Genomic DNA, 60,757 nt, shown 5'->3' with positions numbered 1-60,757 from the left:
ATCCCACTTGTGTTTCGGAATTTAGGCCCATTAGTTTATGCAATGTCTTATACAAAATTGTGTCCAAGGTTATTGCAAACCATCTAAAAGTGGTGCTACCAAAGATAATTTCACTCAATCAGAGTGCATTTATCCCAGGTAGATTGATCACTGACAACATTTTAGCTGCTTATGAGACCCTACATACGATGAATTCCCGCATGTGGGGGAAGGAGGGGTATATGGCTGTTAAGCTTGACATGAGCAAAGCTTATGACCGGGTGGAATGGCATTTCCTTGAAGCGGTAATGAAGCGGATGGGGTTTGATGATAAATGGGTTCAACTCATTATGATGTGTGTCCGTACTGCTAATTACTCGATTTTGGTCAATGGAATCCCAACAGGGAAAATTCAACCTTCAAGGGGGATCAGACATGGGGATCCTATCTCACCCTACTTATTCCTTATTTGTGCAGAAGCTCTCAGTGCTCTACTTTCTAGAGCTGATCGTCAGGGTGTCTTGACAGGTGTCCCTACTTCTAGAAGGGGCCCCCGTATTAACCATCTCTTTTTTGCAGATGATAGCCTTCTTTTTTGTAAGGCCAATCCTAGACATTGGAACAGGATGTCCAGACTCCTCCATATGTATGAGAAAGCGTCGGGGCAACGACTAAATAAAGAGAAAACATCACTCTTTTTTAGTCGCAATACTTCAGAGAGGTCAAAAAAGAAGATTTTAGACATCTCAGGGATCCCCGATACCCAAAGATATGACAAGTACTTGGGACTTCCAGCCCTTGTTGGCAAGTCTCGTACAAATGCCTTCAAGAGTATTAAAGATAGAGTGTGGAAGCGACTTCAGGACTGGAAATTAAAATTTCTTTCCCAAGCAGGGAAGGAGATTTTATTAAAAGCAGTTGTACAAGCCATACCGACATATAGTATGAGCGTCTTTCAACTCCCGAAAGGCCTTTGCAAGGAAATTAATTCTTTAATGCAGAAATTCTGGTGAGGCAACAACCCAATGAATCCCGGATACATTGGATGAGTTGGAAAAGAATGGGGCAACCGAAGGCGAAAGGCGGAATGGGTTTCAGGGACTTGGTTTTGTTTAATAAGGCGTTATTGGCAAAACAGGTTTGGAGGTTACTAATATCTCCGAATACGTTGACAGCAAAAATTATGCAAGGAAAATATTTTGCAGGAAAAACAATTCTGGAGGCAAAGTTGGGGTCAAATCCTTCTTTCGCTTGGAGGAGTATACATGGGGCTTGTGATTTGGTGAAAAATGGTCTGATTTGGAGGATTGGTAATGGCAAACAGGTGCATATATGAAAAGTCCAAACACTTATACCATTCACACCCCACCACGCCTATTGAACGCAAGTGCTACGGTAAGTGAACTCATCGACCCTGATTCAAAATGGTGGAACATTGAGCTTATAAATTCTCAATTCAGCCTTGAAGAGACAAAATTCATTTTGTCTACACCCATTAGCTGCACTAACCAGCAAGACAGACAGATCTGGAGGGGGACAACGACGGGGATATTCTCTGTTAGGAGTGCGTATCATCTAGCCATGGAACTAGAAGACCAGCATCGGCCAGGATGTTCTTCCACAGTTGCACAGAGCCCTATTTGGGGAATCATTTGGAGTCTCAAGATTCCAAATGCTGCAAAAAATTTCATCTGGCGTGCATGCCACAATTTATTACCAACGAAGGACAACTCGATGAAAAGAAAGATAGTAGCGGATCCGGTATGCCCATTATGCAACCAGGAAGAGGAAACGGCAGTTCATATTTTGTGGGGATGCCCTGCGGCAAGAGACGTATGGGCGGCTAGTATTCGGCCCATCCAAAAGTGTGTTTTCACTGGTTCAAATTTTGTGGAATTGGCGGAGCAAATTTTACAGAAGGGGGGTCAAGAAGTTTTATCCACTTTTGTGGGGATTGCAAGAAGTATATGGGCTCGTCGGAATGAGGTCATCCACGGTGGTGTTTGTACCCACCCCAACACCATTATTCAAAATACAATGAAAGCTCTGGAGGAATTCAGGGAGGCCAACGCAAATCATGGAACTCATGTGGATCGTGCTGCTCTCGTGGTCAGGTGGTGTCCTCCGCCAATGAATAAATATAAAGCAAATTGGGATATTGCCTTGAATAAAAATTCTTCCAGGATAGGAGTGGGTGTCGTTGTAAGGGACGATGAAGGCTGTGTAATGGCTGCTCGCAGTATCACAAGAACGGGTTTGCTTGATCCTCTTGCTGCAGAAACACTTGGTGCGTTTGTGGCAGTGAGTTTTTGTCGGGAAATTGGGCTGAGCGATATTATCTTGGCAGGTGACTCTATGCAAGTGGTGAAAGCGGTGTCTTCAGTGGAAGAAAATTTGACGAATACTGGCCATTTGGTAGAGGATGTTAGATCAGTTCTACGCTCTCTACAAAGCTGGTCTTGCTGCTATGTAAGAAGAGAGGCTAATCATGCTGCCCATATAATGGCAAAGAATGCTACACAACAGGTCCTAGATAGGGTCTGGTTGGAGGATACTCCTGATTGTATCAGGGATGTTATTTTGATAGAGCAAACTGCTCTGTCAATGAATATTTGATGAAATACAAAAGCCATTTTATCCAAAAAAAAAAAAAAAGAATACATAAATTATATATATTAAAATTTAAAACTTTAAAAATTTTAGTTAATGGTATTTTGACGTGTCACATGTCATTATTAGACACGTCAAAAATTATAATTAACTATAATTAAAATTAATTAGGTTGTAAAAAATTAAGATTTGAATTGGTATGAAAAATTAATTTTATCATATTAGTATAAATTAATTGGTATATACGTATATATCACATGCATGCCAATTAGCTAGTATCATAATCATATACTATTGTACAATTAATATTATTACATACATATGAATCAAACATTTCATTCATATATGATATGAAATTATCATGCATAAATCATTCTAGCTAGTAATATTAATTAATTATTTAAACAAATGAATTTTATTATCTGTACATCTAGAATATTAATTTGTTTATTCTCTAATTAGTTTTAAGTATATTGTATGGATAATGTGTTGTATAAGAGAAAAAAATGATATAATAAATGATATAAATTAAGTAAATGAAAATTAAATAAATGATATAAATAAATTAGGTAAATGATATAAATTAAATAAATTAATAAATGATATAATTATTAAAAAATGAAAAAATGCACGTGGCACGTCGAGAGCTTTTTGACGTGCCGTGTGGCACGTCAAAAAGTCTCCTCGGGAAGGCGCGTACAACTGCCTTCCCTTACGACTGCTTTTCCTCTTTTTTTTTTTCTTTCTTCTTTCTTCTTGCTTCTTCCCTCTCTTTCTTTCTCTCCCCCGCGCAACTCAAACTGCAGACCCAAATCATCCGCCATTTTTTTTTCTCGATCAGCCCTCTGCAGCATTTCTATCACCCGCGTCTTCTCTCTCAGCCCGGCCGTTCTCCAGGCCCCTTTTTCATGTTGTCTCTCTCTCTCTCTCGGTGGTTCTCTCTCTCTCCCTCGGTGGTTCTCTCTCTCACCGGCTCCCGTCACTGCCACTGCTCCCTCCGGCGACCACGCGTTCTCCGATCGACGACTCTAAAAAATTGGGTATATATATATATATATATATATATATATATATATATATATATATATATAAATATGTATATTATTATATATTGTTGATGTAGTTATATTAGCAAATTCTTTTTACATGTTAGCTAATTAATTTATTTGCTTAAGATATATGTTATGTATTACTTGTTTGACATATATGTTTTGTATATGGTGAAAATATTGTTTAATGTATTTGCATACATGCATGCAAAATTACGTACCCTTATAGTTTGAAATTAGTTTTTTGTACACGATTTTGCATTTACATTTAAACCCATATTTTGTGTAGGTTTTGCTTTTGCACATTATCGTAACAAAAACAAAAAGAAAAAAAAATAAAAAAATACACAAATAAGAAATGCATATCTATTTTGGTTGTTAATTTATGATTAGATTTTGTAAATTTAGAATAAATATGTAAATGCTAAGATCGAAAAAAGAAAGTAAAAAATAACTAACATAGGTTGCTGGGTTTATTTTATCTACACTTCCCGTACAAATGCATAAATGTTATAATAAACGGAAAAAGAAAACCAACATTTAACCTAGCTAGCTATATCTAATTTATTTAGGGTCCCCATATATAAGAAAATTATTTTAGGTCTTACAAATTTAGATTATGTAAATGTCATAAAAAACGAAAACAAAAAAATTGCAGCAAATAAGATAGCCACATATATTTTATCTAGGGTCCCCATGTGGCACGTCAAATGTTTTTAAATTTGGACCTTAATTTTGATTAGGTTTTGCAAATTTAGATTATGTAAATGTTATAATTAAAACTCTATGTATGTGTTTATTTGTTAAAAATAAACAAAAAATTGAAACGATGTACTTAAAGAAATACACACACAAAAGAATAAAATAATAAATAACATCTAACTAATTAACTTAGATTTATTTTATTCAGTTAGGGTTCTAATAACTAAAGCTATGGACAAGAGTTGGATGACAAAGTCAAGGGGCATGAGGGAATACAGAGACGGGTGTAGATCATTCGTAGACTTTGCAGTTAGGAACTGTATAATCCCTAATGAAAAAATTCACTGTCCCTGTAAGGTGTGTCGTAATAAGCAGTACCACCCGCTGGGTTTGGTATTTGACCACTTGACAGGGGGTAAGGAACTAATGACTTCATACAGAACCTGGTATTATCACGGGGAGAAGCCTGTCCGGTCTTCTGTTGCAGTCTCTATTTCGACTACCACGATCACAGATCAGGGTATAGGCACAACACAAGGTGAGAACATACAGTCAATGTTGCGTGATCTATTCGGCATACACGGTGTCATGGGAGACAATTGTGAGCCTAAAGTGGCGGTGCAGGGGAATGAAGAAACTGTGAATGAAGAAGCCGACGATGGTGACGTACTAAAGTACAATAACTTGCTTAAGAAGGCAGAGAAGCCACTTCATGATGGGACCAAACATAGCAAGCTTAGTGCTACTGTACATCTGTATAATTTGAAGTGTGTTGGCGGACTTAGTAACGCTATATTTTCATATTTTCTTGAGTTCATCAATCAGTTGCAGCCTCATAATGATGAAGCTTTACCGGTTAATACATATGAGGCGAAAAAGTTTCTAAGGGACATGGGCCTCGGGTATGAGAAGATCCCGGCGTGTCGTAATAATTGTATGTTATTCTGGAAAAACAATAAGGATTTGGATACATGTACTGTTTGTGGAGTATCTAAGTGGAATGATGAAATTATGTTGGATGAGGATGGTCAACCCATATCATCGAGTAAGAAACGCCCGGTCAAGGTGTTGCGGTGGTTTCCACTCATACCACGACTACAGAGATTGTTTATGTCAGAGCATACTGCTCCTTATATGAGGTGGCATGAAGAAAGTCGGACTAAGGATGGTGTATTGAGGCATCCGGCCGATGGTGAAGCATGAAAGGCATTCGATAATTTGAATCCAGACTTTTCGGCGAACAGCAGGAACGTCAGGCTTGGACTAACCTCGGATCGATTTAATCCATTCGGGAACATAAGCACATCCCACAGCACTTGGCATGTAATGTTTGTACCGTACAACTTGCCTCTTTGGATGTGCATGAAACAAACGTCATTTATACTATCTTCGATAATTCCGGGCCCAAAGTCACTTGGAATGGATCTAGATGTCTACCTACAACCCTTAATTGAGGAGTTATAGGAACTATAGACTGTAGGTGTACGCACATTTGACGTGTCCAAAAAAAAAGAACTTTATGCTGCAGGCGCAGTTGATGTGGACAATTAATGACTTCCTGGCATACGCAGATTTGTCTGGGTGGCCTAACAGGGGTGAGAAGGCATGTCCCTGCTGTATGTACTCGACGAGGTCCAGGCGGTTAAAACACGGCAGGAAATTTTGTTATATGGGGCACAGGCGATACTTGCCCATGGATTATCCGTAGAAGAGGAATAAAAGAACATTTGACGGCAAACAAGAATTTGAATGTGCCCCCGATGTGCCAAGTGGAGATGAAATTCTTAGACAATTACAAGATATGGCATATGGGATGAGAATGCCGGTAAGGCAAGGACGGATAATAAGAAAAAAGACAAGAAATAGAAGAAGAGTGGGCCGACAGAAAGAGAAGGCGAGACTGCTAACATATTGTGGAAGAAGAAAAGTGTTTTCTTTAGATTGCCGTATTGGAAAGATAATCTATTGCGGTACAACCTTGATGTCATGCACATTGGGAAAAATTTGATGGACAACATTCTTGGCACATTACTAGACATTCCAAGAAAAACGAAGGACAATATCCAAGCCCGCACAGACTTGCAAGAAATGGTAGGGCTGAAATTTAAAACCGCCTAACCGCAACCGCTAACCGTTAACCGCTATAACCGCTAACCGCTAACCGCCTAACCGCTTAACCGCTTTGAAAGCGGTTAGTAAAAACCGCTAACCGCCTAGGCGGTTGCGGTTAGCGGTTAGTGGGTTTTGGAAAACCGCTAACCGCTTTTTTTAAATATAATATATATTTATATTATATATATATATATATATATATATATATATATATATATATTTCATATAATAAATCACGATGAGGTGTTGTAGCGTAGTGGTACTTGCGCGATATTTCACTAACATTTCCGGGGTTCGATTCCCCGAACAGCCAAACCTTAGTTTTATTATTTTTATTATATAGAAGTGCAAAACGACGTCGTTTTGCACTTCTATATATTCTAAGTTTCTAACCCTAAAATCTAAAGCTCCTTCTCCCTCCCTGCATCTGCTGCCGCCTCTCATCTCAACTCCGTCTCTCGTCGCTCTCGTCGCTCTCTCTCTCTCAACTCGCTGTCTCCGACACTCCGTCGCTCCCTCTCTCAACTCGCCGTCTCTCGTCGACGTCGTCGCCAAGCAAGGTAAGTTGTTAGGAAGCCTGTATATAATTTATGAGCATTTGCTTCTATCATTATGCTCTTTTATATCTTATTTCACTCATCATGACTCTGTTTCATCTTTCCTGCAATGTTTACACCCTATTGATCGCTTCCCATGTCTGATCTTTCATTGAAATTCTTTATACACCTGTCTCTGACACATCTGTTTTCTAGTGGTTTCTAAAATGAATGTTGATGTTATTCCTCGCTGCAAGTGCCAAGTCTCCTTATTTTGTCGATGATTCACAGTTTTAGATTTGTGATGTTGCCTTGGCCAGGGCTCTTTTGAGTACTTGGAGGCCACTGGCAAGGCTTTTGTATCTTGAGTTTATATCATGCTTGCAATTACACATATGGACTCTATTAAGAGCTGGCTCACAAATGTAAGAAATCCTTAACAATATGAATAGAGATGGTAGAAAATCCCAATTTAAAATATATATATATATATATATTGAAATCCCAATCTTTAGAGCCTTGTTAAAGTTTGCAATCTGCACATGGGAATCCACCCACAATCCCCCATGGGCTAGGAAAGTAATAGTAGATATAGGTGGCTCACTTACCCTAGCCCACCCTACAAATGTATATAGCATAGTGTAGTCTTTTTTATGCCCTACTTCTTTCGTTATTTCATGACATTGCCTGCGAGGCATTGGATGCTTTGGTCTAAAATATTTATTTATTACTTACAATTTATATATTTTTTGCTTCTTTGAAAAACATGATGATAGAACCAAAATAAGCTTACTGTTCTGATACTGTGACTTTTTCTGTTGCGAGGTATCTAAGTTAATTATAAGGTTATTTCTTCATGTTCTGCACAATGAAAGGTCATTAATATTGTTAGCATGCGTTCAAGATAAAGCATTTAGTTATTTTGATTCTTTTATAGACGGCATTGAATTTACTCTCCTAAAATATCCCCATATGGTGTATGCTGTCAAGTGTGGTTTATTCCCTAGATTTTTTTACTTGAAGCTACTATGCCGTGTCAAGTGTGATTTTGATTTTGGTATGCTTACACCATTTACACAATTACCATGTATTAAGCAAATGTTATTGTTGCTCATTATTATTTATATAATAACAGATGGATGATACTTTGAGTGATGCAAGTAAGGCCACGGACACAAGTACCCCTCATCTTCAGATAGATTCTACTGAAAATGTTGAAACCCAATCATCTTCTTCCCTCAACCTTGAACAACAACAAACCAAAAGACCACCTATAAATCATTCTATTGTGTGGAACCATTTTAAGAAAGTGGAACCTATTGACAAGGAGAACCCTAAAGCTAGTTGCAATTACTGCCAAAGGTTAATAGGGTGTCATTATAGGAGAAATGGAACGTCATCCATGATGACCCATCTTACCTCCGGTTGTCAAAACTCTCCACTTAAAAAATCTAAAGTGACCAAAGGCCAATCTCTATTGCAAATGTCACTTATGAAATCAGCAGAAGGTACTATTAGCAACCAAGTTGGATTTATGAAGTTTGATCAAGAAAGATGTAGGACTTTGTTGACTGAGTATTTCATTGAAAGTGAGAGGCCTTTTAGGCATGTTGAAAGTCCTTCATTTAGAAAGTTGATGAATGGAATTGAACCTAGGTTCAAATTACCATGCCGTATTACTCTACAAAAAGATTGCTTGAAAATGTATCAAAAAGAAAAGCTTGTGTTGAAGGGTTTTTTGAGTAGTAAAAGGGTTTGTTTAACTACCGACACATGGACATCTATTCAAAATTTGAGCTACATGTGTGTTACCGCTCACTTGATAGATAGTGATTGGAAAATGCATAAAAAAATAATCAAGTTTTGTCAAATTTCCGATCATAAGGGTGAATCTATTGGAAGAATGTTGGAGGCTACATTGTTAGAGTGGGGGATTGAGAGTGTTTTCACTATTACAGTTGATAATGCCTCGGCCAATAAGTGGGGGATTGATCATATAAAGGGTAGGCTGCAAAAAAAGCCTAAAGCTGTTTTAGGAGGCGAATTCATTCACATGCGATGTGCTGCCCATATTTTAAATATTGTTGTAAGGGAAGGCGTAGATGACTTGAAAGATTGTGTTGGTATTATAAGGAATGCGGTGAAATATGTGAGGTCTTCACCGTCAAGGCTCAACAAATTTAAAAGTTGTATAGTGCGGGAAAATATTAAATGTGGGACGATGGTGTGCCTTGATGTTGCAACTAGATGGAATTCTACATATTTAATGTTGAGCACTGCTGAGAAGTACCAAAAAGCTTTTGACTTACTAGGTGAAGATGATGGCCATCTGTTTATTGTTCCTTCAAATACTGATTGGGAAAATGCTAGGGCACTTGTGAAATTTTTGAAGGTTTTTTATGATGCCACGTTGAAGTTTTCAGGTAAATGTTGATAAATTAGTTATTTGCAAATTCAAATTACATTACATTATTTATTAATTCATTTCAGTTATTTATTACTTTTTAGGTTCAACTCATGTCACCTCCAACTCATATTTCATGCAACTTTGTATCATTCAGCATACATTGAATGTTGGGTGTCTTAGTCTTGATCCTATCTTGAGTGGTGTGAGTATGAATATGAAACTTAAGTACGAAAAGTATTGGGAAAATATGGATAACATCAACTTCATGATCTATGTTGCTTTTATTCTTGACCCCCGTTCTAAGATGATGGCATTGGAGTTTTGGTTGGAAAGATGCAATGGGTCTGAGTGGGCAGAAAAGGTAAGGGGAATTGTGAAAAATCTTCTAAAACGTTTGATGGACCAATACAATAAATTTCAGATGGGGTCATCGTTTGTTGATGTGAATATCACAAATTCAAATGATGTTTGTGATGATGTTGCTTGTGATAACTTGGAAGATAGTGAGGCGCAATTTAGAAAGATGTTCCCCCAACATGTTGAGAAAGTGAATGATTTGCAGTGTAGGTCTGAGTTGGATCGGTATTTACATGATGGGCCTGTAGTAGAAACAAAAGAGTTTGATATTTTGGCTTGGTGGAAGATTCATGCATCCAAGTATCCTATCCTTGCTGAGATAGCTCGTGATGTATTGGCCATTCCTATTTCCTCTGTTGCATCTGAGTCCGCATTTAGCACTGGTGGACGTGTATTGGATTCCTTTAGGAGTTCATTGTCTCCGATTACTGTTGAGGCCTTGATTTGCACACAGAACTGGTTATTGGACCGCATAAACCATGATGAGTTTGAGGATTTTTTGGAAAGTTGTGATGATACAGGTAAATGTTTTTAAATTAGTGATTTGCAAATTTATTTACTTTTAATTACTTATTAATTCATTGAACTTATTCTATTGTAGATGGGCCTCAAGCTTCAAGTTCAACGACCGAATCATCCTTTGATTGAATAAATATTTAATTGAATTGTCATGGTAATTAAGGTTATTATTTCATTACTTATTAATTTATTTATGCTAGATGCAACTTGCTAATATTTTCCAATTTCTTCACAGGTGGGGATTGGCATGAATTTCTTTGAAAATGTTGGTTGAAATGGGTTGTCTTGGTTAATTGAATTTTGATGAATTTTTGTTGGTTGATTGAAATGAACCTCAAGCTTAAGTTCAACCATCTTGGTTTTTTTTGTTGCTTGTAAGTTTATGAACTTGTTTGTGTTTTATTTTAATTCTATGTTGTGTATAAGACTACAAGTGAAGTAATGATTTTGTTGTAATTTTATCATTATATTGTATGATGTGTAGATTTGTAGAAGGTGGCCAACAAGATTTTGGTATATAGCAATTTTTAATGCTAAAATGGCCATGAAAAGGGAAAAAAAACCAAAAAACAAAAAAAAAGGTTCAAAATGAGTAAAAAAAATGATTAAAGTTAGCTCAAAACCGGGCCAAAATTGGCCCAAAACAGGTCCAAAATTGGCCCAAAACCGGTCCAAATCTGGCCCAAAACCGGTCCAAATTTGGCCCAAAACCGGTCCAAAAAAAAAGCCCAAAAAAAGCCCAAAAAAAGCGGTTAGGAAAAAGCGGTTAGGAAAAAGCGGTTATCACAAAGCGGTTAACTGCTAACCGGGCGGTTAACCGCCTAGGCGGTTAACCGCTATCCAGTTAGCGGAGGCGGTTAGTAATTTTTACTAACCGCCTAGGCGGTTGCGGTTAGCGGTTTTAGCCACTAACCGCTAACCGCAACCGCTATTTCAGCCCTAAGAAATGGGGTTGAGACATACACTTCATCCGTCAACGAGCAAGGATGGTCAAGCATATATGCCCGCAGCTTGCCACACGATGTCTAAGGACGAGAAAACACATTTTTTAAAAGTGCTTCGAAATGTAAGGGTGTCGGACAGATATGCCTCGAATATTTTTCGATGTGTACGACTTAGTGATCGTATGATATTCGGTTTGAAGAACTATGACAGTCACGTAATTATGCAACAACTTCTCCCTATTGCATTGCGTGGATCATTGCCAGGAAACGTGGTTAGACCACTTGTCGGGATGTCTGCATTCTTCAGGGGCCTATATTCAACATCATTGACACAAGATGATATGGACCAACTAGAGGGTGACATTTATATTACTTTGTGTCAGATGGAACGGGCCTTCCCCTCAAGTTTTTTTACTGTGATGGTTCACTTGGTTGTGCATCTTGTCCGTGAATGCCGACTCGGCGGACCAGTACAGTATAGGTGGATATATCAGGTAGAGAGGTAAATTAACTTTACCAATATTCATCAAATAATTTTTTCTTCAATATAAAACCGTCACTAACTGTAATAAATGAATTATGATCATATGTAGAAGCCTTGGGGTGTTCAAATCTAATGTGCGCAATAAAGCGGCTCATGAGGGCTGTATTACAGAGGGCTACATAGCAACAGAGTTGGTGGCGTTCTGCTTAAGGTATTTAGATCACGTACCAACATTTTACAATAGGGCTCTAAGAAACCTGAATGGTTCAAAGGGGGCGGAAACATGAGTCATCTTCGACCGTGTCACATTGACACAAATTCACCAATATATTATGTTTAACTCAGACTTGTTCCTTCAACTACAAACGTAAGTCGTGTTGGTAGTGTATGCAAGTTCAATATCACCTTGCACCCTTAGTTGTGAATTATAATAAAATTTAAACTTCGTATTGTAGGGTGCACATGGATACACTTAGGCAATCATGCGATAGAGGGCACAGGACGGAGGATCAGTTGGAAACCCAACATCACGCGTTATTCTGTGATTGGTACTGTGACTACGTAAGACTACCGTGATGTTTAACTGTTACAGTCCCATTATATTTAGTTATTAGTTCATAACAACTAACAAAACTAACTTTCTTACGGTCAATCGTACGTAATATACTCGCAGGTCGATCGATGAAGGAAGGAAATAGGTGACAAACTAGTAATACATTGTAGAGGGCCGAAGGCCACATCTACCAAATATAACTGATATGTGATTAACGGAAAGCTGTTTTGCACTATGGCATTCGATGCTGGAAAAAGGACGCAGAACAGCGGAGTGTGCGTGCCAACTGTTTATGGTGAAACGTACTGTGGGAAGTTGATGGAAATAATTGAGGTGGAGTACTTTGACAGGACTAAATATGTTTTGTTCAAGTGCGACTGGGCGGACAACACAAGGGGCATGAGGTACAAGGTAGACGAGTATGACATGCGGCTTGTTAGATTCAAAAGCCTTGTCCACCGGGGCCAGAAAATTACGGATGAGCCGTATGTGCTAACGTCACAAGTTGACCAAGTCTTGTACGTCCAAGATGAAAGGGACCCTGATTGGGCTTGTGTTGTCAGGACTAAACCTAGAAACGTATACGACGTTGGACAAGGTGAAGGTCCTGATGATGAAAGTGTCAACTACCACGAGTGTGAGCCGCTCCTATTGACCAGCAATAATGAAGTGGATTCGCAGGATGACATTGACTACATCCGAGAAGACTTAGATCCGTATGTGGTTAAAAAAATTAAAAACTTTAATAATATATATAGTTCACATTATTTGACATGTTTAATGTTATTCTTTCTACATTGATTGGTTTTTGTGGTGCATATTTTATCTATTATATACATAATTAATTGGGTATGTTATGTGTTTCGCAGGTTGACATGAGTACGAGGGGGAAGAGTAGACGACGGGAGTTCCTACAGATAGACGACCAGGGGTATAAACCCTTACTTCCTGAGCATGGGGAAGGGTCTCAGCAGGTTCCGTATCACATGGAGGCCTCATATGATCTTGGTACTTCGATACCTACCATGAGCGAGATGGGGCTATGTGCACATGGTGAGGTAGAGAGGTTGTTCCTCCCCCGAGTTGAACTCGAGTATCCCATACAGTTAGCCATCATAGCCGGATGACAGCGAGACACAATACTATGGGGAGCACGTGTATGATGGCTCAAGTGACTCGGAGCCCGATGAACCTCTAGAAGTGTTGGGCATTCGCCAGCTCTGGACAATAAGTAAGTATATATGCTTCAAATACTCATATTGAATACGTATAAAATTTATGTAGTTACTATTAAATTTTAAATATTTAACATTTGCAATCATTAAGTGTTAGGCATCGGGCGAGACGGGAGCACCCAATTTCAGGTTATGGACAACCCACCATCGAACAAAACGTGGGAGGTCCCCCCGGGCAAAAAGTCGTCTGCGAGTACAATAAGACGTGGCAGCCCGTAGGATTTAGCAGGATGAAATTCAGAAGGTCAACCGGCAACATCATAAGGGCCGGGAATTATGTCAGGCTACGGGATGAATGGGCGGATGTACCTCCCTGTGCGAAGGAAGATATGAGACGCCTTGATAGTATGGTTAAATTTTTTTCTCCTATTTTCGCACGTGTATTTTGATATTTTAAACGTTGTTAATGTGTGAAATTATACGCCTAATTTTTTCAACTTATGCAGACTGAGTTCTACATGCCGCCTAAGTACGATCTCGAGGCGATTAAAAAGGACGCGTTCAGAGACATGGGCGTGAAGCTGAAGAGTTGGAGAGACTCTGTAAAATGCTCATTAAAAATCAGGCAGGACGATACTCCAGACGCAGTGAAGGCGAGAATGGGTGAGGGTGCCGTTAGGGAATACAACACCGAGGACTTGAATGTCTTGTTGGCGAGATGGTGCGACCCGAAGAATCAGGTAGGTCCAGAGTGTAGTGGAATTAATTGTAATTGTTTAGTTTCATTAATTGTAATTGTGTTAGGCTTGACATTTTAATAGTGATATACATGTAGGCATTTGCTGCCAAGATGAAGGCATTGCGAGCAAAAAACAACACACCTCACTGCATCGGGTCGATGAGCTTCACTAGGGCGACATATCAAGAGGTATTTATATATATAATCGGTTGTTTAAAGACATGTTTTTCCTTTTTTTTTTCTTCTTTTTTTTGTTGTATTGATTTTTTTTCTATGCAAACCTTATCCTTGGGCACTGCTCCGACTCGAGCGCAAAGTTACATCACGATTCACATGAAGAAGGGTGGTGGCTATCCAAATGAAGTGGTCAGGGAGAGATGCGTAAGTACTCAAACATATATATTTTGATAAATTATTTATGATTAACGTTCTTTATACGAGATACTAACTTATTTTTTAATGTACAGGAGAGGATGAGAGAATTGATGCCCATTGACCCGGCAAATACTAAGATCGTGACAAAATGGACGGTACGGTGGACACCTGATGACGCGTATGCTCAGGCGCACGAAAATAAGCCTGAGTATGCTGGCAGGGTCCGCTAGGTACCGAATGTTCTGTCGATGCGGGGCAGCATACATTCGTACTATACACCGTCGCAGACATGATCTCAAAATTTTTGAAGCTCCTCGTTCTCACATATGACAGATAGAATTAGAGAACTTGAAGAGGAGCGGCCACAACAAAGACGTGTGATGGAAAAAGAGCGGGCAAAACAAAGATGAGCAATGTATGAGATGGCGAGACAGATTGAAGAACAAAAAGCCCAGATAGTAGAGAAAGATGCTATGATTGAGGCTCGTTTCCGCCAGATCGAGGCCATGTTTGGGTTGACATCTGGAGCTGCGCCCCACAGAGGTAATGATATATTTTATGTTGTTTTTGTAACAATTGTTAACTGTTAGAAACCCCTAGTTACAACGGTCCATTCTAGAACTAATGTATATTTGCATCACTGTATAGACTAATTTTGAATTTTTGTATTGATTATCATCGGTTCACAACTCATTTGCAGGTAATGCAGATTAAGAGTTGGGGGATGACTGTGTTGAGTTGGGCGTCACACGTCGTTTAACATCACTGTTTGTTAAGTTCTATATACATACTATTGTTTATTGTTTTGTATATAGTTAGATCAAACTATATGTTTGTCGAGACTAATTGGAACTTATTTATAGTAGATAGTCCAGAAGTGTTTTATTGTATATTTGTTTTGCCTTGTGTTAGAACATGTTTTTGATGTAGATATATGTTTTGTTATGAAATTGTGTTGGAATTTCATACGTATTGAATGTATTGGAAATTTGATATGTATTAGATATTGGATATATATTATTGGATATTGGATATAGAAACTTGGATATTGGATTGGATTTGATAGGATATTTGATTGGATTGGATATTGTATTGGATTGGATATTGGATTATGTATTACATATTGAATTATGTAGTAGATATTGGATTATGTATTAGATATTGGAATATGTATTGGATATTGGATTATGTATTAGATATTGGATATTGTATTGGGTTTTGGATTATGTATTGGATATTGGATTATGTGAATTAATTGATTATATTGGATTATGTGGATTAATTGATTATATTGGATTCTGTGGATTAATGGATTGGATTATGTATGTGGATTACGTATGTGAATATTGGAATCGGATTTGGATATTAGAAATATTGGAATATTGGAATTATTGTATTGGAATATTGTAATCAGTTATATTGGAATTGGAATTGGAATTATTGTATTGGAATATTGTAATCAGTTATATTGGAATTAGAATATTGTAATCATTTCTTATTAATATATATATATATATTGACGTGTCAAATGGCGTGACACGTCAAAAAATCCATGCAAAAATTTTTGACATGGCAAAAATGTCATGTCAAAAATTTTTGACATGCTGAAAATTAGCACGTCAAAAAAGTTTTTGACGTGGCAGTGTTCAAACGTCAAAAACTTTGGACGTGGCACTGTTGACACGTCAAAAACTTTTGACATGGCACTGTTGACACGTCAAAAAAATTATTTTTGACGTGTCATTACCAACACGTCAATAATTTTTGACGTGGCACTGTAGACACGTCAAAAATCTGGAATTTTTGACACCACTGTTTTAACCGTTGAAAAAGGTCAAAAATCGCACGTCTAAAACTCCTAATAAAAAATTATCACTATTTTTGTAGTGTATGGTGCATCTAATGGTGGAAATGTGTACGATAAACAGCTACCATAAAAATGTGTATTATTTTCTTTAATTTCTAATGCGAATGTTGAAGTTATGTTGAAAATGTGTACTATAAACGTTTAATTTCTAATGCAAATGTTTAATTTCTAAGGAAATGTGTGCTATAAACGGCTACCCATGTTATTTAATCATAAAGCTTCATTATATTTATATGAAATTGACAAATGTATAAGTAAGTATGCTTTTTTAATTTTGAAGTTGTGTTATATAAAATGTGGGTATTTTTTCTAATAAAAAAGTTAAAGAGGGAAACATCAATAAAACTCATTAGATTATGTCAACCAAAAGCTCATTTATGTTTTGCAGGATGATAAAGGAGATTATGTCGAACAACAGCTTCTCCTACCTAGATTACTAACTCACTTATATTAAAGTGGAGAGAGAAAAAACATAGACTAAAGAAGTAATAATCCAATAAAAAAAATTAAAATTAGAAAGAGCTATACATATAAACTGAATGTACTAGACTTTACACCAAAGAAAGCAAAAATATCTTGACATCATGAAATTGAAGTTAAAGTTCACTGAATTCAGTACTCATACAACCCAAAATAAGTCACAAATTCACAAGAAGCTTAGCTTCATTGACAACTTGACCATATCATTCCCAAAACCACCCTTCCCTCCGCAATGCTTGAACTACCTCCATTCACTACAAAAAAATTAGGGTTTAGTGACATGGCAACTGTTCATTATTTGTTGCCACGTCATTATATGGTAACGTGTGAAAAGACGACACGTTGCCATATTTATTTCTAACGTTGCATTTTTCACATGTCACCATTTGGTGACGTGTGAAAAATGCCACGTTACCATAAAATGATGTGTTAAATAGACACGTCATCTTATGGTAATGTGTTAATAAGATGCGTTACCTTATTGTAACGCGTCCAAAAGCCACGTTACCATATGGTGACGTGGCCTTCTAACACGTTGCCATGTCAATATGATAAAAAATTATATATATATATATATATATATATCAACTTATCAATTACTAATTAAGCTTAATATATACAAAGCTAAATAATTGCAAGTATACATATTTAAAATATATCAAGTATTATTAAGCTTAATAATTTGCAAGTATATATTATATTTAAGGTTTATATCATCAATTATAAAGCTTAAGCTTTGTATTAATATATATATATATATATATATATATATATATATATATATATATATATATATATATACTAACGTGCCATGCCACATGGCACGTTACTCTTGTAGTAACGTGTCTATGTGGCACGTTACAATTAGTTGTGGGAACTCGCATCGTACCCCAGCTAGCCCCTGTAGCTTTGATCTTCTTCCTCCTCCTTTGTTTTTTTTTTTCCCCCCCCCTCTTTTCTTCTTCTCCCCTGCGCACAGCACCATCCCTTGGATCTGCATTCCAAAATTGTCCTCTTCTTCTCACCAAGCCCCCTTCTCTTCTCTCAGCTTCACCACTCGAATTTTGTAGCTGGCCAGGTCGATCAGCTCTTCCTCCTCCCTCAGCCGCACTACCTTCTGCTCTCTCCGTCGGTGACGTCATCTCCAGCCGGCAACTCACCTCTCACACATTTTCCGGCCATCTCAGGTATATATATATATATATATATAGAATATATTTATAGTTTTTTCTCTGCATTGTATATATATATGATGTAATTTTTTTGTTAGCTAATTAACTTATTAGTTTGGTTGAAATATAATATTTTTAGGGTCCATGCATGTTTGTATGATAGGTACGTACGTAGGAATGTATGATTGTTCAATATGTGCATGCATGCGCAATATTTATATCTACATTTTTAAGTAAGTAGTTTGAAATTAGGTAAATTTTTTTATTTTGTGTAGGTTTTACAAACCTCTATTATATAAATGATCATTTATATAGTAAAAAAAAAAAATAGATTTATATTTGTAATCATTTATATAAATGATTACAAAAATAATAATTAAAAATACTGAATCCTAAAAAAAAAAAAAAATTGAAAAAAACCTACATAGGTAGTTAATTAGATGAATTTTATTTAGGGTCCCCATATGAAATTCAAATTATGTAACTTTATTTTTTTTTTAAAATTGCGACAAAAACATAACTTAACTTTATTTTATTTAGGTCCCCCTAACAAATTATGCTTTACAATTTGTTTAATATAATTTGGTTTATGTTTTGCAAATTTATATTAGAGTACATGTTATTAATAAACATGTACCGTACTTAAATTAAAAAAATGGTTTTAATTTTATATTATAATGTGGTTTAAGGTTTAGAAATTTAGATTTCGTAAATTACATAAAATAGATAAAGATAATAAAAAAATTTCTTGAAAAAAAATACAATTAACCTAGAAATATTTTATTTAGGACCCCCGTAACAAAGGCGATATAAAATAGGAAAATATAAAATGTAGATAACGTTAAGGGTTATAAAAAACCTATAGGACACAAACCGAAAACAAATAACAAACCTATATTTATTTTATTTAGGGTCCAAATATATACATAACAAATGCATTTAAGTTTTGGGCTTCAATTTTCTGTTTGGGTTACTTGCCAATTTACTTCATGTAAATTTTAAGCAGAAAATTAAAATAAAAAAGAAAGAAAAGAATAACAAGAAAGTAATGAACCTACTTTTACTTATTCATCGTTAGGGTCCCCATGGGCCATAGTAATGCATTTATGTTTAAGTTTAGTGTAATTCTTATATATTTATGTTTCTAATATATGTAGTAACACTATGGACAAGAGTTGGATGAAGAAGTCTAGGGGTACGAAGGAATACAAAGACGAATGCAGAGCGTTTGTGGACTTCGCAGTTAGGAACTGTGACACTCCAGACAAACTTATTGTGTGCCCCTGTAAGACGTGTCACTGTAATAGGAGACACCTCCCAGGTTTGGTATACGACCACTTGACAGGGGGGAAAGAAATGTGGCCCCAATACACATACTAGATTTATCATGGCGAGAGGCCTGTTAGAGCTCCCGTTGAAGGCTCGAATTCATCACGTCTGGCCACAGCTGCGGTTGCAAGCACTGAACAGGGTGGAAATATGCACCACATGTTGCGTGATGCATTCGGCATCCACGAAGTTAGAGGTGACAATAGTGAGCCTCGAGTTGAGGTGAATGGAGAGGAAGAAGACATTGTGCATGACGAAGCCGATGGAGGTGACGTATGAAAGTACGAGGAATTGCTTTAAAAGGCAAACAAACTGCTACATGATAAGACCAAACATAGCAAGCTGAGTGCTACTGTACATCTGTATAATTTGAAGTGTATGAGTGGAGTTAGTAACACAATATTCTCGTGTTTGCTCGAGCTAATCAATCAGTTGCTGCCTACAGATGATGGAGCTCTGCCAGTTAATACATATGAGGCAAAACGGTTTCTAAGGGACATGAGACTCGGGTATGAGAAGATTTAGGTTTGTCGCAATGATTGTATGTTGTTTTGGAAGGGCAATAAGGACTTAGATTCATGTGTTAAATGTGGGAAATCTAAGTGGAATGACGAAATTCATTTGGATGATGATGGCCACCCCATATCGTCGAGTAAGAGACGTTCGGTCAAGGTTTTGCGGTGGTTTCCCATCATACCACGACTACATAGGCTTTTTATGTCAGAGCATAATGCATCCTATATGAGGTGACATGCAAAAGGCCGCACTAAGGACGGCGTATTGAGGCATCCAGCCGACGGCGAAGCATGAAAGTTATTCGACAATTTATATCCGAAATTTTCAGCGGACAGTAGGAACTTAAGACTTGGCCTAACCTCGGATGGATTTAATCATTTTGGGAACATGAGTACGTCCCACAGTACTTGGCCTGTAATGCTTGTACCATACAATCTGCCTCCTTAGATGTGCATGAAACAAACGTCTTTCATATTATCCCTAATTATTCCTGGCCCAAGTTCACCTAGAATGGATATAGATGTCTACATGCAACCATTAATTGAGGAATTGCAGCAACTATGGAGTATGGGGGTACGAACATTTGATGTCTCCCTAAAAAGGAATTTCATCCTCCGAGCGCAGTTGATGTGGACAATTAATGACTTTCCGGCATACGCGGACTTGTATGGGTGGCCTACAAGGGGTGGAAAAGCATGTCTTTGCTGTATGCATGCAACAAGATCTAGACCGTTAAAACACAGAAGTAAGTTTTGCTTTATGGAGCATAGGCGATACTTGCCCCTGTATCATGCGTGGAGGTGGAATAAAAGTATATTTGATGGTAACCAAGAACTAGAATGTGCCCCCGATGTGCTAGATGGAGATGAAATCTTAAAATAGTTAAAAGGGATGGTATTTGGGGATGAGAGCGTCGATAAGTCAGTTAACATTGATAATTCACATGCAAAGAAGAAGAGTACTGCTAATGTATTGTGGAAAAAGAAAAGTATTTTCTTTCGGTTGCCGTACTGGAAGGATAATTTATTACGACACAACCTTGATGTCATGCACATAGAGAAAAAAATGATGGACAATATAATTGGCACAATACTCGACATTAAGGAAAAAATGAAGGACAACCTTCAAGCCCATAAAGACTTACAAGAAATGAGTTTGAGACCAGCACTTCATCCTTTCACAAGTAATGATGGGACAATCTATATGCCTCATGCTTGCCACACGATGTCGAAAAATGATAAAACTAGTTTCGTAAAAGTGCTTTAAAATATAAGGGTGCCAGACGGATATGCCTCGAACATTTTTCGATATGTAAAACTGAAGGACCGGATGATATCGGGTTTGAAAAGTCATGACAATCACGTATTGATGCAACAACTTCTTCCAATTGCATTGCGTGGATCACTGCCCGGTAACGTGGTTAGACCGCTGGTTGAGATGTCTACATTCTTCAGGAGCATATGTTCAACGACGTTGACCCAAGAGGATATGGCTCGACTTGAGGCTGACATCTATATCACTTTGTATAAGATGGAACACATATTCCCCTCCCCCCCCCCCCCCAATTTTTTCACAGCATAGTGCATGTTGTGGTGGATCTTGTCCGTGAATGCCGACTTGGTGGACATGTACAGTATAAGTGAATGTATCCGGCAGAGAAGTACCATTTCCTGTAAAAAAATTAAAGCTAAAATTTCGTTGCTATTATTTATTTAAAAACAATTATTAGATGTAATTATTGACTAATATGTAGGAGCCTCGGGGGGTTCAAATCAAGTGTGCACAATAAAGCGACTCCTGAGGGCTGCATTGCGAAGGGCTACATAGCAACCTAGTTGGTGACGTTCTATTCGATGTATTTAGAGAACACACCGACATTCCATAATAGGCCGCAACGAAACCTGGATGGGCCTAAAGGGGCTGGAACCCGAGTTGTCCTCGATCGACTCACGTTGATACAGATTCACCATTACATTCTGTTTAACTCAGATTGACTTCCTCCAATTGCAGACATGAGTATTGTGTAATGAAGATACGCATGCTCATATCCTGCAACATTGTTAGTTGTGAATTAAATTTAATTGATTTTATTTCAAAATATAGGCTGCACAAGGATTTGATAAGACAAACTGCAAACAGGGGGCGAATGATCACGGACGATCATTTGGAAACCCAACATTTTGAGCAATTCTGCAATTGGCACCGTGACTACGTAAGACTAATGTCATGCACACCTTGTAAATTTCATAATGTTTCCTCATTGCACTAACTACACTTTGTCATTATGTATGACTCGTAGGTCGATTATTCGGACGATCGATGCAGGAAGAATATGGGTACCAAACTAGTAATGCATTATAGAGGGCCGATGGTCTCAGCAGTCCAATATAACAGATATGTAGTAAACGACAAGTTCTTTTGAACTGTCGCACATGATGTGGGAAAGAGATCTCAAAATAGTGGCGTGTGCGTGCCGACTGTTGATAACGGAACATACTACGGAAAAGTAACTCAAATACTTGAGGTGGAGTATTATGACAGGACAAAGTATGTCATGTTCAAGTGTGATTACGAGGACACCACAAGGGACAGGGGATACAAGATGAACGAGTATGACATAACGCTTGTCAACTTCAAAAACCTTGTCCATAAGGGGGAGCTGATTAGTAATGAGTCGTATGTACTAGTTTATCAAGTGGAACAAGTTTTTTACGTCAAAGATAAAAGGAACTCAGATTGGGCTTGCGCGGCAAGGACGAAACCTAGAAACGTATACAACGTTGGTCAGGATCAAACGCCTGATGATGATCATGCCAACTATCACGAGAGTGAGCCATTAACTTTAAACAATAATCAGCTGTACGATCCGCATGATGACATCCAATATGTCCGACCCAGCTTCGTACTAATTGAGGCGTATGTCATTCCACATGAATTAAATATTTTACATTTATTTGTGCATTGATTGCCAATTTTTCGTCATATACGCGGTGAATATTTCTTACACTATACACATAACTAATTGGGTGCGTGCTGTATTTTGCAGGTTGATATGAGTATTTGGGGGAAGTCAAGAGGATGGAGGGGAGCTTCTTCTGGGTCGAGATCGCACCATGGCCTCACCGACAGTGAGTTGCAGGAAGTTGACATGCTACTCAAGCAGCAATCAGAGTATCAAAGGGCACAATCTTCTGGGTTGAGATTGCGTCATGGCCTTACGGATAGTGAGTCGTAGGAAGCTGCTATGCTTCTCCAGCAGCAATCAAGATATCGATCGATACCTCCAGAACATGTGGAAGGGCAGATACCTGCGAGAGACAATTATGTCTTCGATATTCTTGGCACTTCTGTTGAGATAGCCCATATACTCGCGGAGCAATCCCGTCCGATAGGCCTTACCCAGTTTGGGTATCGATATGAGCCTAGTCCACGCGACCATGAGGACTCCATGCGTTTGCCATCCTCGCCACCCACATTGACCCAGATGGGTATATTGCCGCATGGTTTTTTTGATCAGCAGCCATACAACGGTGCACCTATGGATGATAGTGAGACACAGACCACTGAAGACATGGATGATGGGATAGGTGATGTGCACAATGAGCAGCATGATGACCCTGTTTGGCTAGTATTGAATATTGACCCGGTTTGCACGATAGGTATGTATGTATGTTATTCTGAACCATAAATATGTACATATTTACGCATGATGGTACATGTAGTTAATTAGTACGTAAATTCAAATAATATATGTTTAACCATTTGTGTGTTAATATATACTTCATCATTGCAGATAGAGCGGGTAACTTTGAAATGTTGACCGTAAATGACTCATACAAGTTGTGGGACATTCTTGATGAAAAAATGGTTGTCATGGAGTATAATGGCGCGACAGCCCGTAGGACAAAGCGGCAAAAAATTTAGACGGATGATAGGCAAGACTTGCAAGACCGGGTCTTTTATCAAGTTATACGACAACTGTAAGGATGTACCAGAACCAGAACAAAGCAAAGAGAATTTATTTGAGTCATTGATGGTAAGTGTAGATTACATGTTCGTAATTTATGATTTGTAGCAGTTGTATATTAAATTTTGTAAAATAACAAGCGCTTTAATACCCTAGTTTTTAATTGATGCAGCATTACTTCTACATCATGTCTAGGTCGGATATGACGAAAATTAAAAAAAACGCTTTTAAAGACATGGGCGAGAACCAGAAGCTTTTGAGGCACAAGTTAAGGAAAAAGCTCATGATTCAAAGCGACGACACTCCTGCGACAGTGGTGGCAAGGATGGGCCAGGCCATTTCAAAGTACAACCCCGCAGACGTAGAAATATTGTTGGTGAAATGGTGTGATCCCGCTTATTAAGTAGGTCATGATTTCAAACTATTTGTGTTTCGTTAATTGTAATTGTTCGATGGTTTAGCGATTAATAATGTCTACAAGTTGTGTTCGTAGGCTTATTGTGCGCACATGAAAGACATACGAGCACAGAATCAAACACCACACTACACCGGCTCGAAGAGCTTTGCAAGGGTCGCACATGAGGACGTACTACTCTAACTTACCATAACTATATATATTTGTCATATATTGCGTAGTATATATACGAACGTTTAATTGATGGTTTGAATTTATTGCAGGTAATTAGTTCGGGCAAGGCTCCTACATGAGCGAAAGCGTATATCAAGACTCATACAAAAAAAAGATGGTAGCTGCCCAAATCCAGTGGCCCCAGCGAGAATTGTAAGTGGCAGACACCTTCTCATGAATTTTTATTTATGTATTAACTTATTGAGTCTTAACAATTAGGAAAAAATTCATTTTACTTCCCTGAAATTTTAGGGGTTTTTCAATTCGAACCTTATTGTTGAAAAATTGGCAATGTACCCCATAATGTTTAAAAAATTTTCAATTCAGACATTCCGTTACTAATTTTTGTCTAATTGGATGGAAATCATTCCACGTGTGTCTCACGTGGGATTCCGATGCCCTCTATTCCAATTTTTCCCTCATTAAAACCTATAAAATTACGTAATTACTCTTATTAAAATCTATAAAATTGAGGGTAATTACGTAATTTCATAAGTTTTAATGATGGCAAAATTGGAGTAAAGGGCATCAAAATCCCACGTGAGACGCACGTGGGATAATTTTCGTCCAATTAGATGAAAATTAGTAACGGAGGGTCTGAATTGAAAATTTTTGAAACATTAGGGGGGTACATTGCCAACTTTTAAACATTGGGTTTCGAATTGAAAAATTCCTAAAACTTCAGGAGGGTAAAGTGAATCTAATCATAACAATTATATATATAACAATGCTCATGTATAGGCACGGATGGAGGAGTTATTGGAAAATGACCCTGTGAAACAGGTAGAAGGGCCCAGGGGACGATTAGGTGGATACCGAATGACGCTTATGCTCAGACGCACGACAATAAGCCTAAGTATGCAGGTTGTGTTTGAGGGGTCAATAAGAATATTTTGCCTGCACGCGGCACCATCTACTCATACTATACACCGTCCCAAGCACGATCGCAGAACCGTGGTGGGATGATGGTCTCGCGTGAAGAACGTGAAAAAGCCATTGAAGCTGAGAGGGAGAAGCACAGGGAGCAAATGGATGGGAGGCTGGCGCAACAGAGTGAGGAGATTACTATGGCGGTGACTGCGCGGGTGACTGAGCAGATGGCAGCGTATGAGGCCCGAATTCGCAGCCTTAAGAGGTCAAGACGTATGAGGTCAAAGCCGGAGGTGACGACAATCAGGAATCTGCAAGATGCAGAGTCCCCAGCCCGAGTAATTGTGAGATCCTCAGTTGATAGCCGATCATGTAACATTATATTTTTATTATTTCTATTTGATTAACACGATTATCTTACAAGATGAATATCATTTTAAGGGCTAGTAATTTTGTTTGGTAAATAAACTTTGTTCGTATCTAACACAATTGTACATAACACAATTGCAAAGTAATATGTGTAGATGACGTAAGAGTAGAAGCTGAGAACGATGATCACAATGAAACCCAACACCAGACGCCGACTGGACAGAAGTCTCATTTGTCAAGACATTATACCCATCGTTCAGGCACCTCGTGAGTATATATATAATCTAGCATATATATAAACTCAAAATAATCTACTTTGTTGTTCCTGGTTGGTTTGGTTGTGATTGGAGCTTTGCATTGTTAATCTTACCATATTTGTTGAAGCCGCCTCATTGAATAAATCTATATGTAGATGTATATGTGTTTGTGTATAGGTCGTGCAAATATGTATGTCGAGGTTGTATATGTGACAATTATTCAATTGTCACATCACTTACTTTGACATTGCTCATCTATTAGGAGTTTAAAATATTATATCACAAATGTCAATTTACTGATTGATTGTTTGTTTTATCTTTTGCAGTTAGTGCGGAGAAGTCGAGAAGACGAATTGGGTCACGATGATGTTCACTCAGCTTTGGTCGGAGTAGTGTTTGTTTAAGGCTTATGTTTTTTGAATTTGTATATAACGTTAGTTGTATTGTATTTTACTATTTCCTACGATGATGTGTATATATACATTTGGAATTGGATTATTTGTGGTAGTTGGATTGTGGTTATATATAGTTGAATTGATAGATTATTGTGATTATATATATATTTGATGTTGGATTAGATTATTGGATTTTGGATTAGATTATTTGATTGTCATTATATGTAACTTGTATATCAGGTGTCGAGCGGAGAAAATTTTAGTATAATGACCCGAGAAAATTAGAAAAAAAAAAAAAATTCCCTATCAACTTTAGTTACATGTCAGATTTTGACACGTTACCAAATGGTAACGTGTCAAAATGGTAACATGTCAAAATCTGACACGTTACCAAAAAGGTAACATGTCAAAATCTGACACGTTACCAAAAAATGTAACATGTTAGAATCTGACACGTTACCATTTGGTAACGACATGTTACCATGTGTGGTAACGTGTCAGATTCTGACACGTTACCAAATCGTAATGTGTCAGAATATGACACGTTACAACCAATTGTAACGTGTCAGATTTTGACACGTTACCAAATGGTAACGTGTCAGAATCTGACATGTTACAAAAGTTGAAATAGTTACGTCCAATTTCACAACCCGTCAGACATGTTACCATAGACACGTTGCTAAACTTTAGTAACGTGTTAACACCATATACACGTTACTAATGGTTCGTGACCAAAAAAATTGATTTTTGTAGTGATTGACCCACGTTACCAACTATCATCAACATAAAAAACATTTACCATAAGTTTATGGGCCTAATATACACATCCCAAAAGGTTAAGCAAACTATAAAGTTACAACCAAAAGTTCAACAAATCTCAAAAAGTTACAACCAAAAGTTTCATTCATAACAAAATATTGTCTAAAAGCCCTAAACATTAGTGTCCATCAATGTTGCCAAGCAGGTCATTTCTGTTTCTTCTTCTTTGCTTCCATTAGCTGGATTCCCTTCTCCACTGTTGGTACAACCACTCTTCTTGCTTTACTATCCAAACCACTCTGCAGTTGTTTCATTCACATATTTAAGTTCCAAAGTCCTCGATCTTGTATCAACAGATGTGGATGGCAGTGTGGATTTACTTTTCTGTTCAACATCAATTGGTTTATGATAGCATATGAAAAAGTTAATAAAGTTAGATATGAACAAAATAGGCATTTGAAAGCAAATGGCAACTTAAAGTAATATATACTTACAGTAGCAGCCTAAGAAGGCTGAACATGTACACTAGCAGGAGTCTGAACATGTTTTCTTCAATCACTGCCCTTAGAAATAACTTTGCCCTTATCCATCACTACAACTTGAACATGATGTTTTCTTCCTATAGTTTTTAACAAACGAAATTAAAACCCGAAAATATCCTCACATTTTCTATCCGATTAAAAGACAAAGACTCTAATAATATTAAAATAAATTACAGAGAAGAGTTTTTAAAAGAATTGAATAATAAGAGATAATTATCCACTCAAAATAAACTGCTCAGAAAATTTCAAATTTTGAAATTAAACTGCTGTTTTGAATTTCGAAATTAAACTGCTTATCCAACAGATACTTAATTCTAACTGTTAGATTAAATAATTATCTAATAATAATTATTATATCTTAATCATTTAATCTCAACCGTTAGATCAAAGTTAATTTGATTTTACAATTAACTTTAATTACAGTCCAATAAATCCAACCATTGGATTTACCTAAGAAGTATCCCACGGTTTAGTTCAAACGATCTTGACCGTCCAAAAATGAATGGTCATGATTAGATTGCTCCTCGCTCTGATGCTTCGTGTCAAATGCGCCATCAAAGCGCCCTACAGCCCACGTCATGGGTACTATAACAAGTACTAGAGTGTATCCTAGCATAGTTCATTTAATAGGTTAAGTTTGTTGGGCCTTAGAGCACTAGCAGCAAACTCCCTATAGCCCATTCCATTCCCTATGTTTAGGAAAAATCTAAAAAAAAACCACAAAAAAGCATCCACATCAGAAGCCCCAAATTTAACCAACATCAAATGACATCTACAATGTTTCCTAATGCATTGGGAAACACGGTAGACTCCTTATGCATTATTAAATTATAAAACATCTCATTCTCTCATCTCTCCTTCACATGCCCCAACAATTCTCTCTCATCTCTCATTGGTTGTAATGATAAAAAAAAAAAAAAAAAGGTTAAATACTAAATTAGTCCATAGGGTTTCACAACTTTATTTTTTCCCCCTGCGATTTCATTTTTATCACAGGAGGTCCCTGTGGTTTTGATAATAGACTAAGTTAGTCCTTCGTCAGTTGCCTTAACGGAATTCCACGTGTACCAATCAAATGCTGACACGTGGCACATACTTATTTTTTTTTTTCAAAAAAACAAATTAAAAAAAAGTATTTTCTAAAAAATAAAAACAAAAAAAACAAAGAAAAAGAAAAAAGAGAAAAGATTGGGGTGGCTCGGCCATTTGGGGGTGGCCGAGCCACCTCTTGGGCTCCAAGGGGGTGGCCGAAACCACCCCCAGTACCCACTGGGGGTGGTTTCGGCCACCCCCAAGGCTCCATGGGGGTGGCCCCCTTGGGGGTGGTTTCGGCCACCCCCTTGGGCTCCAAGGGGGTGGCCGATCCACCGCCATCCGACCAGATGGGGGTGGCCAGGCCACCCCCATGGCCAAAGGGGGTGGCCGAGTCACCCGCTCCAAGGGGGTGGCCGAAACCACCCCCATCCGACCAGATGGGGGTGGCCGAGTCACCCCCTTGGCCATAAGGGGGTGGCCTAATCTTTTTTGTTTTTTTTTTTTTTAGAAAATGCATTTTTTTAAAAAAATTTTTTTTAAAAAAATTAAGTATGTGCCACGTGTCAACATTTGATTGGTCCACGTGAAATTCCGTTAAGTCAACTAACGGAGGACTAACTTGGTCTATTATCAAAACCACATGGACCTCCTATGATAAAAATGAAACCCCATAGAGGAAAAAATAAAGCTATAAAACCCCAGGGGGTCTGAAGTATTTAATCCTAAAAAAAAAAATAGTATTTAATTCATATAGGGGAAATATAAGGAAATCTATGTGAAATGTTTTTTTATAGGGAATCAAAAAGTAGTTTTATTCTCTAAATTGAGGGAAAATAGTTGGGAAGCTACTGCTAGTGCTCTTATAGATGACAACAAAATCTTCTCTTTCCAAGGGACAATCTTCAATCAATGCTATTTAAAACCTTCAATTTAAAACATTTTCAAGACACAAAATAATATATATATTGAAAATATTTCCTGAGAAATTGCTAAGAATTTTACATAAGAGATGATAATTGATTAATTTTATTTCATTAAAAGGAGACCCTAAGTTATTTTTTTGAGTCTTTTATTTATTTATTTGTATATGTCTAGCAAAATAGGAAACTTGTGTATTCCAAAAGGAAAGTTCTCTTGATCTTTTATAAAATGATTTTATAGACATATAACTTTTTGCATACATTAATCACTTATGATTTACTATGAAATTAAATTTGAGACTTCTTTATTTTTATTTTACATAAATACGTGCAAACATATATATATATATATATATATATAGGAAATTGTATGTATCTATGTACCTTCGTCCTCCATACTAAAAGTCCCGATTTGAGTACTAATATGAGGTGGAGTTTATTTATTGATATTCGCAGCATTTTTTATTTATTAATTATTTTGGTTCTCTCCAATAAATAAGCTTCACATAATGTTAATACCTATATATTAATAAAAGAGTTAGCATTTCTCAAATGTAATTACCCCAATAACTTTTAAAAGCCTTTCCAAATGAATTAAACAAAAAACAACCCGCAGCCGCACTTCAAAGTTCGAACATCAGAATCCGCGAATTTGCGGGCGGGTCGGGGCGATACGGGCGTGTTAAGCGGTTACGGGCGGGTTTTAGCTTTTGCCCTCCCCGCCGCGCTTTATTCTCCCCTACTTGTAAAGGCTTTTGCATTACTTGGGACATAATATAGCATTACAGTTAGGGCTTCCTTGCGAGCGTTGAGTGACAGATTGGGAGTGAGAAAGCAGTATCAGCAGCCATGGCGAGCACCAAAGTTCAGAGGATCATGACTCAACCCATCGTATGTGCATAGTTATACCATCTCTCCTTCGTCTAACAAGTTGGTGTTTTTATTTTTTTTGGTTATATTTCTCGTAATTTCTACTATCTATGTAAATGATTTGTCTTCTTCTGTGGTTTCAGAATCTGATTTTCAGGTTTCTTCAAAGCGTAAGTTAGATTTTCCTCAGTGATAAGATTCTTTGTTGATAGATTTGTGTCTGTATTTGCTGCTTGCTTACTGGTTCTAGTGAATTGAAATTCGATGCAGAAAGCTCGCATTCAGATTTGGCTTTTTGAGCAGAAGGATTTGCGCATTGAAGGCCGTATTATTGTATGCTTTCACCCTTCATTATTATATCATTAATGACTAATTTTTATGTTGGGGATTATCGTAATAGTTGGAGAATATTCTACATTCTAAGTTCTTAAGCTTCAATCCTCCAATAATTAGTAATAGTTTGAGAATATTCTATTTTATAAGTTCTTAAGTTTCAATCCTCCAATAATTAGTATTTGGGGCTATTTCTGTTTGTGCTTTTTTGTCAGGGAAACTTGCCACTGCTACATTTACCTTTCTGCATCTTCTCCTTCTAGAAGTTTATAGAGCATTGTGTTGAAATCTTAGAGTAATATTTCTGATGCTGGTTTATAGCAATAGTCAAAATAGCATGGTCTCGATAGTTCCTCTTTACCATATAAATAAAAATTTGTGCTTAAAGAAATAGAACTTCAAAGAGAGGAAATATTTTAAAGAAAAAAGAGTAAATTTCTTGTCACTTTCACTGGCAAGCATGTTTATTCCATGTACATAAGTAGTGATAATAGATGCTAGTGTGTCAGAATGGCTGATGGTGCGGTTCAAATCTCCCCTTCCCCTTCCCCTTCCCCTTGGGGCCAATTACTTTTCAAAAAAAGAATGGCTGATGGTGCATAGAGATATACCACATTTGTGGGCAATTATGCAGCCTTCTTCACTTTTGAGATAGGTGGTTCTCTGTTAAAGCAAAGTGGACTCTAGAGGAAGCTTTACTGTCAGACCATCTGAGGAAAGAAACATGCTAAAGCCTAAATACATGGTCACATGTTGCCGTTCTTTTCTTTTATAACTGGAGAAAGAAAAAAAATTTGTTTCTTCTTTCTAAATCAAGTGATAGTAAGATTAAGTGAGCTTTCTGGTTAAGCTAAAAAGAAAAAAGCTCTCTTCTCTCTCTTCTTTCCCTCATCAGAGGAGGTGTTGAGGAGTGGTTTCTAGTCTAAGGTGGGTGGCCGGAGGTGGTCAGAATGGGCTTATCAAGGAGGTGGTCGATTGAAGCTAAGGATTTTGAGATGATGGTGAAGGATGGGGAAGCTGGTTTGGAGATTAAGGAGAAAAGTAAAAGGTTGGTGAGGTCAGTGAAGCTGGGTAGTAATGAAGCTGTTTGGCTACTAAATATCTTTGAAGAGTTGATTGCAGTGAAGGATTCAAGGGTATTTCATGATCATTCTAAGAAGGGCTATCCTAGATTATTGGCCCAGAAGTGCTTCAACAGATATGGAAGTTTTTTGGTGATTGAAGAATGCGATGGAAGGGAGAAGCGCAGGTCAGTTATGGTGCCGGAAGGAAAGAATCAAAAAGGATGGAATAAGCTGGAGTCTGAGCTCCAGATTGCTATTAGATTCCTCCAACCATTCCTGATGGTTCCAGAAAAGGATGATATGAAGAAAAGGAGGAGCTTTTCTGAGGTGTTACAGGCCACGATACGTCCATCGGAGGAACTCTTTTTACCTTCGACAGAAACCATCGCAAGAATCCCAAAATGGCTGTCGGGGGAAACTGGAAAAAATGTTGCGCCACAGAAGAAGATGAACGTGAATGTCACTGGTCCAGGGTCAGAATCGATAGCTATACTCAAACGCCCAGATGGTATACGTCCGGCGAATGATAAGGGCAAGGCTCCGATTGAAGGGGGATGCATGGAAGCTTCAGGGAGACAGAGGTACATGATGGAATTTCCGGCCATTCCTTCGCCGGTGCAACCTGTGTCTCCGGTGAAGATTTCTCCGGTGGTTTTTGGATTGTTGGGTAGTGGCAATTTGTCTCATGCAGCGATGGAGGTGCAAGGACGCAACGTACCAGGAGGAACGAACAATTCTGACAATGGACACGTGGAGTTTGGAGGATTCGAATGCGTTAAATTAAGGAATACTCTGGAAAAGATTCAGCAAGAGGTAAAAGAGTGCCTGGAGCGTTTGGCGAAGGGGAATTGCGGGCATTGCGCTTGTGGGCTTTCGGGCCTTGGGCCTAAGCCAACAAACCAAAGTGCAAAGGAGGGTGTTAATACACAGCCCATGCAGTTGTTGAGCGAAACCCAGAGGGTGGGAGAAAGGAATAAGAAAAGAGGGAGACAGAAAAAGAAAAAAAGGCCGATGCGGGTGAGGAAAGTTCAAGTGGGCTGGACATACAAGAACGGCGATCCAGGAGCTTCATCGTCCACTGCTGGTCATCAAGCAACACTGGGTCAAGCGCCGGGAGGTCCTTCGGCGAGGTCCGCGCAGGGCGAGCTAGGAAAAACACCATCTAATGGTGAGTTGGGGCTGTCCGGCATGAGGGCTGGAATTTTACACTTGGGTGGGCAACAGACAGTGCCGATGGGGAGAGAGACAGCGCCGGCGGTGGAACTGGGTGACGGCAGAGGCTCCGATGTCCAAGAAGAAGGGAGGAAAGCAGCTCCGGCAGGTCAGGAGGCTCGGGCTTTGGTGGCGGGGGCTGGGTCTGGTTCTCTGGTAGCCCAGGCTGGTAGGGCGACAGCAGCTGGGACGGATTCAGACCTCCCGGCAGTCATTGCTTCCCGGGAAATGTCGCCTAGACCAGGAACTCCATCCGCTTCTAAGACTGTGGGAGCCTGCGAACAAATAACAGAAAAAGGGGAATTAATTTCTCCCGGGGCAGGATTGGAAATTGGGTTAGTAGGAGGAATGGAAGGATTGGAGGAGGACTGTGTGGGAATTCTTGCGGATTTCAGGAATGATATGGACAGGGGACCTACTCAAACCAATCTGGAACTATACAGTTCTCCACGTTCTGTGGAGAAATCTGCTCCATTTAAGGAGATTCCAGTGGTAGGATTGGAATTAGAGGTTTATGAAGGGGAGGATCTCATTCCATTAATGAGTTGCTCAGCTCCGGGAAACAAGGGGAAAAAGGGATCTAAGTCAACAAACAGGGTTTTGAAGCTTGTCAAGGAATTTAGCCAATTCGTGGGAATTACGTGTGATGGATATGAAGAAAAATTATTGGAGCTGTTTGCGGATATCATTGCAGAAAATGAAGGGAAGGGGGCAGGTGTGGCATCAAATGCGGGAAAGAAAGGATTGAGGGAACTCAATAATCTGGTAAGTTCTATTAATTATGAAGGGAATTCTAGTCGGGTTAGGGCTAAAGGAAGGGCACAAAGAGATAATCCATGAAGCCAAGGATTATTTCTTGGAATGTGAGGGGGTTAAATGAGGGCAATAAATGCTTGAAGGTAAGAAATTTACTTAGACAATGGAAGGGGGATATTGTATGCCTTCAAGAGACGAAAATGAAGTATATTTCCAATAAATTTGTGAGAAAATTATGGGGATGTGCTTATGCTGATTGGGTTTTTGTTGCATCAAGAGGAGCTTCGGGTGGAATCCTATTGATGTGGGATAGAAGGGTGGTCACAAAGATTGAGGATTATGTGGGAGAGTATGTTGCAGCCTGTTCTTTCAAGAACGTAGAAGATGACTTTGTATGGGCTTTTGCGGGGGTCTATGGTCCGAACTTTGATCACATCAGGCACCGGCTATGGGAGGAGTTGGCTGGTCTTACCAGCTGGTGGAATGTGCCTTGGTGTATCGGAGGTGATTTTAACGTGACTCATTTTCCTAGTGAAAGGGCGGAGGGAGCACGTCTTACTCGTGCAATGTCAGATTTTTCGGATTTCATAGCTGAGCAGGGGCTTATGGATCTCCCATTAGCCGGAGGGACATTCACATGGTCGAATTCTTATTCCCGGTCTAGGATCGATCGCTTCTTAGTCTCTCCAGAATGGGAAATCAAGTATCCTGGCTTGATCCAGAAAAGCATGCTTAGATTGTGCTCGGATCATTTTCCCATCTTGCTCGATTGTGACGGCATGGTTAGGGGTAAGAGGCCTTTTAAATTCGAGAACATGTGGTTGAAATCAGAGGGGTTCGTGGACAAGATACGGGCTTGGTGGTCCTCTTATAATTTTTCTGGCTCTTCAAGTTTCATCTTGGCTAAAAAGCTTAAGGCGTTAAAGGCGGACATTAAAAGCTGGAACGAGATGGAATTTGGCAATGTGAATGCTAGATGCTTAGAAAAAGCAGAAGAATTGAAGGCCATGGAGAGTTTGGAGGAAGAGAGGGAGCTCGATGAAGAAGAGAAGGAAAGAAAAAGGGTGATTTCTAGGGAGCTGGAGATTGCTCTTCTACAAGAGGAGATCAGTTGGAGACAAAAGTCCAGGATTAGGTGGCTCAAGGAAGGGGATAAATGTACTAAATTTTTTCATCGAATTGCCAATTCGAATCGGAGGTGCAATTCTATTGACTCCATAACCATTAATGGAGCTATTAACTCCAACCAAGACATCATCAAGGACCAGGCGGTGCAATTCTACGAATCTCTGCTCTCTGAACGTTGCAATTGGAGGCCTAGGGTGGACAATCTTGCGTTTGATTTATTGGAGGCGGATGAGGCCAATCAAATAGAATCTCCTTTCGAGGAAAGGGAGGTTTTGGAGGCGGTTAAAGGTATGGATAGAGATAAGGCCCCAGGTCCAGATGGTTTCTCCATGGCCTTTTTCCAAGATTGTTGGGAGGTGATCAAGAAAGATATCATGGCGGTATTTTCAGACTTTTATGCTCATGGTAAGTTTGAAAAAAGTCTTAATGCTACTTTCATTTCCCTTATTCCAAAGGTGCCTGGGGCTACTGAATTTAAGGAATTTCGTCCTATTAGCCTTATAAGCGGAACTTACAAGATTATAGCAAAAGTTCTTGCTAATAGGATGAAGAGGGTTGTGGCAAGGGTGATATCAAAGCCTCAAAATGCTTTCGTTAAGGGTAGGCAAATTACGGATTCGGTTCTTATTGCAAGTGAATGTCTTGATAGCCGGATCAACTCGGGGGAAATGGGGCTGCTTTGTAAGCTGGATATGGAGAAGGCCTATGATCACATAAACTGGGAATTTCTATTATATCTTCTTAGGAGATGTGGCTTCGGCGAAAAATGGTGTTCTTGGATTGAGCGTTGTGTTTCAACTGCTCGTTTTTCGGTGTTAATCAATGGCACTCCAACCGGCTTTTTCAGAAGCTCACGAGGGGTGAGGCAGGGGGATCCCTTATCTCCATTCTTGTTTGTCATAATTATGGAGGCATTTAGTAGGATGATTGGTGCGGCCATCGATAATGGTTTTATCTCGGGTTTCTCAGTGGGAGATAACTTGTCTGAGAGGATCACCATCTCTCATCTTTTATTTGCAGATGATACGCTGGTCTTCTGTGGGGCGAATATTAATCAAATCCGCTCCCTTAAAGCATTACTTATTTGCTTTGAAGCCGTTTCTGGTCTAAAGGTAAATATGGCTAAATCAGCTTTGATACCGGTAGGGGATGTGGAAAATGTGGGAGAATTGGCTGGGATTTTGGGTTGTGGTTTAGCTTCTCTACCTTTGAAGTACTTGGGTCTTCCTCTGGGCGCTAGCTTCAAGGCCAAAAACATTTGGGATGATACCTTGGAAAAGGTTGAGCGTAGATTGGCAAGCTGGAAAAGGTTGTATCTATCTAAGGGAGGAAGGGTCACTTTGATCAAGAGCACGCTTTCTAATCTTCCCACTTATTTGTTATCCCTCTTTCCATTGCCTGCTTCTGTGGCCAAGCGAATAGAGAAGCTCCAACGTGATTTTCTTTGGGGTGGCTTAAACGAAGAATTCAAGTATCACTTGGTTAGTTGGGACAAGGTATGCTCTCCTATCAACAAAGGTGGCTTAGGGATCAGGAAGTTGAGAGTCTTCAATCAAGCCTTATTAGGAAAGTGGCTATGGCGTTATACGCACGAGAGAGAGGCTTGGTGGAGAATTGTGGTAGATGCCAAGTTTGGTTCAGCATGGGGTGGATGGCACTCTATTGACAACACCGGTCCTCATGGGGTGGGTCTTTGGAGGCATATTAGAAGAGGGTGGCGAGTGTTTTCTAAATATATCAAATTCGACCCAAGAGACGGATCACAAATCAGATTTTGGGATGATGTTTGGTGCGGGGAAATGACTCTTAAGGAAGCGTATCCTGGCTTATATAACATAGCTAATGCAAAAGATGCATCCATTGCCGATAATTTGGAGTTTATGGGTGGAAATCGTCAGTGGAATGTTAGCTTCCTTCGATCGATCCATGATTGGGAATTGGAAGTGCTAGCCTCATTCTATACTACGTTATATTCTCACAAGTGGAGTAGGGGAGGGGTGGACAAAATTTGGTGGATCCCTTCGAGAAAAGGGAAGTTCGATGTTAGATCATTCTATAACATCCTGGTAAGCAAAGAAGCAAGTCCTTTTCCTTGGAAGAGCGTATGGCGCACCAAGGCTCCTTCGAGAGTGGCTTTCTTTACTTGGACGGCGGTGTTAGGGAAGATCCTCACAATTGATAATCTCAGGAAAAGGAATATCATTGTGATCAATAGATGTTGCTTATGCAAAATTGATGGGGAGACTATTGATCATCTTTTCATTCATTGTGAGACTGCTCGTTCCTTATGGCAGGCCATATTCAGTCGTTTTGGGTTGTCTTGGGTAATGCCTAGCAAGGTGGCGGGCCTGCTTGCTTGTTGGTGGATGGGAGGCCGCTCTAGGAGTGCTGTTGTTTGGAAAATGGTCCCTCTATGCATTATGTGGTGCCTTTGGTTAGAAAGGAACGAGAGATGCTTTGAGGACTCTGAGAGATCATTGGAGGAGCTCACGGCCTTCTTTTTCCATACACTTTACACCTGGACAGCGGCTTGGCTTGCTCCTATAGTTATTAGCTATCCTGATTTTCTTGTTCTTTTTTCTTCTTCTAGCTAATCGTTTCCCTTGTATACCCCCTGTGTACTAAGGGTTGCGCCCCTCTGCGCTTTTGATATATAAACATTACTTATCAAAAAAAGTAAGATTAAGTATTGAATGGAAAGGTCAAAATGGGAAGTTTCTATCTGTTCACTTAATAGGATAATACATGTATATTTTTTTTGATAAGTAATGGAAAACATTTATAAAAAGTGTAAGGCGCCTTAGGTACACTGCCCCTATACAAAGGGAAGCACCTACCTAGAGCAAGCAAAAGAAAAACCTACAAAACACTAAAATCCCACAAAACACCAAAAATCCACAATACACCAAAGGCCCTCAAGCCCGAGACCCACACGAAGCGCTCAACGCTAAAAAACATGAGCCTTGCCTTTCCAACGCCTTGAGGAAGCACCTGTAATTTCATAGTTTATAGAGCATTTTAAGTTTAGAAGCTCCCTTCTACCTCTGGAACAAGTATCCTTAACCTCCCGAGAATGACCCTCTTCAATGGCTGTTAGGAGAGCCATAGTTTGATCCTCATTAGTCATTCTCCTCACTCAAAAGCCCCACCACTGGACAAATATCCTTAACACAAAAAAAGAGCCCAATTCAAGGTAGTGACGGGAGAATAGGAGAATATGACTGACCTTTGTTTAATGTTTAAGGAATTAGGGATTATTTCAGCCTTATTGAAAGACATCTTGGGGTCCAAGCTCTTCTATAATAACAGTTTTGTTTGGGGAGGGAGGGTGCTAGATGAGCTAAGAAATTCAATTGTTATTATGTTTACCCCTCTTCTATGAACAGTGGGTAAATTTGCTGCAGGTAAATAGAGGTTCTGTTAGAGTTGAAATTGGCAAACAAATTCTGTTGGACTGTTAAAGCTGATATTATCTTTAGCAAATCCTGTCAATGCTGTCATGTGGAGGTAACCTAGCTTGAATTCATGAAGTAACTGATTCTGGGGGTGGATGATACTTCTAATTATACTGCAGTTGAACTGTGACAAGCTAATCCCTGATTCAGAAAAATAAAAGGAGAGAGACTAGATAAAGAAAAACTGCAGTTAGTCTTTTTGTTTCTCTGGTCTCAAAGTGGAGCGCTCCCTTAACTTGTCAAGTAGAAGGGGCCAAGTTAAGGAAGAGTTACATTTCAGGGCAAAGAAATCTCCTGAACCTAATTAGAAGAGAGAGAGAGAGAGTTAAGGAACCAAGTTAAGGAAGAGTTCCACTTTCAGACCAAAGAAATCTCCTCGAATGTGATTGGAAAATTAAGCAAAAATTGTAGTGACTAGAAGATTAACGAAAAGCTGCAGTTGGTAGTCTTTTGGTTTCAGAGAGAGAGAGAGAGAGAGAGAGAGAGAGTTAAGGAACCAAGTTAAGGAAGAGTTCCACTTTCAGACCAAAGAAATCTCCTCGAATGTGATTGGAAAATTAAGCAAAAATTGTAGTGACTAGAAGATTAACGAAAAGCTGCAGTTGGTAGTCTTTTGGTTTCTTTAGCTCCTGTAGTGTGGCTTAACTTGAGAAGCAGAAGGTGTCAAGTTAAGGGACGGCTCCACTTTCAGATCAAAGAAACCTGTCACTGGAGCCTGATTAGAAGATGAAATGAAAATTGGACTTGTTTGAATCTGTCCCCTTTGAACCTGATCATGTGAGGTTCGTGACCTTGAACAAGAAAAAGAGAAATTTGAAAAGGAAAAACAGATGCTGAAGCCATCAGCACCTTTCATTGATATGTTAGGTAGCATGATTTATGCTTGTTAGGAATATATGGCATAATCTAACCATCAACTATTTGCTCAACTTATACCTGTTTGTTCAAATGACTTATGGCAGAAATTAACTTCAATGAGGATGGGGTGTAAAACCCTTGTTTTACTCCTTCCAATCACATGCTGACGTATCATCATTTCACAAATCACCCAATAGACTCTAGCATACCCAATCTCAAGCCTTAAGGGGGTGGCCAACTACTCAAAAAGCCTTTTGCCCCCCCCACCCCCCCCCAAAAGCATTAGGGGCGGCCACCACCCCAAATAGCCTAGAGAGGACCTGAAACACTTAGAAGGGGTGACTGGGCCACCCTTTCGCCGGTCATCGCCCACCCACGAAAAGCCTTGAAGGGGTGTTGGCCACCTCCTAAATCCTTTTGAGGGGATGGCTGACCACCTCCAAAAAGCCTTTGGGGGGATGGCTACCCCAAAAAGTCTTGACAAGGTGGCCGACCACCACAAAAAGCCTTAGAGCAACTCTAGCAGAGTAGTTAAAGTGTTCATAATAGCTAAATATAGCTATTATGAGCCATTTTTCATCTCCAGCATATGTGAAAGTTCATTGTAACTCATTGAACTATTATTTTAATCATTTCTCTTTTCCTTTCTCTCTCCCTCTCCCTCTTCCTCAATGCTTCACTCTCAAACTCTCCGCCCACAGACGCAAACATGGTCTCAGATCAGAGTTTGTTCCACCACAGCCTATTGACCCTCTACCTCATGGGACCCCAACCTTCATCCTCTGCTTGGTTCCTCCAAGCACCCTACGGCAAGCACCAACATCCAGGGTGGGGCTCCACCATGTACCCCACCTTTGGCCTGGTTCCTCATGGAGAGCTCAACCCAATGACTCACCCTCATCTTTTTTGATGAATAAGCAATTTATAAACACCCAAACGCAAAAACAAAAACTCTTCAACTCAACGCTGAAAACAACAATACATCTTGTATCAAACTCCAAAACCAGCCTATAGCCAATCAACTAGCTAAGAGAGCAAAAACCAAACTAAAACAACACAGCTCAAAACAAAACACATACAGCCTAGAAACACCTTCTGCAAGTTCTGCAAAAACATTAGAAATACAACACAACCATCTATTAACCCAAAATTTCTTCATTAAGATTCCAGCTCCTGCAAAGATCAAGATTCTCAAGATTTCTTTTAAATCTTCCAAATCTTCCGCTACAGCCTCCACTCCTCCAACCCTAAGTCCCTCATCTTCCCCTACGGCCTCCACTCCTCCAACCCTAAGTCCCTCATCTTCCCCTACGGGCTCCACTCCTCCAACCCTAAGTCCCTCATCTTCCCCTACAGCCTCCACCGCAACACAGCTCGCCTGAACACTGCTGGTGGCTCTCCAGTCTTGGTGGCAGCAATAGGATTTGGGTTTAATATTCCAAATGCTTATTTGCAAGCCAGATGGGTGTCTCGTCTCCTTCTTGTATTGACACAAACTGGTGTTGTGAGTTATGGCCAATTGGGGGTGAAATTGAGGGTGTTTTGGCCTATTGGGTGGTAACTGACTGTGGATGACATAGCGGAAGACTAAGGTAACTAATAAAGAGTAGTGTCTTTGATTCTATAAGGAGAAGCGTCTTCGTCTTCTACCCAAAAAGATAAAAACAAGCCCGCAGGCTAAAAGAAAGATAAAACTCCGCAGAGTATTTGGAAAAGAATTCTCTAATTTTATAATAATTCAATGGATTCTGTTTTACATAATAAGCAAGCCTATTTATAGAAGAGAAATATTTGTAGAGAAAGTAAATCTACTTCTAATAGAGAAAGTAAGTCTAATCCTAGTAGAGAAAGTAAATCTAATCCTAGTAGGAAAGTAAACATAATCCTAGTAGTAATAGTAAACCTAATCCTAATAAGGAAAAGAAAATAATTAAAGCAATTCTAACCCTATTAAAGAAATAAAATCCTATTAAAATAAAAATAAAATCCTAATATAAAAATTGACAATCAACGAGAATCGTGACAATATTTCATTTTGTACTTCCATTGTCTGATAACGGGTAATATTCTGATCAACCGACGATGCTCCAATATCATTTTTGATATTTTCTTTATTTTCCTTTTTACGAAAAATATAGGTAAATATCGTCCTACATCAGACACCCCCACTTGAAAAAAACTTGTCCTTGAGTTTTTTTGGGACATGGCACGCGCAGCTCCTCTGCAGAAATATATTTGGAGAAATCTACATAGTTTTCACCAAGACACGTTTTCTCCTTTTTGTCATTTTCCATAAAATTCCCCCAATGATTTCTTCATGGTCGTCATCTTCAACTTCACCGTTATCTTCCAAAGGATCGCCAATTTTTGTGGTAATCTTGATGAGTTGCAGCTGTGGTGGAGGAGGTTGCAACTGTGGTGGAGGAAGTTTCACTTGCGCTGGAGGAGGCGGTAGCTGTTCCAGCATTGATGTAGTTGTTGGAATCAATGATGGTGGTTGCACATATGTTTTCTCTTACGGCAACTCCACTTCTTCAACCAACTTAACATTTTCTACAACTTCTTCACCATAATTAAAATTATCTTTATAGGCGAAGGGCCTATTTGGAGAGTTATGAAGATGATTATGGATATGACAAAAGTGGCTTACGTCATCCTCACGAAATTGGTCAACATAAGGATACCGAACAGGTTCCCTTCGGATCCCATAGTCATCTGGTGGTATAAACCGGGCATTGAGTAACTGCTTCATCTTAGGCCAAGATGTCACGGGTCTTTTTCCTTCCCTGGATCGAGAGAGCTTCAACCATTCCCACCAAGCGGATGCTAAACCTTTGAGCTTATAAGCCACCAACTTCACCTTCTTTTCTTCCGGAATACACATGTACTCAAAGAATCTTTCTACCTCCATTATCTAGTCAAGGTAATTTTCAATGTGAAGATAACCATCGAATGAAGGGCGATCGATATTCATCCGGTACTTCCAGGTGTCTCTGTGATTCCAATGGGCATGCATCTGCCTGCGTTCAAACGACTTGCACAACTGGTGCACCTCTTGTTGCATCATCTGCTCCGTTTGCCCGAGCTCTTGGAATTCAGCTCTAAAAGGAGCCTCTGATCGCTTGATGTATCGTTGGTAGTCGGATCTCGAAACAACATCTCTCTCACGAACGGCGTCGTCATAGAAGTTATTGTTGTAGTATAAGTTGGCCATCAAATCCGGATAATGCCGGTTCGGATACCCCTTGAATTTGGCTCTCGAAAGAGTCCCTCCCCTACAAGCGGCGTTGTTGGAAAAGTTTGTCACCGTTGCGCTGATTGGTCATGATCAGGATAAAGCTTGCTTTGATACCAATTGGAAGACTAAAGTAACTAATCAAAGAGCAGCGTCTTTGATTCTGCAAGGAGAAGCCTCTTCGTCTTTTAACCAAAAAGATAAAAATAAGCCCACAAGTTAAAAGAAAGATAAAACTCCGTAGAGTATTTGAGAGAGAATTTTCGGATTTGATAATAATTCAATGGATTCTGTTTTACATAATAAGCAAGCCTCTTTATATGGATAGAAATACTTGCAGAGAAAGTAAACCTACTTCTAGTAGAGAAAGTAAATCTAATCATAATAGAGAAAGTAATACTAGTAGGAAAGTAAACATAATCTTAATAGTAATAGTAAACATAATCCTAATAAGAAAAGGAAAATAATTAAAGCAAATCTAACCCTATTAAAGAAATAAAGTCCTATTAAAATAAAAATAAAATCTTAATATAAAAATTGACAATCAGCGGGAATCATGACAATATTTCCTTTTGTACTTCCATTGTCTGATAACGGGTAATATTCTGATCAACCGGCATTGCTCCAATATCATTTTTGATATTTTCTTTATTTTCGTTTTTATAGAAAATATAGGTAAATACCGTCTTACATCAGTGGAGATGTGTTGGCTGTATTGTTCTTGCTTTGGGTGTCTTTGGTTCTTTGCTGACAGATGAGAGATCACAGAGAGTGATAAACAGAGAAAGAGGAGAGGAAAAAATGATTAAAAAAATTGGAAAATAATATTTTAGGTAAATAGAGAGTGAATAGATATTTTGTTGGAGTTTGTATTGAAAAGTTAGTAGTTAAAATAACAAAAGGTGTGTTTTGGGTAGTAAAAAGAACCACTTTTGCTGGGGATGCTCTTAGGGTGGTCCAACCATACCCCTTTGGCTTTTTTGGGGGTTGCTAGGCACCCCCTTAAGCCTTGATGAGGTGTCCAAACCACCTCCTAAGGCTTTTGGGGGTGTGATTGAGGGTTTTACACTCCATCCTTATTGAAGTTAAACTCCTTGAAACCTTTTCTTTCGTCAACAAGCTTGTAGAGCAAGAGATAATGGCTGCAAGTCAAAAAATGTTTGAAAGTTTGGGAAGTAGGAATCGGCATCACCTAAAAGGTTTAGTGTATGCAAGACAAGCTTCTCACTTTCTTCCCTGCCTCCTCAGCAGCTCCAGCTCTTGACTGTCCAATCTTCTTTATATGATTTTCTTATTGACCCACCGGTAGACTTCAAGCGGTTGAAGGTTTAGTTTGGTGTGTGGTTTGAAATATAAAGTCCAAGAAAGAGAAAGTAATGAAAGCTCTTAACAATGGCTCTCTTGGCTCACAACAAGAGTGAAGCTAGGCAACCTCTCAAAAGGTAGTAAAGGCTTAGACTTCGACAACAATACAATGAACATCCTTATCTATTTTTAGGATGGAGAAAACCCTTGTTGCAACGTGTAAAAAGACAGCTTTACGCAGGAGTTTGAGTAACGTCAAGACATGTAAAACACCGTCAGAATTCTTCCTAGAGTTTCATCGCTAACTTTAGTATGAAACTCAACAAAGTTAGGACAATCTTCCTGATAGTGCTCTTGGGTAGGCACCTTCCATAAGTAGCGTCATGACGGTCTGTTGATGGTCCATCTAATAGTGTTCTCGGGAGTTCCCTTTTTGCAAGCAGAGTCGGGACGTTCTTATGATGGTCTTGTTGATGGTGCTCTCGGGAGTCCCATTTCATGTAGCGTTTGGTTGTCTATCTGACAATCCTGTTGATCCTCTTGTTGGGTAGGCTTTTGAAGTCTTTTATCACGCATCTCGTCATGACGGTATCTGATGGTCTTGTTAACGGTAGTACAAGAACTTCAGATCTATGCCTAACTTTTTACACCAAAACACATGGATGATAAAAAGTTTAAAACCCTTGTTTTGATCACTGAAATGAGTGAATATCTAAAATCTAATAGGTGGGATGTAATCTGAAGTCCGGCATCTGAGCATAATCTTAATCATTTGAAATTGCAAGATCATATTTTTTATCGTATGGCTAGTGCTCATTTCCTTGGCAACTACCACTAATCTATATATATATATATATATATATATATATATATATATATATATATATTTTCTGCTCCATACGTTCAACTTCAAATGCTAAGCTGTGTGACATCATTTTCAACTCAAACCTTAGCATTGCCTTTTCATATGGAAGTACAACTCACGCACGCAAGAGGGATTGACCTGTAGCCAAACCCTTCCCCTTTACCTTTTTTTTTTTGGATTTTGGGGGGGGGGGGATGGGGGGGGGGGGTGGGGGTGGGTGGTAGATGCCATTTAGTCCAAAGACCATTGTGATACGACTCTCAGAATTGTCTGAAGTAGTTGAGGGACTTGGAATTGGTTGAGCTTTGTAGATATTTTTGTTCCTTCTGTTCCAGCTCTTAACTGTTCTAAGGTTGACGTGGGAGTTTGATAATATGAGTCAAAATTGCTGAAATGACCTGCTACGAGTAATGCAAAATTATGCAAATAATATGACAATAACAATAACAATAATGATAGTAATAATCATAATATTATTATAAATTAAAAAAATAAATAACAAGAAGAAAAAAAACAGACAAAGAAGGTTACAAGTATAGAATATCTTGATCTACTGGAAAGACAAATTGTTCTTACTTGTAGGCACGAAAGTGTCTGCACAGGATTCACTGTGCTGTCCATCTTGTTATAATGATTGATGTTAATAGGAAATAATATGGCCCTTCAGGTCTGTAAGTTTGTTATGCATCATCAATCCTAGGAGTGCCCATTTTTGCTAGTGAAAAAATAACTAATAAAAGGTCTACCACATATGCCAATGTGTATGGGAAATCTTGAATTTTGAAATTATGGTATCTAAATATTGCTAAAAATTGTAATCATGCAATCTAAATTAATGTCAAGTATATTGATTCTTGTGCTAATTTAGTTACAAAATTATGGAAGTGGCTTCTAATAAAAGCTTCTCTAGTAATCAAGGTGCAACTCCATGAATTATTATTGATACTGCCAATGCATGCATTTGCTTGAACAAGTTGTGAACAATGTTACTTTTAAGACATGAAAATGCTGTTATTTTAGACCATTATTCTTGTGATATAATTCATGTGTTGCACTCTGACCAAATCCAAAACTCGTTTCTCTTCCTTTGCATGTCGTAATCTTTCTTTTACCCTGATTATATGATCAACATTTCTGTTGTTCAGGGCTTTGACGAGTACATGAACTTGGTTTTGGATGAGGCTGAAGAAGTTAACGTAAAAAAGAAGAGCAGAAAGACATTAGGTAGGTAGTGAAACACTAGAATATTCTGCTAGCTAAGATTACTATTCTCTTGTTTCTCCTTCTAAACTCTATCTTGCTTTTGTTTAGGGCGTATTCTACTAAAAGGGGACAACATAACTCTGATGATGAATACGTATGTGAATGCTCTCTCTCTCTCTCTCTCTCTCTCTCTCTCTCTCTCCCCTCGTATAAACATATTCTTTTTGAAATTGAGTTCTTTTTCCTTGCTATCCAGGGGGAAATGATGAGCAATCAGCAGTAGCATTTGAATTGACACATCATTGCATCTCTTCAATAGTCAAAGATGTGAAGAAAATATCGTGGTGAACTTCAAGTTTTAATATTCCTTGTGATAGGGAAGTTTTGCGAAAACTAAAACGTGCCTAACATGTTTGTTGGTACTTGGAATTGCTTTCTGCTTGTACACATGTCAACCTACCTTGAAACTTTAATACATTCAACGTATGTGCACTTTGTGGTTGAAAATTTTGATACGTGTGCCTTTTCTTGAGATTGTTTGCCCCTTCCCGTCCACTAATGTTCAGCCACTAAAAGAGTTGAACATTTGGGATTTCTTACTTTGCCCCCTGCTATTGTCTGCCCTCTTAAGTCCTTAAAAAAGTACCATTTGTAAACGTTGATTAACTCAATTTTTTTTTTCCCGTTATTAACTTCCAAAAATTAAAAACAGTAGAATCCTTTTCAAACTATAAAATTGCAAAATTGGTTATAGTTGGTGCAAATTTTATTTAACCACTTGAATTTTCATCGCATCGGCAATTCCCTCTCAAAACTTCAAAAAGTTTTGATTTATTGTATTTAGTTTTCAATTTTTTTCATCTATTAAATCTTAACAGAGAGTGTTAAATTTTCAAAAAACCTCATGTTTTTAGGAATATAAGAAAAAAAAAAATTTGCAAGGATTTAACGGAGTTTTAAAAAATACTCCTGAATCTTTAATTTATTTATTTATTTTTTGTTTTTTTTTTTAAAAAAAAAAAATTGGTATTTTGAAAATTGACGCGAGTTAATGAAAAATTCTAATGAAATGGTGAAATTGAAAGATGAGTACATTAATTGAAAGTTTTTGAAGTTTATAGGCTAATTATAAAAGTGACAACAATTTAAAAAGGTTCAATGAAGTTTTCACTTAAAGTTATTTTGGTTGTCACATGACATTATAACTCCTACTATAACCATCTTCAAAAATGGTTTTCCTTCTTGAAATTCTATGATTCCTCGTCTTTATTTGGAATTGCCCTTATTTCATTTTAAAAGTCCTGCTTAAATTAGAAAAAAAAATTGGAGGTTATTTAAACCTTGAAAAATTTCAAATTATCAAGGAAAAAAAAAAAAGTGACGGTCTTAGAAGAAAAACTGACAAAATAATATGTCAATTCACAGAAGACCCGTAAGAAGTTTAGTGGATTTTTATTGTTTTGTTTAATAGATTTCAAACATTTTCCAATAGTTGGTTTTCAACCAGCAAGAACAACAACCACAACCAAAACCAAAATCACTCAAGCGGATGAACAAATGCTCCACCTGACTACAGATAATAAGACTAACACCCCTGCTTTCTAGTATTCCAGGGTGACAGAAGAACATTACAAAACCTAGACTAAACTCAAATTCAGGCAATCTTCTACGGGCACATGCTGGCTGCTTCATTTATCAAGCACCCAACAATTTTTCATGGAAATATTACGGGTACCAAATTTTTTACCAAGTGATGGATACCAAAATAATGTGGAGCTTATTCTATTGGTACCCATTACATGAATATGCTCCATATCATTTTAGTACGCATTTTTTGGTAAAGAATTTAGTACCCATAACATTTCTCATTTTTTATTCAAATCTAAAACCCACTGTAAAACCTATGTGGGCATCCTTAAATTAAATAAACACCAACTCTTAACATTTCTCCAATAGTTTGAGGAACACAAACTCTTCAATGGATGCCACCTTCCCTATTTTTTCAAGGGTTTCCTTGTCTGGTTCTTCGTCCACACCAATCGCCATAATAGCCTTCGTCCTCAGGACCGTCCTCCCCACACTCATAAAGCTCACGTTCACATTTTGCTCGCCCAGAATGTTTCCAACCTGACCAATCATGCCCGGTTGATCCACCTGCCTGCACAAAATCAGGTTTCCTTCCAAGCTCACATCCACAGGAAACGATCCCACACGTGTCAGGTGGGGTATTCCGAATTTCACTTTCCCCTCGATGCTTATATCTCCATTGTTATCTGAAAGAGCGCTTGCAAATTTAGACTCCACATCGGATATTATCACCTGAATTGAGTCGACGGGGAACTCCGGCGATGAGTCGACAAGTACCCTTTCCTCGCTTATGCGGAGGCCTTTTTGTTTTGCAGTAAAATCTGCATTCACCAGGTTAACAAATGAGGCTGATATGGGTTCGATTATGCCTTTGGTGACCATGGCCCTGAGAAGTCTTGTGTCCAGGTCATCTGGGTCACGAGCAGATTTGTATACAACCCTTACAGATTTGATTCCACTGCCTCCGGCCACCAACTGTACAGCTAGCCTGCCTAGCTTCTCAGCTAGCACCACGTAAGGTGACAACTCCGACACGACCTGAGAACACGAGCTACGTGTAAGTATAAGACCTCAGTATAAGATGATTAGCCTGTATAGAGTATATTAGAAGTTATAATTTAGAGAAGAACAAGGAAAAAAGACTGGTAGAATTAAGGTGGTTGAGTCTATGACGTACGTCCATACATCAACAACAATACTCTTATTTATAGAGAAAGAGTGAACTTTCTACTTTTACATTAACAACAATAAAGTTAATTTATAATTTGCAACTCTTTTCTTTTGAGTTCTTCTAACTCTTAACTCTTAAATTTTTTGTCTCTTAAGTTATGGTAGTGAACAAATTATAAATGTGCCTTTGTGACGGGTATAATGTACAATCGTATTACAGTCAGTAAAAAGAGCGTTACCCAATGTAGATTTCATTGTTTACCTCAGGAGGGACCATGGGAGCATTGACAGCAGTTGCAGAGAGCTCCCCTTTCAACGCCCCTACTACAGCCTCAGCTATTTCAATGGCCACACCTTCCTAAGTGGTTGGCACAGATGGTCTAACGGGTTAGCCAATATTCAAGAGAGTATATGGAATGATATGCAGAAATGGTTAGAATAAAAAACATGCCTGTGCTTCCTTTGTGCTAGCTCCAAGGTGGGGTGTGACTGTGACGTTCTCACACTGCACAAGCTTGCTATCTGCCAGCGGCGGCTCCTCCGTGAACACATCAAGTGCAGCCTGAGCAACAATGCCGCTGTTGAGGGCCCTCACGAGCGCATCTTCATCTATAACCCCACCTCTGGCAACATTGATGAGACGGACTCCTTTCTTCATATTGGCAAAAGCTTCATCGTTGAAGACCTTTGAAGTAGCAGGAGTGAGTGGCATGTGCAGAGAGATGAAATCGGCGGTGGAGATGGCCTGATTGAAAGCCACCAATTCCACCCCCAGAGCACGGGCTCTGTCCGCCGGTGCATATGGATCGTGCGCAATCACATGCATGCCCAACCCTTTCGCACGCCTCGCCACTTCAGATCCAACCTTTCCGAATCCCATAATTGCCAACGTTTTTCCAACCAGAGATACCCCAACATACTTGGAACGCAGCCATTTTCCTGTACAATCAAGTTCAATTATTATTATTATATAATGTAATGCAAAAGTACGGCCTCCCTTGTAATTACCCTAAACTACAAAAGCTCATGATGCAACCATTGTTTACAACATGTAGCAAATTTCAACTTTTCTTTCTTTCTTTCTTTCTTGTTTATTATTATAATCATTTCGAATAAACATCTATGCAATTATTTGTTTTAAATTGCTAACAATTTAAATAGGAAATACAATAAGCTCAATCAATTTATTTCGGAGATCTTGTCGGCCAGTGTCGCATTAGTCCCGCTCCCAAATATTATTGACCCTTTATTTTTTTTTATAAAAAAAAAAAATCAACATCAAAATATTTATATTTTTTATATTATATCATTTACTTTTTACTACTATTTTTTTTTAAAAAAAAATTACTATAAAATATATATTTTTTTACTTTTCTAAACTCATTATTATACTCAATTATTATTATTTTTTTTTACAAATAGTATTTGAGCGTGGCGTGGTGTTTAACAAACAATGCCCCTGATATTTGAGTGGCTGTGAAAGCATCCAGTGATGTCCCTACTTGGAAAGGAACGTATCACTTCAAATTTATTAATAGGCCAGCTACCAAAATTAAAGATAGTTGAAAAGTATGAAAGCGGAAATTCGACCCCGGAAAAACATGTATTTCTCCATTTCCACGAATAATTCAGATCAAAAAGAGAGGCCGCTCGCTTTAGCAGGTCAATTATTTCACAGAATATCAGTTATAATCATAAACACAGATTTTCTTCCTTTCTTTATGAACAGATCTGAGATATTTGATCAAGACATGAGCAATTAATTACCAGCTTTCATGGAGGCGTCAGCCTGGGCGACATTCCTAGCCATAGCAGTGAGCAAAGCAATCCCATGCTCGGCGGCAGCGACTGTGTTGGCCGTCGGCGCATTAACGACAAGGCAACCGAACTCCGTGGCGGCCTGCAGATCCACGTTGTCAATGCCGACGCCGGCGCGGCCCACCACCTTTAACCGCCCCTTGGAGGCCTCGAACACCTGTCTACTCACCTTCGTGCCGCTCCTCACGATCAGCGCGTCGCAGGACGAGATCTTGGAGCAGAGCTCGTCGGGCGAGAGCCCGTACAAGCATTCCACGTCACCAAAACTGCGTAGAACTTCGAGACCCGCTTCTCCGAGCTTCTCGGAGACCAAGATGGTGGGTCTGGGATAGTTGAGATCTTGGGTTTTGTAGTTGGGGACCGAGGTTTCCGGCGATGTTACTGTTTTCAGGACGCTGTTGACGACCACCTGGGAAGTTGAACGAGAATGGGAAAGTTTAATGGAGATTGGCGTGGAGGTGGCGGTGCTGTGGAGGAATGAGAGAAGAGAGGGTGGTTTTTGTGATAAGTGTGAAGAGGGAGAGGGGGTGACAGGTGAAGAAGAGAAGATGGCTTTCGTAGAAGAGGAAGCCATGGCCATGGGGATTGCTTTCTCGCTCTTGTTTTTTTCGATCTGTGTGTGTCTGAAGAGGAGGGAAGGAGTTCCGCCTAATAATTTTGTGATCTGTCGGGGTGTCTTTCTTTATAAGAGGATTAGACTGTCAATTTCGGACAAATTTTATTTGACAGTTTTAAGTAAAAGAACAATAGTAGCTTTAAATAAACCAGAGAAATATTTGGTTTTATTATCTAGCACATTTATTGTTTATTTCCTTATATGGGATGTTTAAATTTATCATTAAATTTGTAATATTTATATCTGATCTTTCAGATTTAATGATGAATTTGCAGAAAATGAACAACAAACACATTTCAACTAACAACCGGTAATGTCTCCAAGCCGTAATTTAATCGGCTGAGAACCACGCCTTATGAAACGGTTGTCACTAGTTCGAATTCTCACTCTTCCTCTTGTGTGTTTATGTCAAAAAAAAAAAAAAAAAAACTAAACTAAACTAAACTAAACTAACAACCGGTAATTCTTGGGTTTAATTACTTAGATATGTTACCGCTTCAAAAAAAAAAAAAAAAACATAGATATATTACACATTATTCTAATTCTACTGTCTATTTCTTTTGCAAATTAATCATCCGCACAAATCTAATGATTGATTTGTGAAAAAAAAGAAATTGTAGAATGATTTGTAGGTTTTAAGGAGTAATATTATAAGTTTCTCTTGTGTCACTTTAAGAATGATATGACTTTTAAAATTATCATTGAGTTTGTAATTAATCAAGTGATTTTAAAAGTCACCTCATTTTTTTAGGGAAACAAGAGAGACTTATAAAATTACTCAAGTTTTAAGGCTTAAAATTACAAATTTAACTGAAGGATTTTTTTTTTTTTTTTTTTATATTATAATTTTTATTTAAATATTATTTACTCGCATTCTTGGTATACAAATTATTAATTAACTCTTTATATTCTAAAATTTTAAAGATCTCATTTTCAATTCAGCTAATATCTTATCTTTTTTGTGACATTATAAGTAGAATTTTATCTATTTTAATATTCGGATGCATATTTTTAGTAGGCGTATATGATTAAAATTATTTGCAAATAAAAGAAACATTCTCTATAATATAAAAACTATATTATGACTAGAATAAAATAAAATTTAAAACGTATAAAAATAGAACTTGATTTATCAAAAGTCCTATTTCACCTCTACTTTAGGATATAATTATCTAAAATACACTCAATCTGCACGGTCGTAAGTAGCTAAAAAATAATAATATTTGACTAGTATTATTTTATGTGTATGCCGGTTTGGATGTGCAATTTTGGGGAAGAAAGATGCATAAGTGATCACGGGCGAGTCACGTGATCACTTTCTCGTCAATCAAAATGGCTTTGACTAATGGATAGGTCGAATTGAAAAAAAAAAATAATAATAAATAACTTGAATGTGGTGCATTGTAAAAATTGAAACATTGAAGGTCGAATTGAAAATCGACTTAAACTTTAGGGATAAAGTGTAATTAACCCAAAACTTTTTTAAGAAGAAACGTCTTTGCAAAAGTGAAGAAAAAGTCTTTTGAGAGAAAAATTATTTTTGAATGTCTCGATAACATGCCACACATTTTTAATATGTGTATTTTCAAGTGTTTCGATACCTAGACAAAGCCTAAATTTCATAATTTGATAATCTACAGTTTCTTTAAAATTGTAGAGAATCTTCATTCACAATTCATCAGTTTCTTACTTTTTATATTGTAAAAAGCTTTGAGCCAAAAACTTTTTTAAAAAGAAACGTCTTTGCAAAAGTGAAGAAAAAGTCTTTTGAGAGAAAAATTATTTTTTAATGTTTCAATAACATGCCACATTTTTAATGTGTATTTTCAAGTGTTTCGATACCTTAAAAAAAAAAGAAGCTTAAATTTCATAATTCAATAATTTATAAATTCTTTAAAATTGTAGGGAATCTTCATTCAATAAGTTAAAAAAAAAAAAAGGGGTGAATGAAAAGAGCACATGCAATTTTTTTTTTTGTATTAAAATATTAAAAAGAAAAATTTTCTTTCACAGCACGCCGTGTACTCCGAATCACGGCCCTAAAAAAAATTCCATTTAATATTCATTCAAAGTCAATCATGTGCACCATTAAAGTTAAGGAAAATTGTTAATTAATCACAATTGTCATTGTGAGGGAATCCATAACCTTGATGAGCAAATATAATAAGAAAGCAATTTTTTTTTTAAAACTAGTCTCAATAAAATATCCTCTAACTCATTTAAAATAATGTCAAGTGTCTATAAATATTTAAAATGCATGTTAAATTCTTAACGTTATTAATAGCAGTTTTCTAACTTAAACTAAATTTAACGTGCTTTTTAAATGTTTATAAATACTTTGCATTATTTTAAATGAGTTAAAAGATATTTCCTTCAAACTAGTTTGGATAAAATTTCTGTCTAATATAATATTGTTAATTAAATCACGATAACCAAATTAAGTAAGAATTCATCATGTTAACGAGAGAGAGCGCGCGCGCGCGCGCACACACATATATATTTCAAATGAACTTCTGATCATACGATCCATAATAAATGTGATTCTACAAGATTGACCTAAAATAATGAGGAGTTTATCAAAGAAAAGAAAATGTCAAGAACTTATGTACAATTTTCTTTTCTCTTCTTTATTTATTTAAGAAAATCTTGAACATGAAGTGGGCCAGTAGCTAAGAGCTTGGCGGTATTACTTTTCCTGCTTAAATATTAAAAAAAATTCTATTTTAACATAAAATTCTCTACATTTTAACCAATAAGATTCAAAATTTCCTCAGACAGATTCTTTAAAATAACGTAATACTATAGTGATTCTTTATATTTAGATACCCATTGTAGCATTCTATTTCTTTTTTATTATTATTTATTTAAAGAAGAGTAATGACAAAAATTACATTTTTTATCTTACAATTATCCTACAATGAAACTAGCGGTTGAAGTTTTGGAGGGTAAAAAATTAATTTTTAAGGGGCTATAAGGGTATATTTTAAAAAATCAGAAAAAACATAGTGGCTTGGTGGGTAGCCATGGCCCCACGTAGTTCCCCTCTTACGTACATTGCTAACCCGACAATCCCAACCAATTATTATTATTATTTTTTTTAATAGTGACTAATCCAAAAATTGATTAGGACTATCACATTAGTATTTGTGTAATAATTATAAAATAAAAATATATAATATTTCTTTATGTATTAAAAAAAAGTAAAAAACTAAACTAAATAACGCTACTAAGAATGCTCTCTTAGTCTCATACAACATATATGGATTATGGAAGATACGGTTATTGGCTTATTTTTTGTATTTTGAAAAATATGGAACTTCTATTGATGAAATTTCATGAGCATAAAACTCTTACATCATAAAGCATACAGTTCTAAAAAATCATAGTCAAAAGTTATGAAGTTTACAAAGTCATAAAAATGATTTTAAGCTTCCGCTAACCCATGTACAATTACATTTAAGGAACAGATCTACTTCGTGCATACTAGATTTAGGACCATGGGTAGCCCAAATACAAAACAATAATATATATATATATATATATATATATATATATATATATATATATATATATATATATATATATAAAACTAGAAACTAAAAATCTGGCCGTGAGAGTTAAGTCCCTACACCGATCTACTCCATCTTAAACCCAAAGGTCAGGACAACAAATTCATCCTCAACCCGAAAGTTAGGACAAACAAAACAAAAATCAAAAACCCCACAAGCAGTTGCGGAGGAGCACGACATCGTAGACATCCCTTCAGAAGTCAAGCCTTGGATGAAGGAGATGATCAAATATAAGGTTGAAGAGACTAGATTTGGATCTAGATCTAGATCTATAAACTAGATCTAAAGTAACTCGCCAAAAACGTAGACCGATAGAACTTACAGAGAAAACACAGAACACTGCGACCGTAAAAGTGAAGGAGGGAAGATTTAGATCTAGATCTTCCCTCCTCTTAAAATTATTCGTAGTGTTCTCTAAAGGAAACGAGATGAATTTTAGAAAAAAGGCGGAGTCTCTCTTTTGATCTTAATACATAATAGCTCGTTATTGGCTTATCTTTAAACGCTTAGTTTGATTAAAAAATTAGGTTCAAATAAATTTCTTAAATTTTGATGAATAATCCAAAAGGAAATCCTTAGCCCATATAAAAACAATCTAAAAAAAACTATAATAATATGATGGTTTCGTTTTAGAGTAATATATTGAACCGGGTTTTTTTTTTTTTTTTGAAACGGGATTCGTTAATCAGAGCTTTAAAAACTCAGCATTCGTTGGTTACAATAGCTTGCACACTCTGAGGAAAACACTCATATCACGTGCAAAAAGCGAATAAATAAAGTTCAAACATCAATGGGATGCAACAAATTGGGAGTTGGGACCCACATATCAGTAATAGAAAATAGCCTTTACCTACTCTCTTGTCATTATTATTTGGGAAAAGTACATGTATTTTCTTTTTCTCTTTTTCTTTCTTTCTTTCTTTTTTTTTTTGGTAAGTTCATGCATTTCCTTTAACTATCATGCAATTAGGCGATTTGTAATATTTTTTAAAACTTTCAATTGAAATGATGTCTTTTTAAATTATTAAAAAAATTATAATATATTATTTTTGTCATACAAAAAGATAAAAAATACTTTTAAAATTTTTTAAAAAGACAAATAACTTTATAAATTCAAAAGAAAGCAAGAAAAAATGACTGTGGGTGGGGTCACCTATCTTTTTTTTTTTTTTTTTTTTTTTTTTTTTTTAATTTCTAATAATTTTAAGGGCATTTTTGTTATTTTGGATACATGCATTACGAATATTTTATAGTTTGAAAAAATCATTGCTTTCATTGAAAGTTAGAGAAACATTAAGAGTTAATAAATAATTTGAGAAAAAATGTGTACTACTTCCTATTGACTTTTTTTGAAAATGGTATTCTAAGTAATAGCAGTTGTTGGGCGAAAATGACTTGCACCAACCTTCACCTATCATGTCTGCAAATAATAGAAATAGTTTCAGTAATGATATAAGGAGGATTAAAGTTCTCTTAGAATCATCTTAAATGTGACGTTGCTCTTAAAATCACTATTAAATTTGAGATGATCATTATTAAATTTTGATTTATTAGTGATTTTAAATTACACATCACATTTGAGAAGACTCTAGTCCTTCTTATATCATTACTCGATAATAATGAAGTATCTATGAGTTGACTTATCAGTACACTAAAGATTAAGATAAATGCTAGGGGTCAATAAATTTCTCATATTTGGCCCATATTTTCTTACAATTAATCATTTAATTTGTAAACTTATATAGATCTCACATAAATTAATGATTAATTGTAAAAAAATATAGGCCAAATATAAAGAACTTATTTACCTCTTTAACCTCTAGCATTTCTCAAAGATTAATGGTTCTTTTTGTCAACTTGAAATGCTAAGTGATATTATAGCATCATCTCTCCCGCAGCTTAAATTCTCTACAATGCTAGCACTTCCCAACAACTTTTTTATTTAAATATATTCTACTCAAGTGTTTTTATTTATTCTCATATCCATTTAAATATTCTTTCAAATTAGTAATAAAAGAAAGAGAGAAAATATAAAGCATTTTGTAAAAGAGTCTTTATAAAACCTATTTGGTCGAGCAAATCTCGATCAATCCACCAATTTGCTCATGCATGTAGACCTCATATAAATTCTCTCATATTTAGTGCTCATATTACTAGCAATTCAAACAACTAATTATTAGAAATCCATATCCCCTCTAGCATTTTTTTTTTTTTTTTGAGCAAATAAGGGAAGGGGTTACATGGAATCAAAAAAACAACAAAAAGGGTGAATTCCTCGACAACAAACCAAAAATTGAAAAACAGTATTGAAAATACATCCAAATAATTGAAAATAGGCCAAAAAATGACCCAATCGTCTATATCTTGGTCTCAAACCAAGATTTTGGACGAATAAAGCAGTAACATTAGGGGCACAACCCTCAAAAGACCCTTCAATCCCAATTGAACCCCATCTAGGCAGCTACAACATCTATTGAAAGGAGGCTGTTGAAGGAGAGATACTGAATTTCCATATAGATTCTAAGAAAATGAGTGAAAAGCTTTGGCAACTCTAATCTCCATAGCAAGATTAGACCACATGGGCACAAAGAGATTATAACCCACAAAAACCCTAAAACACAAAACACAAAAAAAAAAAAAAAAAAAAAAAAAATACAGCAAGTAAAATATATAAACACCAAAAAAAAAAATAATAATAATAATAAAAAAAAAAAACCATTGGCAGAAGCAATGAAGGAGGAGCAACATTTAGGATGATGTGTAGAAGCCACGTGCTAGCAAGTGAAGACCATGCACCGGTGCGTAGGGTGAGATGGTGGCCCGAAGGAGGTCAGAGTGAGGCACATTGGTGGACAACACTCGTGAAGGATGACATATTGAACTTTTAGAAAACCTGACATAGCGGAAGACTTGGTAACCAAAGGGTTAGGAGCTTCTGCGTCTCCTGACCTGATAAGCAGTGCTCAATCCGTAGATTGACACACAACACAATCCACAGATTGTAGGATAAGTTCTCCGCAGATAAAATTGAGAGAATTCTCAAATATATTTGATTGATAAAAATTGGAGTTGTTTTTCAAATGTCACATATGCATTCCTATTTATAGAAAAGGAAAAGCAATAAAAATATTCTAACTTAAATAAAGCATAATAAAATAATCTAAATTATTCTATCATAAAATCATGGCCTTAACATGATTGGCCCAAAATAGACCCATTTTTCGGTTGGCAGATCTGACATATGCTTTGTGGCTCTGATTATTCCCATGCACTTGACATTGACGATTCTGACATATTCCTGGTTCTGACAAAAATTGTGGCTTTTAACTTTGCAGCCTTCCCGGCTCTGACAATAGTGTGGCCTTCCTTATCCTGACATTATTCTTTCGGTGCTGGCAGATTTTGTCAGACATCAGAATTGTGATTTCGGGTGTTATGCCCGAGAAACAAGTTGTCTTGGATCAAAGGAAACTTGTCCTGGATCAATATTCGTTGAGCTCGGGGGACAAGTAATCTTGGTTAAGAGAAAATTTTCACCCGAAATTAATGTCCGGGTTGAGAGAAAATTTTCTCACGAGGAAGGGAGAAAATTCTTTTCTCCTGGAAAGGGAGAAAATTCTCTTCTCTCGGGAAAAGGAGAAAATTCTTTCCCGTGAGAGAATTTTTCTTTTCTCCCGGGAAAGGGAGAAAATTCTCTACTCTTTGGAAAAGGAGAAAATTATTTCGCGGGAGAGAATTTTCTCCCGATACTACATTAGTCTCCCCTTCTTGAAAATAATTCGTCCTCGAGTTAGAACCAGAATCCTGTGGCAGAAAATATTCAAATATGTCTGCTACATTGAATGTTGAGGAAATGGTTAGATTATCCGGAAGATCAACAACATAGGCATTATCATTGATTTTCTTAATGATTTTGCAAGGTCTGTACTTTTTTTTCTTCATTTTTTCAGAAGTCCCGGTTGGTTATCGTCCCTTGCGCAGATACACCATAATTAAATCACCTTCTTGAAAGACTTTGGATCTCCGACCCTTATCTGCTGCTTTTTTATATTTTGCATAAGTCTTTTTGAGGTGTTGACGAACTTCCTCATGGGTTGACTTCACACTTTCCACCAAGTGTTCAACTGCTATACTTGCTCCGGGTAACTTCGGTAGATTTGCAAGGTCTACTGCAAGTCTTAGAGCCCTTCCATACACAACCTCAAACGACGCTTTCCCAGTTGATATGCTCATCATATTGTTATAAGTAAACTTGGCCTGAGCTAAAGCCAGGTCCCACTGCTTTTTTTTATCTCCAGCGATATAGCGAAGTAAGTTACCCAATGTCCGGTTCATAACCTTAGTTTGCCTGTCCGTCTGTGGATGGCTAGTGCTATTGAAGTTTAAGGCTGTGTCAAACCGCCTCCAAAGTGTCCTCTAAAAGTAGGAAAGGAATTTGGGGTCCTGGTCAGAAGTGATTGACCTTGGCACGCCGTGTAATCTCACTACTTCTCGGAAGAAAAGATTGGCCACTTGTACAACATCTGATGTTTTCCTACAAGTAACAAAGTGAGCCATTTTGGAAAATCTATCCACAATCACCATGATAGAGTCAGCTCCTCTTTGAGTTCTCGGGAGTCCAAAAACAAAATCCATGGACACGTCCTCCCAAGGTGCTTCCAGAATTGGCAATGGCATGTATAGGCCCGTGTTTTGAGATTGTCCCTTGGACACTTTCCTCCTAATCCTCCACCATGCAATTCTCGGATAACTTGCTCTCTAAGTGAACTCTGTGGAATGCAGAGCCGGTTGCCCCAGAAGAGATATCCCTCCTGGATATGCATCTCTGGTACAGGTGTCCCGATGGTGCAACGCCTCCAAGTCTCACCAAAATCTTCATTCGTCTCAAGCAGCTCCTTGAGACATTCAAATCCGGTTATGTCAGCTTGTAAAGTCACCAACAGTGTAGCTCGGCAGCTCAAATCGTCAGCTACCCGGTTCAACTTGCCTGATTTGTGCTTTAGTGAGAAAGTGAACCGTTGAATGTAAGATACCCACTAGGCAAGCATCTGGTTCAAGTTCCTTTGGCTGTTGATGAACTTCAGGGCTTGATGGTCGGTGTACAAGATGAACGCCCGTTGAATAAGGTAGTGTTCCCAGACTTTTAATGCTCTTAGAATAGCATATAGTTCTTGTTCATAGGTTGACCATTTCTGCCTTGTTTCTCACTGAAAAACTCAACAGGTTTTCCTTCTTGAGACAACACCGCCCCAATTCCGGCAATTGATGCATCACACTCAACTTCAAGCAATTTGTCGAAGTTGGGTAAGACTAAGACCGGTGGCGTGTACAGCTTCTCCTTGATGATTTCGAAACTCCTAGTAGATTCTTCACCCCAATGGAATTTGCCTTTCTTCATACACTCGGTGATAGGAGCTATAATGCTTCTAAAGTTCCAGACAAACCTCCGGTAGAAGGTTGCCAACTCGTGAAACCTTCGGGCTTCACCCATTGTCCTGGGTGTAGGCAATTCTCCAATAGCTCTCACCTTCTCTTCATCAACTCGAATCCCGTTTGAACTGACTATAAACCTGAGGAATAATAGCCGGTCCATCATGACACTGCACTTCTTCAAGTTGACAAATAGCTGGTTTGCATGCATGGTCTCCATCACCTCCCATACGTGGCTCAAATTTTCTTCCGGATTGCGGCTATAAATAAGGATATCATCGAAATAAACAACAACGAATTTTTCGATTAAAGGCTTTAGTACCTGGTGCATTAGCGGCATGAATGTACTGGGTGCATTGGAAAGTCCGAATGGCATCACCTTCCATTCATAGTCCTTCCTTGGTTTTGAATACAATTTTCCATTCATCTTCGTGTCTAATTCGGATCTGATGATACCCACTCCTTAGATCAATCTTCGAAAAGATTTTGGCTACGGACAACATATCAAACATATCACCTATCCAGGGGATAGGAAATCTATATTCACTGTGATCTTGTTGATTGCCCGACTATACACGCACATCCGCCAGCTTTCGTCTTTCTTTGGTATTAGCAGGGCCGGTACTAGGCATGGAC

General features: G+C 37.8%; 3 protein-coding genes across 3 annotated transcripts; 1 reads left to right on the top strand and 2 right to left on the bottom strand.

Moving 5' to 3' along the window:
- The first annotated feature begins 30,375 nt into the window (after positions 1 to 30,375).
- LOC132187291 (uncharacterized) lies at positions 30,376 to 46,442 on the top strand. The gene is made up of 6 exons (XM_059601556.2): positions 30,376 to 30,538; positions 30,661 to 30,687; positions 30,788 to 30,850; positions 45,874 to 45,952; positions 46,040 to 46,085; positions 46,188 to 46,442. Exons 1-6 carry the CDS (start codon positions 30,497 to 30,499, stop codon positions 46,195 to 46,197), a joined length of 267 nt encoding a protein of 88 aa, XP_059457539.1. The 5' UTR covers positions 30,376 to 30,496; the 3' UTR covers positions 46,198 to 46,442.
- A 922-nt stretch (positions 46,443 to 47,364) lies between these two features.
- LOC132188172 (D-3-phosphoglycerate dehydrogenase 2, chloroplastic) lies at positions 47,365 to 51,195 on the bottom strand. The gene is made up of 4 exons (XM_059602575.2): positions 50,456 to 51,195; positions 49,140 to 49,627; positions 48,951 to 49,046; positions 47,365 to 48,556 (listed from the first exon to the last, which is right to left on the bottom strand). The coding sequence occupies exons 1-4, from the start codon at positions 51,084 to 51,086 to the stop codon at positions 47,870 to 47,872; spliced, it is 1,902 nt and encodes a 633-aa protein (XP_059458558.2). The 5' UTR covers positions 51,087 to 51,195; the 3' UTR covers positions 47,365 to 47,869.
- A 7,459-nt stretch (positions 51,196 to 58,654) lies between these two features.
- Positions 58,655 to 60,548, bottom strand: LOC148584885 (uncharacterized). Its single transcript, XM_088517554.1, has 3 exons — positions 59,879 to 60,548; positions 59,443 to 59,678; positions 58,655 to 59,107 (listed from the first exon to the last, which is right to left on the bottom strand). Exons 1-3 carry the CDS (start codon positions 60,546 to 60,548, stop codon positions 58,655 to 58,657), a joined length of 1,359 nt encoding a protein of 452 aa, XP_088373680.1.
- Positions 60,549 to 60,757: the final 209 nt, after the last annotated feature.

This window comes from Corylus avellana, chromosome 6, assembly GCF_965113065.1.
Source record: "Corylus avellana chromosome 6, dhCorAvel1.hap1.2, whole genome shotgun sequence".
Classification (NCBI taxonomy): Eukaryota; Viridiplantae; Streptophyta; class Magnoliopsida; order Fagales; family Betulaceae; genus Corylus; species Corylus avellana.
This window is presented reverse-complemented; position numbering and strand designations above follow the sequence as displayed.

Excerpts from the sequence above, each read along its gene's own strand:
- LOC132187291 (XM_059601556.2), top strand. The coding sequence starts at position 30,497 with ATGGCGAGCACCAAAGTTCAGAGGATCATGACTCAACCCATC. Across the intron at positions 30,539-30,660 it reads GGATCATGACTCAACCCATC|AATCTGATTTTCAGGTTTCT; the intron begins GTATGTGCATAG and ends CTGTGGTTTCAG. Across the intron at positions 45,953-46,039 it reads GAAGAGCAGAAAGACATTAG|GGCGTATTCTACTAAAAGGG; the intron begins GTAGGTAGTGAA and ends GCTTTTGTTTAG.
- LOC132188172 (XM_059602575.2), bottom strand. The coding sequence starts at position 51,086 with ATGGCCATGGCTTCCTCTTCTACGAAAGCCATCTTCTCTTCTTCACCT. Across the intron at positions 49,628-50,455 it reads TGACGCCTCCATGAAAGCTG|GAAAATGGCTGCGTTCCAAG; the intron begins GTAATTAATTGC and ends TTGATTGTACAG. Across the intron at positions 49,047-49,139 it reads CTAGCACAAAGGAAGCACAG|GAAGGTGTGGCCATTGAAAT; the intron begins GCATGTTTTTTA and ends CCAACCACTTAG.
- LOC148584885 (XM_088517554.1), bottom strand. The coding sequence starts at position 60,548 with ATGAATGGAAAATTGTATTCAAAACCAAGGAAGGACTATGAATGGAAG. Across the intron at positions 59,679-59,878 it reads TGAGAAACAAGGCAGAAATG|GCAAGTTGAACCGGGTAGCT; the intron begins GTCAACCTATGA and ends AGCACAAATCAG. Across the intron at positions 59,108-59,442 it reads AGAGTTCACTTAGAGAGCAA|AGGACACTTTGGAGGCGGTT; the intron begins GTTATCCGAGAA and ends TCCTACTTTTAG.